At 33.9% G+C, this 66,659-nt stretch overlaps 1 long non-coding RNA gene and 1 pseudogene across 1 annotated transcript; one reads left to right on the top strand and one right to left on the bottom strand.

The window, feature by feature from the left end:
- Window positions 1-17,264: 17,264 nt before the first annotated feature.
- On the bottom strand, window positions 17,265-46,892 carry LOC128162211 (uncharacterized; annotated as a pseudogene).
- On the top strand, window positions 21,873-31,455 carry LOC128164186 (uncharacterized). The gene is made up of 3 exons (XR_008240914.1): window positions 21,873-21,964; window positions 23,168-23,246; window positions 31,045-31,455. It is a non-coding gene; the product is annotated as an uncharacterized LOC128164186 (long non-coding RNA).
- Window positions 46,893-66,659: the final 19,767 nt, after the last annotated feature.

Raw genomic sequence — 66,659 nt, forward strand, 5'->3', positions numbered from 1 at the left:
TTCTAAAATGTCTAACCAGTTTGTTGCCAGCTGCCTCGTTGCTCTGACTACTGAAAGCCCCTACTGACCCAGGCCCATTTGGGTCTTCTACAAGTTGTTGAACATGTTCAAAAATTTTATGTAAATAGTTGGGCCACTCTACATAATCAAAATGTTCAAGAAAAAGAGTTCCCATTTCAACAGCACAATTTTCGTAATTTTGTACATCAAGTGGACATTCCTTCAGAGGATCTTTACATCTATAAACCTTTCTAAATATATACTCAAAAACAGAGGACAGATTTTCTTTCCTGGTGGAATCTGAAAGAAGTTCTAACAAAACAGAATGGGGAGTTTCAAAAAGAGTTCTTGCATAATTGCCAGGTATCATAAGTTAGGGATTAATTCCACAGTTAAATTTCAAATGTTGATCAAGCAGTGATTCTGCCCTTTGAACTAATGATATAACATCTTGTGTTAGTTCCCATTATGTGACCCCTTGCAATTTCACGTAAGATAACTTTCTTAAAAAATTGTCCTAAATTGATATCTGCATGTGTGGCATTAATGCCTTTCTGTATTGGTTCAATTTTTGTACGTGGAACAGATTTCTCACCCTTTGATAATTTTTTCAATTCATTTTCAGACAAAATATTTGGATTTACATGCAAAATTTCCGCGATGTTTGTACATTCAGAAACTGACCTATTAATCACAAAAAGATCAAATTAATTCTTTTGAAGTATGTTTATCTGCATCGCGTAATGTACATAAATATTTTGACCCACTACCCTGAAGACCAGAATCTCTTCTGTCCATTTTTTCATCAACCATTAGTTAAAAAATGAAAATTTATGACATATCCAACCCCGTTTCGTTTTCACATTCATGCGATTTTGTATTAAAATTTCTCTTTCATTTTCAATGGGTAGAATACAGACAACATTCGATACATGCTTATTTTCATCCGAAATTGATTCCAAAAGGGCTCTATTTGTTCAAACACTGTTTGGCAATAGCTCAGTAAACACATCATACTCTTTGCCTTGATATTCGGCTTCAATTTTAAAAATACGAAAAATGATATCTAACGGCTTTGTCTGGTAACATTTAAAAATCGTTTTCTTTATAAATAGAAGTTACCCCTATTCCATCACACCCATCTGAAATTGTTGTATGTAAAATTACATTTTCAACACTCAAACCATGGTTTTCTAACCCATTCACAATTTCTGGCTTTAATTTTTGTAAAGAAACAGACAGTGCATCAAAATAAGAAAAACCGAACTCCCATACAGTTTGGAGTTGCCAACTCAACGAAACTTTGCATAAAACATTCATTTATATGCAAAGGATCTGTACAAGGATTTGGGGAGTTTTCTAATAGTACATTGCCATCATTATAAATAATCTGATAAACAGCTGCAGAAGGCAAAAACAAATTTTCACAACTTTCCATTTTACTGGGTGCTTGAAAAACATGGATATTATTTTGGGAAAAGAATCCATACTGGGATCTATATTGTCCCTTGCTTTGTAAAAGATCAACGCGTAAAGCTAAACATTGTTCTGGAGAAAGAGTATTATCATTTCCTAGCCACAAATTTACAACCTAATTTCAACGTGGATCATTAATATCTTTCAAATGGTATTTCAAAATAAAACAAAACATCAGACTTATTTTCATCATGCATTTGACAAAATTCATTCACCTGAGATAAATTGGGTTTCAGACGTTTATGACGTGTGTGCTTTGCGGAAACAGAATGAAGAGGTAATTTAAACACCTTAGGGTTTGTTGTAACATCATGCAAATATTTTCTGGGCGACCTCGTGTGCATTACTGTGATAACATACAACATGACGAAGTATGCACAAAAATTATTCACATTTCCTACCGTTGCATACAGTTAACACACAAAATATAGGTGATCTAATCATTAGATATAAATTAAATCCAAATGAAGTTCGAAAGGATTAACTGATTTATGCATTAGGTGAACTTCTGACTAGGTGGGCCTTATACCAATTTTGAAATGACATGTGCAATTAATACAGTCGAAACACTCTTAACTAGTTATGACATATAAACACATTGACCAAATGCTTCGTTAAGAGTGTCGGGTTCTAATAAGTTTAAGACATATCTGGATGCGGTTTTTCTTTTGCACTAGGTGATCACCCAAATGACATCATATTGTATAAATGACGTCATAAAGATTGTTTTATATTACATAGAATGTTTTGGAACCAAACATGGGAAAAATTGAGCGCATGTTTGCTCAAATACCATTTCTAACACTTACGTTAAAGTCATACTTGAGCAGACCTGCGCTCTATACAAACAACGGCAAAATATAAAGGGAAATGACAATATTTTCCTTAGCTTGTAAAGTTGCGGTATTTGGTGACGTCCCAGATGAACAGTTTTTTAAAAAAATTATTGGATATTGATCACTAATTAGATAAATGTGGATGACAAGTTCTGAATATTGTTTTATGATGATTCGATTTTGATACAATACGAATTAAAAGGCTTGTTAAAATTGGGAGCAGGTATTTGACTATACCAAATACAGACCTTTAGAAAAATATTATTAGAACAGTTTTATGTATGAATGGAATGCGTATGAAGCTGTTTTATTATGACTTATAAATTTGATAAATTATTTTACTCTTTAAAATCACCATATTCATCTAATGATTTATAGTATAAATTTACTTGGGCTGGGATAGCGTGGACATAAATGTTACGGTTTTCCTGACACCATAACAAAGTGCCATAATGGGTCCACGCTGCAACTTTAAATTCTTTAAAGACTTGTGCATTCCTTTTCTGTAGACCCTGACAGTGCCAGTCATGTAGGTGTCTTTATCAAAGAGGGAAGAGCAGAGAGCCGGGCTCGTGAAATAGTTGTCACATACGAGGTGGTAATATCTGTACCGTGGACATTCCTTGCTGCACCACCCTGTCTACAGGCTCTAGAGTGGGGCCAATATGGCCATATAGTTAAAATGTATTAAATCTTAGAAAATCTTCTTCTCTACTCCCATATATATTTGTTAAAAACTAAATGCATGATTATGATGTCCATGAAGCCCTCTACCAAAATTGTTAAATTCATGACCCCTGGGTCAGGGGATTAGGCTCTAGGGCAGGGGGATCTAGAGGTCTACCTTATAGCTAGATTGTGTTTGAAATGCAATAATAGCCGTCACTTTAGGCGGGGAAATTCCCCGCCTCCCGGATCTTAGAGACAACCCTGCTCTAGGGTTGGGCCAATATGGCCACATAGTTAAAATGTATTAAATCTTAGAAACTCTTCTTCTCTACTCCCGTATATATTTGTTAAAAACTTCAACTAAAAACGAAAACCAAAAACTAAATGCATGATTATGATGTCCATGAGGCCCTATACTGAAATTCATGACCCCTGGGTTAGGATTCAGGCTCTAGGGTGGGGCCAATATGACCATACAGTAAAAAAGTATTAAATCTTAAAAAAAATCTTGATTATGACGTCCAAGAAGCCCTCTACCAAAATTGTTGAGTTCATGACCCCTTGGTCAGGGGATTAGGCTCTAGGGTTGGGCCAATATGGCCACATAGTTAAAATGTATTAAATCTTAGAAACTCTTCTTCTCTACTCCCATATATATTTGTTGAAAACTAAAACTAAGAATTAAATCTTAGAAACTCTTCTTCACTACTCCCATATATATTTGTTAAAAACTAAAACTGAAAACTAAATCTTAGAAACTCTTTTTCTCTACTCCCATATATATTTGTTATAAACTAAAACTGAAAACTAAATACATGATTATGATGTCCATGAGGCCCTCTACCAAAATTTCTGAAATTCATGACCCCTGGTTTAGGGTTCAGGCTCTAGGGTGGGGCCAATATGACCATACAGTAAAAAAGTATTAAATCTTAAAAAAATCTTCTTCTCTATTCCCACACATGTGGGCAAAAAACTGAATAAATGGTTATGATGTCCACTACCTAAATTATGAAATCCATTGCCCCTGAGTCAGGGTTTCGGGACATGGGGGGGGGTCAATATAGCAATATAGTGTTAATGCATATAATATTGAAAAAACTGTCTTCTCTATTCTTACACATCTGTATTAAAAACTGACTTATAACTAGTATGTTTACCAGGAAGTCCTCTCCTCTTCTGAAATTTTAATTTTCATGTCCCCTGGAGTATGGGTTTTGACTCTAGGGCAGGGCCAAAATGGATGTACATGTATAGGTGCTAATGCATACAATGTTAAAAATTATCTTCTTTACTCCCACACACCGGAAAGGAAAACTGAATTCATGATTTCGTAGACCAGATCCTTAAGTTTTTTGCCAAAATTATAGGTTTTATAGTTCTTTTTCAAAGATTTTAAGCAGGGAGGTGGTCGGCATTACAAATTTATAATTTTTCTACTCCAGAATGAAACCTTATTAATTAAATGCATGTGAGACTCTTCGACAATATTGTGTATGGGTTATATGCTACTCAGGTGACCTTTAAGGCCAATTGTCCTCTTGTCTGAAATTCTTATCTGGGACAGTAATAGAAATTATATTGAAAATTGTCTTATAGAACCAACTTTAGAGAGAGAAAGAAACTAAATATCCAATCACTGGTTTGATATAAATACAATTTTATAAAGTTCATTTTTTCAGTCAGCTACAACAAACAGGATTTAGATTTCTCATCCCTGCCCTCTCCTCAAAATATGCAGCAATCATAGGCGTCGGAAGCAAATTGAAAGTGGGGGGGCTAGACTAATCCTCAGAAATATTGAGAAAAAAGTAACTCCCAAAATCATGGAAATCCTAATCCGTGGGGGGGGGGGGGGGGGGGGGGGGGGGGGGGGGGGGGGTAGTATACCTATGCTTAAAAAAAAAACCAATTACTTACCCATATTTTTTTTCTTCCAAAATCATTAAATTCCTAATCCGTGGGGGGGGGGGGGGGGGGCGGGCTAGTATGCTTCTGAATCTAACTTCTCAATCTTTCAAGGTAAATTTCGGAACAATGATCTTTCCTGCGAGAAAAAGTGGGGGGGGGGGGGGGGGGGGGGGGGGGGCTGAACCCTCTATCATGCTATGTTTCTAATGGTTAGGTCTAACTTGGCAAAAAAAGTGGGGGGGCTAAGCCCCCCCTAGCCCCCCCGGTTCCGACGCCTATGGCAATGCAGTTTGTTTTTTTATTTCGATTTTAAAGAACAAGATGAGGAAAAAATCGGACAAAGTATAGACATAAATTAACAAAAAAAATAATTCAACATATTACGCATTATATCACAATAATGTGTAAAGTGTTAATTCCCGCGATTATGCGGGCTATCATCTAGTGATTTATGAAAAGTTTGTATTCTCAGCAGGCCCCGGGGTCATTAAAGTTCGGCGAGTTCAATTTTGATTTCGGTCTCACTTTTACAAAAGAAATATATGGTGGAAAAGTGAGACTGATATCAAAAGTGATGGAGCTCGTCTAACCTTTATAGCCCCGGGGCCAAGTCTATAAAACCATGTATTGAACTAATCAAAAGACTGTAATTATATATTATTAATATTTGACCTTTGACATATGCATATATTTGCTGAATTTTAAGAATGACAAAAAAATAAATAGTAATACTTTTTTTTATATACCAAAGGCTCTTTAAAAACTCCAACCACCTGTTGTTTGTTCTCTTTTATCAGCTGATAAGCGTGAAATGTCTGGAGAAAAGACAGATTTGATGACAAGGCGTTTTAGGGAATCATATACCGGAAATAGTGTAAAATAAGAATAAATGTTGGTCCTGAAAGTATGCTATAAGAATTTTGTTTTTTTTAAGAGATTCAGACTTTAAAAAAATATTATGCTAACCCTTAGCTCTGTGAAAACTTCACGCATTTGTCTTCTCTTCTTTTGTATATTCTGCTCATCATGGAATGTTTGTAAAAAATTGAAATCAAATTTATTTAGATACACGTGCGTGTATGGTCATCTCTTATAGTCCCGATCTTGATTTGATTAATATTTCGTGTGTACAACTTCTTACCATATTCTCTTGGAAAATTTTATGCATTCTCTCTTTGTTTTTCTGTATCTTTTGTTGAACGTGAAATGTCTGTACATGTAAAATTTAGTAAAAATCAATACTCTTTAAGATCATATAATACTTTATTAATATATCTATTAACAAATGAATTGAATTTTAAAACTTACAACAAATAGATATAATATATAACAAGCTCTTCAAAAACTCCAAGCATTTGTTCTTTTATCTTTTTGATCTGCTGCTCGGAAACTTCTAAAAAATTGATATAATTATGACAACAATGATTAATACATGCGGGTTATGATATATAAAAAAAATTAAGATAGTGAAAACGTTCTTATCTATATTTCCTCCATTTCAACCGCTCTCCTTTCTTTTATTCTTCGGCAACTTTATGGGATTTCGCTTCTTTTCACAAGGTACTTTCATTTGTTGGTCCTGAAAATATACATTAAGAAGCTAGATTATTAATGTTTTTAATCAAATTACATCAGAGATCAATATAACTTTAATGCAGAAAACAGTGTCATTAATCAAATAAATTAATTTCCATCTAAATAACATGCATTCTAACCTGCTTTTATTTGAATATATGCATATGACGTTTTATGTCCCTTACTAATTATTTGTCAATCATTTAAAAAATTTAATTCCACATGTGCAAATAGATCTTCTGAAACATTACGATACAATTGTTTTAGTTATGTTCATTATAGTTACATGTACATGTAACCAATAAAGATGCGTACCATAGGTGCTTTCCTTTGGAGTGACAAATTGGTAAATCTCGTAGCCCAAGATGGCATGGACACCTGAAAAAATAAATTAATTTTTAATGTTTTCATTTATTTATCTGCACATTCTACATGGCATTAAGAATTAAGAGTTGGTGTTAGATATTTCAAAGTATAATTTATAATAAGAAAGTGGTAATATTAATGTTTTTTTTTAAATGAAATGTTTACCAATTATAAATCTCTCTGGACCTGCCTCGGAGTTCGTCTTCTGGTTCCCATTTCAATCCAAGTTTGATTCTGCAGAAGTGAAAATTTGAACTTTCCAGTATATCAAAAAACAATCGGTACACTTAAAAATATTTATGTGGAGGGGCGCTAGCTTAATTCAAATTATTTAAAATATATATCTGTTTATGTACAGCTATCCATCTTTCCCCGGAATAATTGATAACTAGACAACATAGAGTTAGCCCGCTTAAATAATGGACAATAGCATGAATAGCGTTTTTAAGGATAGTTTGCTTTGACCTTAAACATATAGTATATACTGTAAAACTCTTTTGGTACGAACACGTATATAACGAATCTTCGAATACAGCGAAGTTTTCGAGTCCCCGGTAGAATTCTTATCAAATCTTTGCAAATTTTTACGGTTACAACGAATTCGGATATAACTAATTAAAGAATATAGCGAACTGATTTTCAGTCCCGTAGAGGTGAATAATTTCAACGAAATTTAACACTTTTACAACGATTTTCTAAACAAATTAAAAAGTTCGCACTGCCATTTAACATAACAGTTGATTGAATACTGATATCCTTCAAAATCGGACTGTCTTGGGTAAATCAAAAGTGAAATTCAATGACAGTCTTTTAAGTAGGATATATGCATCAAACATTTCTATATGAAAAAAAAAATCGGGCCTCGAAACTGTCTGATAGTTTTTCTTACAGAACTGTTTTAGGCAAATATCCATTACATAGATTTGATCTTCGTCCGTCGTGCATCGTTCATTAACAATTTAACATTTTTAACTTCTTGAAAAGTACAAGGCCAATTGTTAATATTTATGGTATGAAGTATTTCAATGGAAAGAGGATTCTAAATTGTGGAATGCATGGCATTGCCACCCCCATGAAGTCTTACATGTAGGCAGGGCCAAATCTCAAGAATATTCTCTTCCTCTCCAACACATGTGAGAAAATACAAGGTTATGGTCCGTAAAGCCTTCTAAAAAAATATTGAAATTCGAATTCATGGCCCTGAGTAATGGTTTCAGGCCCTAAGATGGGGCCAATATGTCCAAAAAGTAAAATCTTCTCTACTACCTTATATATATTTATTAAATACAAAATGTATGGTATGTTCATAACTTCCTATACCTAAATTTGGTACTTTATGACCCCCCCCCCCCCCGGGGACAGGGGTTCGGGCTTGAGGACAGGGCCAAATATAGCCATATCGTGAAAATGTATTAAATCTTAGAAAATCTTCTTTACTCCGACACGTGTGGGTAAAAACTGGATGTATGGTTATGATGTCCATGAATTCCTCTACTTAATTGGTGAATTCATGGCCCCTGGGTCAGGGGTTCAGAAACTAGGGTGGGCCAATATGGCCATATGGTGTTAATTCATAATACTGTTTAAATATCTTCTTTTCTATTCCTACACATATGTAAGAAATATTATATTCCAAATTTAATAGACTAGGAAGCCCTCTATCAAAATTGTAATAAAATTTCCTGTCTTCTGTGGTAGGGGTTCTGACTCTTATAATACAAAAAATAATTATATATTTAAACTTTAAGATTCCGTTAATTCTCGATAATCTATTCAAAATCATTGTCAATCTGTCACTCCGGTTATGGAATTGTATGCAAATAATAATATACAAGTATCAAAAGAGCAATTTGTAATTTTTTTTTATTTATTGAAAAAAGTCATCTGAGTTAACAGCTGCTACATTGACTGGTATGCCGAAAATGTGTATAGTTGACAAAGACGACATTCTTTGTCCCGTCATTGTTGACCTGAGGTATATCTTTAAGCGACGCATGAAGCTGAAACCGCGTTCTGCGGTTGCTGAAGTTACGGGCATACACGCAAGCATTTCCAAACATTTGAAAATGTTAGGATAAAAAAAAAGCGACAAGCGAAACAATAAAATCAAATTTTGTAATTGAACAAGCTTAAAACCTTGCCATTGCCCTGTTGTTCTAGATCTTCTCAAGAAGATACGACAACGTTGCATGCGGCATTAAAGGTACTAAAAGGTACTCTTATTTATATTAATTCGTTTGTGTTCAATATTTATAAAAAAATTGTTTACCTTTTTTTACAAAACAATTTGGAAGCACGTGCTTCCGTGCTTCAATGAAAGCTACGCCACTGGCGTTCAAGGTTAAAGCATTTTGTTCTATACTTCTGAGACTGAATAAAAACTTAGGCTTTTTAAGAAAGAAAATAAAGCCCTCTATCAAAATTGTTAGGGCTGAAACGATTCACCGAAATATCGATACTGTTCAATATTTAGGCCCGATTCGATTTTCGATTCACTGCTTCGATTTTCGATTCGATACACATTTTTAAAATCGGGTTCGGTTTTACGGGTTTATGCATCGGGCTCGGCCTACTTAACTAGTTTCACTGCACGAGGGAAAACTTGGCGTCAACATCGACAGATGCAGATGATCATGAAGGGGGCGATAGCAATGTCGCTATTGTTACTGATGCAAACAATAGTAGCGCCGCGAAACCGGTAAAGTTACAGAAACCGCCGGCATCACACCGGTCAGCGGTGTAATATTCATGTTTCTTGAGAACATGTCGAAGAACAACCAACTCCGTGCTGCACGTTTTACTAACTAGTTTATTCCCGGAAGTTCCATAGTACAGGTTACAAAAATGTAAATAAATGAAAACCTGATAAAAACGGAATTTACAAATAACATTACAAGCGGTATGGAAACATTTCGGTTTTAAAATTGTAACTGTGAATTGAAGGCAAGTTACGGAACGAGAAATAACTGTTTGCAAAATCCGTTTCAATGAAGTCAGCTACAAGGCAGGAAACACAACCAACATGGCCGTGCACCTGAAGCATTGATTTCAATATTATTAACCGTCAGCCCTGCTTCAGCTAGTCTAAAAAATGCTCAGTCGTCGATGTCTTGTAACAGCACACATGCTGGGCAGTTAACTCAAATGCACCTCCACAATTATTCAAGTCCAAATTCAAAGTTCCCATTAACCTCACAGAAGAGTCGAAACATAACTGTAGCAATAGCTGGATTTCTAGCATGTGATATGCGCCCATTTTCAACAGTAGAAAACATTGGATTTAAGAATTTGGTTAGCATTTTAGATGCCTAGTAGAACCCACATTGCACAAAAAGTGATGCCAGAACTCTACACAAAGGTGAAAAAAAGAATTCTTACTGACAGTAATAACGCAGATTTCATTGCAGTGACAACTGATGGTTGGGCATCTAGGGCTACTCAGGGATATATTACAATCACTGCCCACTATATTGATGACAATTTTGAAATTCAGAACCATACTTTACAAACCAAGCAATTAAATTCCTCTCACACTGGTGAAAGCTTTGGCTGAAGTTTTGACAAATGCTGTTGTGGAGTGGGGTCTCAAGAAATCTCAACCAGTTGCCATTACTACAGATAATGCTAGTAACATTGTCTCAGGAATAAGTAACATTTCATCAGAATTTTCCCCACACATTAGGTGTTTTGCACATACATTGAACCTTGCCACACAGAGGGCAATTAAATGTCAACAGGTTGATAGAGTTGCAGGTTCGAAGGATAGTTTCTTTTTTTCACAGAAGTTCCACAGCTACAGCTATTATGGCATCAAAACAGGTGTTGCTTGAACTTCCAAAACACAAATTGATTCAGGTTGTATCAACCCGTTGGAACAGTACCTATGATATGTTTAGTAGATATATTGAGCAGCAACCTGCAGTGTTTGCAACTCTTCTGTCTAAGGATGTAAAAAAAAATCTGAAAGATGTAGTCACATTGTCTGATGATGATCTCAAAGCAGCAGAAGAGTTGATCCTGGTTTTGAAACCAATGGAAACACTGATGTGTGATAGTAAACATCCTACCATATCCTTTATCCATCCAAGCATGGCGATTCTAAAACAACAAATGGCTCCAAAGGAAAGTGACAGTAATCTAGTACAGCTTGTGAAAAAAACCCATCATTAATGATCTAGCAACAAGGTAAAAATAATTACCGGTACCACACAAATTTCACATTCATGAATCATGATATGATATCTATTATTTTGTACAGTTTTATATAACTACACATTTTTAATAATCTTTTTTAATATTTTATTTGTTTTACAATTTCACATCACAGGTATACTGATCCAGACATTCAGTCAGTCCTGTTGAATAGCTCTGCTCTAGACCCCAGGTTCAAGAGTCTGCCATATCTGTCAAATGAGAAGCGTCAGGATGTATTTCAGGACATAGAGGAGAAAGCACTCTTATTTGATGTGAACAAGGCAAGTATAACTCCTTTAAAATTTGCATTTAAGGTGAAATACAAATCTTAATTCTTAATCAATATTACAATATACATTTATCTACAGGTGACTGAGGTGAAAGTTGAGAAGACTGAGGAGCAGGAACTTCCTAAACTCCCGAGTTTTCCAGAGGATATAACTCCTGATCCAAATCCACCAGTGAATTGTGATGAAGTTAAGGATGAACCCCCTATCAAAAAGGAAAAACATTCAATGGATGATTTGTTTGGAGACGTCTTCATTACAAACATAGAAAAACCACCAAGTGTATATGATAGAATCCAGTCAGAGCTCTGTCTATACAAAACTGGGGCACCAACACCTCTTCAAAGCAATCCCTTAGAGTGGTGGAAGGTTCACCAAACTAACTACCCTATTCTGTCAAGAATGGCAAAATATTACCTAGGAATTCCTGCAACATCTGTTCCCTCAGAAAGGGTATTTTCTGCAGCAGGGGAAATTTTGTGTGCCCAGAGAGCTTCACTCAGTGGAGATAATGTTGATATGCTGATTTTCCTAAAATCAAATCTGAGAGTTCCTAGTGACTTGTGCTAAAACCTTAAATAAATGTGACCATTCAAACATTAATACATTACATAATGTAGTTTGACTTAAAGTCATTCAAGTAGATGACTGATCAATAAATTCTCACTGTATTTATCATTGTTTACATGACACAAATACTGCTTACTGAATTACCTGATTGCATTTTGTAAATGAATTAAAATTGTAAGGTGTGTCTTACCTGAATTATGTCTTTCTTCAATTGTTTGCATGGTTTCTTCTTTGAAATGAATCGTATTGAAAATATTGAATTGTGGCACAAGTATTGCGATATATATATCGTATCGTAAGGGGAGCGTATTGTTTCAGCCCTAAAAATTGTAACTATAGGTACAACAATGTTGGAATTTTGAATCTAGGGCGTGTTCATTCATATATAGTATGGGTTTCTAACTGCAGGATAGGGCCAAAATGGTCATATAGTATTAAGGTATATAATTTTTAAAAATGTCAACAGACAAAGAATACAAACTGACTGCATATTTAGAAAAAAACAATTAGCTGTCATGTAAGGCAATGGTTATGGCTTGGGGGGGGGGGGGGGGTATATGTCTCATTGTTTTATGCTACTCTTGAATTTCAATTAAAGAAATGAGTAAATTCACTTATTTAAGAAAAAGAAAGATTGAAGCTGTCTTTCAAACGTTAAGATATTCTGGAAGCGTTTGAAAGAGTTCAAAAGAAGGGGCGAGGTGTAAAAGTAAGTTATCTTCCATTGTTGTTCATAATGGACTTATCTTCCCTTCCTTGTTCATAGTTAGTAAATAATCAATAAAAATATTGTTATTACGAAGTTTTATGATAAACAAATGAGTTTTATGAGTTAAAAAATCTATACTACTATATTAAAATAATAGACTCGAATGTTTGGTCTTTAATACCGAGAAATCGGAAGAATACTGTATTTTGTTTTATAGATTTTAAACATCATTGGTACTTTAAGATTACCAGTTTGTTTTAATTTTTTCTCAGTTAAGCTTCGCTAATTAATAATCAACGAAAATGCCTTAAAAATCCCGGGAATCACCTGGATTTTTTGGATTTTACAACCTTGCGCTTGCGCAATACATTCACGCTAACGGGATCTTTAGTTTGTGTTTTCACAATATCACATCTGCATGAATAAACTCAAATACGGGTAAATTTTCATTTGACTTTTGCTATATATTCTGTTCATATATATTAACGATGTCTCATGAGAGAAAGTATGAAATAACAACCAAGTACCTACTTTTGTCTTCGTGATAACAAAAAATATTTGATTACATGCAAAAAAGTTACATTAAATTTGTTAAGAGAGTGAAGATAGAATATGTTTTATCGTAAAAATAAATAATGTCCTACGAACCCAGTTTTACAAAGAAAATACGTGTATGTTGGTGAAAAGGTTTTGAATTCTTCCATTCTATGGATTAAAATTTTTAGTTGAAAGGTATTTGCAGTCTTAAAAAGGTTTGTTGTGATGAATTTGACAGTTATTTTCAAGGCAACTTCATCAACTTCGCACTCGCGCACCTCGACCTAAAGGCGAATTTAAAGTGCGAAGGTCGAAGTGGCCCCATCGGAACACCATACCATACCGAGAAACAGTAAGATTATTCAAACTAAGAAAAGTGTAGTAAAATTAATAGCATAATTGTAGGCTTCTAGCTTTGTTATGTAAATGTCAATAATAAGGTGTGTCGATCTCTTTTTCGTAAATGTCTGATATACAATGTCAACCCGTGCACGCACGAGTCAAAGTCTAGTATTTTTTTTCTAAATACAAAATAGACTTGTAAATGGTAAAGTAACGTTTGGCTAGCCAAAATAACTGTTAAGCAGTACATGTAAAATAACTTTTGTATACATATATATCGGGTGTTGCTAAAACGCGGAACGGAAAACGGAACGGAAAGCGGAACGGAACGGAAAACAGAAAATCTTATCTAATGTTATTTACTTGATAGATTCGTTGATCATGCTAAAAACGATATACTTTATGTAATTTTCAATTTTATTTTGAAAGATTAGCAATATTAGATTATTTATTCAAGAATAGCTATTTCCTCAAAATTAATAGTACATGCATTGACTACTATATTCTGTCCCAAAATATCCTTAATTCATGCACATTTTGCTGAATAACTTGATATTTATATATACCTCAGGGTTCAAGCGTTTTTCTTTCATAGAGAATAAAAAATGCTCATTATTCCTCTTTAAAACGTCCTCGCTAGCTCATCAGCTGGTTTCAAAACATGGCTAAAAAATAAAGACATCTACGGGGTTTTGCGTTTCAACAGACCCAGATTATAACGTTGAAAAATTGAGTAGTGTCTTCTTAGTGACTTTCAAATAGAGAAAAGATGTCAACATTTTTCCATTATAAATCTCCGTATGAAATATGTTTTCGATCCTGTGAATTTTCTGAAAAACAAATGATAAAGCGTCAATTGAGTTTTGTTTGATATTTCCCGTTTCATTTATTTCAACTGCATTTTTTACAGGTATGTGTATTTTTTTTTAATTTGTCTAAATGTACTACATGAATATTTTGGGATCGACAGACTATAGTCCCAATTTATAATCGGAAAATCTAACCAGGAAACGTCTAGAGCTCTCTATTCGGATCATATGTATATAGCTGCAGGAATGAACAACTGCTAAGTAATGCTAACGTAAACAAATTTGCATTGCTAAAAATACTAGTTTCACTAGGTACCGGGTATAATAATGTTAAATGTATTTTAATTTTAAATGTCGTCAGTCGTACGGGTTTTTTTTTCCATCTCAATTATACTATATCGTCTGTTTGATTTAAGATCATATCGAACACCAAAAATTGAATGCTCAAAGTATATACAACATATTTGAAATATAAAAATACTCAAATAACACATGAAACGATTTCACTAACTGTGTACGTTACGCTGTTATGCCAGCAATACCATATAAGAAAAATAAGTAAAATATTTATAGCTAATTTACTCGTTTAATCATGTTAATATTTCACAATTCGTATACATTTGATTTTTTCCGTTTCGTACTCAACCAAAGCCAATTGAATACAATGCTTTATTTGATAGACATTCATAAAAATATCAATAAGACGGCCACATGTTGATAATCGTTCATTAGATATGAATACATGACACAAAGTAAATCGTTTTTTGCCAGTCTATAACCTTTTAAAGCAATAAACGTGATATGATATTTTCCGTTTTCCGTTCCGTTCCGCTTTCCGTTCCGTTTTCCGTTCCGCGTTTTAGCAACACCCATATATGTCAGCTGGTGATGCTGAAGTGTCCCGGCATTGTTGGTTTTCACTTTACTATTGCGGATGCAATCTAAAGCATCCGGGCTGCGTTCAAGATCGTAGCGGCTAGGTAGGGCTACGTAGCGGCTACGTTGTTGAATGGTATGCTAGCCTAGCCGCTACGTAGGGAAAGCTAGCCTAAAATTTGAGGGCTAAATCATAAAATCAAAATGGCTGACTTTTACTTATTATCAATTTGATGTGACTGAGATATGTAATGTACGGCAAATAGACGCTCTAACCGGAAGTATAATTACTTAAACATAAAAAGGAAAGGATTTTCAGTCTGAACCGTTAATATGGAGATGTGAAAATTTGACTATTTTTGTCTTTGTGAGAAATTTTTTAAAAATCAGAACGACTATTTAGTGGTTCGTCTGTAACATCTCAATGTTTTTTTATTCTAGCGAATGAACATAATCTGGGCTCAAAGGTTTTGATTTGATTAACATCAAAATATCAAGTAAAAACCTTTTGAAATTAACAGAAACTTGGACAGAATATGGCCTTTAAATACACATTCATTTTATATGTACATTTCTTTTCTGATTTACTTTATCCAGATAATGACAGCCAATCCTCATCCTCATCTTCTAAAAGAAAGGAGGAAGCAACCCCAGAACCAGCAGCAAAAAAGAAGCAAAACATAAATAAATCAAATGCCAAATTGGTTTGAGGAATATATAAAAGAAGAAAAGGACAATAGTGAACAAGAGAGAGAGAGAGGAAATGAAAATTTTTAGAGATGTCATGAAAAACATGGATGAAAAAAAAACATTCTGATAAACTTAACCGACACACTTACAAAAAATTTAAAATAATTTACACTTTATTAAAACCTGATCTAAGGGAGAATAGAAAAAATGTTCTATTTGTTCTAGGGATGCATTTGTTCTTACCATTTTAAACAGTTACTGTGGAATTATTAATATTCTTGGGGGCTAATTTACGTTGATTGCTTAAATTTAACAGGTTTGTTGGGATGTAATTCTTTGTATCCTTTAATACTTAAAAAAGCAAATAATACTTTATAATTCTAATTTATTTATTTATGGAGGATGTCGATTCGCTGATAAGAGGTACCCACTTAAAAAAATATGCATTAAAAAAACTATGCTTAAAATGTGTAATAGGATAATAGGGAAATTTGAATGAAAATGTTTGCCATTCATTGCTCCAGATACTTTATACATGTATATGTGTATAAAACCACTAAATCATATGCCTTGTTATATATCGGTTAATTTTTGAAAAGAAATTCAATGATTAAAGACGTTAAGGTGAAAATATATGAAGGATCAATGGTTTAAACACCCCAACCAACTTCGAAATATTCATAGTTTTGAGATATGATGTTTGGAACCCCATTTGAGCTTTTTTAGCTAACCTGAAATGTAGGTTCAAGTGGGCTATTCTCATCACGTGTTGTCCGTCTTTCTGTGAACTTTTCACATTTTTTCTTCTTCTCTAGAACCAGTGGGCTTAACTTATTTTAACTTGGTACACAGCATCCTTATAGAAAGGGGATTTGAAAATGTTAAAATAAAGAGCAAAACTCTTTTTAAAAGAAAGATAATTGTGAAACTGTACACAGGAAAAATGTCCACATGTGTAAAACATATGTTAAACATATATTTTACATATATATTTTACACGTGTAAAAGACATAAAAAGAGCACACATGTATAAAGTGTTTAATTTCACACATGTTCAACATGTGTTTGACATGTGTTAAACACATGTGAAATTAAACATGACATATTTTATATGTGTAAACCACATATTCTCTATGTGTAATATATGTGTTGCATTTTATATATGAAATTCATGAATGAATTTTTGTTAGCAATTTTCAATAATAAAGGTACATCTTGACTTAAGCTTTCATTTAAAATATATTAAATATGCTTCATATTTTCACTTCGCTTTAAACTATTCCTCGATATAAAAGTATGGATCATCAGTATAGAACTATTGCAAATGCATTCTTGGTATATCAAAATAAAGTAATAACAAAAACTTCATTTATTTGTTCTCAGGAGTTTATTCTTCATCACCGCGTTGTACAATTGATCATTTCTCTCTTTCTTGTTCCTATAAATGAAAAGAAAACCTATATATATACAAATGTAGTGTTTCTTTACACCAAAATTACATGTAGTTATTATTTTTCATGTCTGTTTTACAGGATGCACTTATTACACTATATCCAATGATAAATGCTATTACATTATATATATATAGCTTTAAAAGATGAATCCATACAAAAGTACATTAGATAAGTAATCTAGGTCAGAAAATGTATATGATTTATTAGGATTTTAAAAGAAAGAAATCACAACAAATCTTTTAACTTGCATCTTGGTAACGCTTAATTTTTTTTTCTTCCTTTTCTTGTAGAAGATCCTAGATGTTGGGTCTATTGTCTTCCTTTATAGATGCACATAACTCTGGTGACATAAAAAAATATCTAAAGTTAATTTATAGTCATTGTATATTTCATGGATTGAAGATATAATTAGATTATTGTCATTTGAGAATCAAATTTTCACTTAAATTTAAATATAGGTTTTCTGTTTTAAATATATGCATTTCTGTAACAGAACTTACATACATGTTATGTTTACTATACAATTATGTAAATATAATTTTAGAATTCTCATGCACCTTTAAACTCTGGCCAGAACTTCTCACATTCATTGAACTTTTTTGTTGATAAGAATGCCCTCTGAAAAATGAACAAAAAGTCAGCAAAATTATTTCATAAAGTATAAATCAATAGATAGTTATATATATTTAGATACATGCATATGATGCAATTTATTTGTTCATAATTATGTCCAAAAGAAGGGACTGATTGCTTGTTAAGTTCGATTGTTTGTGTCGTTCGCCAATAGTTTTCACTAAGTTTCTATATAACATTGCATTACAATGCAGATCCTGCTCTTTTAAGATGCATAGTATTGTTGATTTTTAAGGTCTTCCGTTTCCAACGGAAGACCTTATTGTTTTTGCTTTGTTTCTTTTCCTCTATTATTAAGGTCTTCCGTTTCCAACGGAAGACCTTCTTGTTATTGCTTTGTTTCTTTTTCACTATTATTTTTATTGTTTTTTTTTTTCTGTCACGTTTTCTAAAAAATGCTTCAACCGATTTTTATGAAATTTTCAGATCTTATTCATGACAAAATTTGTAAGAAAAGTACACGGGCTTTTTTTGGTCGTCACTTCCGGTACCGAGATATTAAAGATTTTACGTTTTTGCTTGTTCACGATTTTTCTCAAAAAGGATTTAAGATAGAACCTTCAAATTTTCAGAAATGGTAGAGAGTGAACGGCCGCAGTGCCCTTCACATATCCGAACGTCAGCCGTCACTTCCGGTTGTCACCGGAAGGAAATGAAAAACCTTTATTTTTCAATTGTTTGGACTTGAATTTTATTTATGTTTTTATTCGATAGAGACGCTTGAAACACTTCAGAATATGAAATTTGTTTTAAAGTCGATCCAAGCATTCCCGAGATTTTGAGCTCAAAAGTTCTGAAGCGAGAGTCCGCGTAGCTCAGTCGTTAGAGTGTTGGACTTGTGCCCAGGCGACCCGGGTTCCATCCCCGAGTGCCGACTATTTTTTCTTCCCTAATTTTGTTTTGTTTAACGATGTTATCTTTAAAATGATGGTTTTTATTGTTTTCCATTTTATTTTTATCAGAAATAAAAATAATAACAGTTTTTTTTAGCACAAATATACAGGTCGTTTTTGTCAGCAGTTCGCATCGCCGGTATCAAAGACATGCCGCCGAAGCGCCCCTGCAGTACGACCGCATTAGAGTTCACTGGGTCGCTTTGTCGGCATCAAAGAAATGCTGCCATCTCAATGACTGTATGCATACAACATTTAGCAATGCACCAACGTTATTCTACATGGCTTTAAAATGAGGACTGATTAGTAATTGTTCACATATATAGATACACGCTTGCATGTATGCATGCCTTTATTGACATGTGTTGCTTATATATTGATTTCCTGAACACTATAAAACACTGTGAAATATCTCTCTCTCTCTCTCTCTGTCTCTCTCTCTGTCTCTCTCTCTCTCTCTTTCTCTCTAACCCGAACCCTGACGACCGGGTGACTGCGATACGGTGTGAAAAGTGACCACCCGTGTATGTGTGATTGGGCCTAGGTATAAACAGATGTAAACACCGATCGTGGAATTACACTGTTAAAACAAAGAGTTTGATTATTCACTTTTTGATTTTAAAAATTTTAAATCATTACGGCAGGATGGATCGGGATTATAATCATTTAATATCAGTCCTCCAAAGTTTTTAATTATTTGCAAAGGTCTACAAACATGTATATGTTCGCCCAAAAGCGGGATTAGTGATTAAGCATCGGGTCAAAAATTCATAAATTTCCTATCTTATTAACGGATTGCTTAACACTGATCGTTTAGACATAACACTGGGGTATCGAGTGGAATCAGGGAAAGGGGGATAATTTACCATGCTACATTTGTTAGATGTATGATATTTTATTTTCCGACTTAGCAAAATTTTTTTATCACAGAGTGTTAGTCGGCAAAGATAAACTTGAGACAAAAAGAAAAATAATCTATGTATCAAAGAAGCAAATAAAATTTTTGCCAATTTCTTTGCCGAATCGATTTTTTATTAAATCATCTCTCTCTCTCTCTCTCTCTCTCTCTCTCTCTCTCTCTCTCTCTCTCTCGTGCTAAAAATTTGAGGCCCTGAGTCAGAAAGGTAAAAGCACGATAAATCCCCTTACAGCATCACAACCGCAGTTCCAACACAGTTTTGATTGTAAATTTTCTCTGATATTTACGTACCTCAGAAATCTTCATCATGTCGATATAAGTGTTATTTTTTAGATAAGTGTATCGCTAGATAAACAATGAACGTGCATATCCGTATAAATTAGCCTAGCCCAAAATTTCATCTGGGTATAATACATGTATTAATTTATTAAATCGGAATTTGAATTAATTATTCTCCTCTGGGAATAAACCCCGTTTCAAAATGCCCCACTTGGTTTCAGACTTATGGCGAGTCATTTTTATTAAAGATACTTTTTCCTTTTTTTGTGCACGTCTATATACTGATACAAATCTGTTGCCTGTCGGGATTAAGAAAAACCTCCGAAGTTTAAACCCCTGCGAATGTGTTCGGAAGGCTTTCTTTATCGGTGTTATTGTACCGTAAAATCAGAGGCGTTCGAATGTGAGTTCACGAGACTTCAACGATATTTTCTTAGTTCCTGTCATTTTTCGAGAGGAAGTGGGTGCAGGTTGGATTAAATTATCAAAAAAGTGTGAGTATTTTGCAGTTTTAATGCTATCTATTAGTTTTATCTTTGTAACCGAGTTCAAATACATCTATAGGCTTTTAAAGTGAGAAGTATTTTCGTGTATTTGCATTTAACTAAAATTACACAAAAGAGTTATCGTTCTTGATTAACCACGCCTCCACGTGGTGTTGTGAAATTAGAAAAATACACCTTTTACATATATACGCCACCTAAGTGATCGTATTACAGTAAAAAAAAAATAATGCATAGCTCTGGGAAATTTATTAAGCTGTATATTACAACCAAAATGTGTGGTCTTCAGCAGAGAAAATTATAGCCGATTTCTGAAAAGCAGAAGTGAAGGTGCGGATCCAATTATTTTTTTAAAGATTGTTGGTGTATCAATCAGATACTTTGAAAAATAAAGTGAAATTGGTAATTTAAAAAATGTAAAACTCACTCTAATAACAAATACAATCAAACTCTCTCTCTCTCTCTCTCTCTCTCTCTCTCTCTCTCTCTCTCTCTCTCTCTCTCTCTCTCAAATCGTGTAACAATATTTACACTACAAAGTTTAATTAAATAAAGACATGTGTCGATGATTTCTGTGATCAATCTCAACATGTTAACATAAATATTAAAAACGTTAAATGGAGGTGTAATATTACATAACTATATATATATCTGTTGATCTTTCTGTCATTCCATTAAATTATTAATTGTTTTTAATTATGCATATTGCATGACGTACTATAATAGTACGTCATGCAATATACATAGATATATTCACAGCCACATGTCTTAATTATGGAGTGCTTTGGACACTAAATTTATAGACAGTACTTTATATCTCTAATTAGCTTTGTAAATTGTGCAATGGGGCTTATTGTTTGCAAATATAAATGCAAACTACAATGTTTTTATTATATAAGCCTGCCCCAAGATAATTATATTAAATGTGCAGCACATTTTGGCAATTAAAATTCACTGGAATGAAAAACAAAAAATTTCTTACTGATCGAGATCGATTTATAATGTGGAATTTTGACATCTTTTTTCCATTCGGAAGTTAAGTGAGATACCTCGCATAATTTCCATTGTTATCAAATGGGTCTGTTGCAATTCAAAATTTCTGTAGACATCACAATATTTAGATTTTAACATGTATACTGAAACCTGATAAGTTAGATCAAGGGGGCATTTCAAGAGAGAGATGTTGAAAATTGTTCATACTTTTGAATGAACATTGTTTGAACCCTGAGGTATTGACAAAAATATGAAGTAGTTATTAAGCAAAATGTATAAAATCTAGCTTTGTTACAACTTACATGTATCTTTATTGGAACAGATGTTGATGAAATGTGATTTTTTTGTCTCAGATTTACATCAACAAAGAACTACTGTGTATTAATTATATTGGACCCTCCTACATGCATGTAGCTGTTATAAGGGGTAGAAAAGTATTAATTGTGAGTACTATTAAGAGCTTTTATGACTACTGAATTTTTTTTCAGAAGTACATCTATCACTGTTTTTGAATTTTATATACACATTTATACACATCTTTTAGGACATTATAATGTTTAAAAGGAATTTTTTAATGGTTAAACAATATATATATTGCTCATAAGAGATATCACAAAATAAAACTTCTTTTTCTGCTTTGTAATGTATTCAACAGTTTGTCACATTTTTACAATGTTTAATTAATTATGATTCTTGTACAGGTAAAAAAGAAATGTAAAAAATCAGAATAAGATTTAAATTTGATCCTCCCTATAACTTATGGATATTTCATGATTTTTCAAATGATGTATATACAGGTATTAATGAAAAAATTACAATATGCCTTTCTTTAAATTTCTTACTATATATATTAATTAAATCATTATAGTAATATTAAATTGCAAACAACACTCCTGAAACATGTGAAAGGAATAATTTAAATAATTTGGTATTAGACTGTTTGTACTGTCTGTGTTCTAGGGAAGATGTATACCCGGTATTATTGCTTGTATGCAATCTCTCCAATTTCATTGTTTTCAAGAATGGTTTATGCTTCCTCAAAACTTCTGAATCATTGATTTTTTGTACGACATCATGAGTCAATATATTTTTTAACCATGCACCATCCAGAATCCTCACAGTAACATAATTAAGTGATATCCTTTATACTGTGTCCCATCTTAAACTATGATTATAATCCAATTTAAAATTCATAATTTAAAAATAATACTTTTTATCATGGTTCAATAGAAAAAAACCTATTTCCATTTGTAAGTGCGTGTATGTATAGGTTAAAGTGGCATTAGGTTGAAGGGTGGGTGGAAATGAATTTCCAGCAATAACTGATTATGATGGGGGGGGGGGGGGGGGCTGTGACCATGCATGCAAACCTATATTTTGGCATTAACATTTGCATACTCCTGGTTTTTTTATATACATGATATATATAGTATTATATACAAATATGTGTTACAATTGAAGCTCTTGATCGTATTGTATAAAGAATCAAAGAATTTGACATTGTTTTCACCTCCACTCTAGTAACAAAAAAATAAAACCTTCACAGTAAGAAACATATACAAGTGCAATATTGCACATATTGTTTGAAATATAAATGCAAAGTACCGTATATTGTTTTCATTAATAAAATCTTTTGTTTTTTCCAGGTTAACGTCTATTTTCCATCTGCTTTTTACATATACTGGTAATCTTGTATATACATAAAGATGCAGAACACTATGAATTGTGAGTACTCTAAGAGCTATTATGAAAACTGAAATGTAAGCACTCTATTGAATTTCTCTTGTACATCTATTCATGTACATTATGATATAACATATGCTTTGTTTATTTTAATTGATACTGAACAAAGTTGTCATCATGTAATCTATAAGATACTCTAGCTCTGATATATAACATTAGTTGTCATTAGCATTGAATCCTATCAATTAATTCATTGAACGATGTTCCAGTATGGGTCATTAGAATACATAATGTAATACAAAATGCAATTAGTGATACATATGTCTCTCTTATTTATTTCATAAGTATGCAAGATATTGTCTCTTGATATAAATGAATCATGTTGCAGAAATGATGCATATAAGCATTCATTCATGAATGATAAAATTTCATTTTCATATGCATATTTAGAATATGCTACATTTACATGGTATTTTATGTCCTTGTTGCTCTGGATGCTATGCTTGACAGTGTTTAATATGGTAAATATATTTTAAGAATGTCAATGAAAAGAAAATTGAGTTTTGATTATAATGAAAACTTGATCAGTGGAAATAAAATAGCAAAGACATCACAGGGAAACCAAACTATTTTAATAGGAGCCTCAAAAGGGTTGCAGGTAAATCTTAGAAATGAATGTTTGACAAAGTCTGCTCAGATTCGATGGGTTTCATCTTCAAAATCCATACAATGTTCACCGTTGCAAGCCACAATATCAGTTCAGACTTCTAATGTTTCAAGGAACATTGGTAGTCAAACTGGAGAGACTGAAACTGGTCATGACAAGAATGTTTCAAAACTGTTAAATATCTTCAATACCAAAACATCTTCAAACAAAAAGAAGTTATTAGATACTTTGCTTATTGTATGTGAAGCATTTGACAAAGTTCAAGATTCTCAGTGTGAAAAAATTATTGGTATGTTTGCACAAAACATTGTAAAAAATGTTCCATGTATTGGAAGTCCATCTTTTAATTTGCTTTTTGATTTCATAAGGTTTTATAACTTAGAAAATACCTGTGCAATGCGATACTCAGAGTCTACAAAATGTATTTTTAAAGTTGCTAAAGGTCTCTTCGGAGGAGCAACCCTCCGATTTTTGAGCGGATGGAAACATGAAATGCAGGTACTTAGTTGTACAGCAAAACGTGGGTATTTTAGTCCTGCAGAGTGTCAAGCTTTACTCCCTGTGCCTTCTGAAAGAGTTCTTGACCAGTTTCAACCTCTTCAGTTTGATATCCCAAAGAGACTCAAACCAGGGGTGTACCCTGACTTTATTGACATTGCAGTTAAATCAACGCCATCATCTTCATCATTAGTATTAAAGTTTGATGGCAGAAGGATTCGACCAGGTTTTGAAGATGATGAAGTTGGTGATGTTGATTTGGCTGGATGTGAATCCAGTCTCTCCTTGGTAGAACAAATTAAAAAACATTTTGAAATATTAGATATTATTAAGACCTGCTGTGAAAAAATTACTGATCTGAATGATACCATTTCATTGATAAATTCAATTAAGACAGTTTTGGAAATAATGAATAGGTCATCATTTATTTTAAAAGAAAAAAGAGCATCAATGCAAAAGTCCCTTACTGAAAAGATGAAATTAGCTGGGAAAGACTGGATTCACTCCAAATACAAGAAAATAATTTCATACTTGACTGCTCTCATACGGAAAAGTAATGAAGTTCTTGAAAAATCTTTGAGTGTACGAGATTCTCTGTCCTCAGTTTTATGCAAGTTACAAAATTCGAATGAATTCTGGACTGATATGCCCTTTGTTCCTTTAGATTCAATTAGGAATTGCTGGTTACTGAATGATAATATAGATCATATATCTACCAATGACATTCACGTACCTGTAAAACAACGTACTGAAAAATGGCATACAATAAGAAATGAGGCATATGTAACAGGCAGTACTTTGTACCAGGCTGCAGGCCTGGATGGCTTGCAAAACAGACTATCATTGTATGATAAGGTGCATTTCTCTATTAAAGAAAAAAGTCCAAATGAACAGGTTTGCAAGGCCATGAAGCATGGCTCAGAAAATGAAATTAATGCTATAGCCACGATATGTACAAATGTCTTGCCTGTCTATTTTCCACATTTAGATTATGTTGAGGTAGGTATCTTTCGTTTTCCTAAAGCCAAAACATGCCATTGCCATGTTGAGAACAAATGTTCTTATTCTGATTCTCAACATGAATTTTCACTGTTCTCCTTAGATGGAGTTTTCATACCTCATACTGAGTGTTTGAAATGTTTGGATATAAATCAAATTTGTATGTCAACAGAAGTGAAATGTCCATATTTTAAAAAAGAATGTCATATGGAAGTCCCTGTTAGATACATTCCACAAATTCAGGCTAGTATGGCTGTGTCAAATGCACCTATCTCTTTGTTTGTCTCGTACATGTGTTTGTATGCAAAAAAAATGAAGAGTACTTTGATGATCTAATGCATCACATTCAAGATACATTTATTGAGGGAAGTAGAAAACTAAAGTCTTCCCAGTGTTGTGAAATAAAATCCTCCACAAAATCTATCATAGAAACATGTGAATTTCTAACAGAAGTCAAAAGTATACATGTAACACAATCAACAAATGAAACTGACCAACCTGAATCTATGTACAAAGGTCATGTTGAAGATTTATCTTTTTTTGGTTGTAAATTATTCACAGCTAATGACATCAAAGCACTCTTACTTCAGTGTATTGAAATTCTGAATAATACAAGACAAATTCAAAGAGTTAGAGCCACGGAGAGTGTTACGTATATGCTTTCCAATACAGATCGACTAGCTACAAATGAGAGAGGCTATGGTATTCAAATTGGCTATTTTTTGTCTGGTTCAAGCTTTCCTGAGAGAGATGCAAGAGCAGTGGTAGATAAATTTTACATAGAAACATTGCAGAGAGGTGGTAATGTACTAGCTGTTGCATTTGATGGACAATTTCATAGACTTCTTGCTGTTTCTAATGAAGGAAAACCTCTGACTATTTTTCAGTTGCAAAAACATTGTTGGGAATCTGTTAAGAATATGTCAAAGTCAGAAATTATTACCTATATTGAAAACATTATTAAATCTTTTTCCAAATACACAGCTGTTACAAAATCAACCTCTCCAACTGTGTTTCAAGTAATTAAGTTGTCCAGATCTTGTTTCTTCAAACTTGAAGTGTGACAAATCTTTATTCAGTAGTGCACCAGTATGTGCTGATGCTGATTTTTCACAAAATGAAGAGGAAAATTTAAGTGAAGAATCTGTATTTGATAACAATGTCACTCCTGCTGCAGTAGACTTGATGGATTTATCAGATGAGTTAATTCAACCAGTTGATGATGTTGAGAGTGACAAAGTTGATGAGGTAGTAGAGAATGATCTTAATTCAAATTCAGTTCTTGTCAGCGACATTTCATTGACCACAGATAATGTTTCTTCATTACAAGTTTTTCTACACCAAAATTCTAAACTTCAATCTTTGAGTTGTAAACAATTATGTGAATTATTGCAAAATTCTGACATGCTCTACACAAATGCAACTTTGGCTGACCTCAAAAACATCATCAAATGGTTGAAAACAATTTATCGAGACATAGAAGTTGTTAAAGACTTAAAACTCTCTGGTAGAAAACATGACATTGTTTCAAAATTGTCCACTATTCTCTGTGCCTCTGAACTGTCCATTGAACCAGAAAAACGACAAAAATTGAAAAATCCAAATTCTCTTTACTGTATATGTTTGAAAAAATTGAAAAAGCAAAAGAAGGCCTTTTTGAATGTGATAGCTGCTCACCATATGATGCATGATATGTATGACCAATGGAAGTCGGATAGTCCTGTGTCTTTTCAAATTGCAGAATTACCCAACAATTTCTGGTGTTCAGTTCCAGAACTGCACCACAAATCAAATGCATTAGTTTTGCATTTTATTGACTACCATCACCTTCATATTAGATTAAGAATGTGTCTGATCAAGGGTAAATTACAGTTTGTTTCATTAGAAGGTTGGAGGCATGTAAGCCAACTCCCTGATTCACCTTTGCCAATTCCTGTCCTTAATGGTGTAGATCCTCAGAGTGAATCTTTTGCAGCTCTCATGTTCTCTCCACCTGTACAAATGCTCTTGAAAAAAGATGGTTTCATTAAAGAGGCACAGTTTTGTCAGCTGGTGCGAGGTTTTATGGAGGCTAATGACATGCCTGGGATTTCTGCAATGGATAGACACAGGCTTAGATTTGATTTAAGAAGCTATTTATTGCAGTGGATAAATGTATTTTCATTTCCACCCCCTGGAGATAATGTAATGGGTATGCCATTTCAATTGTTTGAGGCACTCATTTCTTCTTCTGACTCATATTTGCAGCTTCATTCACTGATTCCATCAGGCTCTTACAATGTAAGAGCCATAAGTACCAATGATAATGAAACATTGCATGGGTTAGAGGAGGCAATGTTGAAACCTTTTGGAGGTGTCCCCAGTGTCAAACAACTAGAAATTGTGAAGTCCAAAACCATTGAAATTTCAGCAATTTTGAATGATCCCACCATGAATTTTCCGATTAGACATGCAAAAAAACCTGTGTATTCTCACGTTAATTATCTCTCTGAAACATTGCATGGACAAGGTTGTCATAATTTATCTCTTCCATTATTTATAGATAAAATAGAAATTAAAGATCATGCTTTTGACAAAAGAGAACGAAAAAGCACCAAAAAAGTTCAAACAATATCTAACTGGTGGGCTCCTCCAAAAGGTGTTCCTGGTATAAAGAAGTTGTACAAAACAAATGAAATGTCTTTTACATTATGTGAAAGAATGGGGTACCCAGAGAATGAATCAAATACTAATTAGGAAGTTGATTTATCTATATGAGTTTAATGTAAATAACACATAATTATATATTTAACATGTATCTATCAAATACATGTACATCCTTGAAGTAACATCGGTTGATGACAAGGACGGTACGTATTTGATTGAAGTTGACCGTCTCCATTTTCCTTTTCAGAACTTGGTTATCTGGTATCTAGAATGGTACATTTTAATTCTTTTCTCTCCTCATATTGTCAATACTGACATATAATAAAGCTTCATAGTATGCTTTGTTGTATGTGTATATATGTGTATTTCTAATTCATGAATGCGTTTTGATATAGATGGTACATTGCTTTCCCCCATTGTTGGTTTTTAATTCACAAATACAAATCCTTGAAGTAACATCGTTTGATGACAAGAACAGTATTTGATTGCAAGTTGACCGACTTCATTATTTTTCCAGAATTTAACTACATCTAGAATACATTTTATTTCATTTATACTCTTCTCATATTGTCAATACTGACATATAATAAAGCTTCATAGTATGCTTTGTTGTATGTGTATATGTGTGTATTTCTAATTCATGAATGCGTTTTGATATTGGTGGTTCATTGTTTCCTATGTTAATTGTCCCCCCTTGTTGGTTTTTAATTCACAAGTAAAAATACACATCCTTGAAGTAACATCGTTTGATGACAAGGACAGTATTTGAGCTTGCATGGAGTACATGATATAAAGGTTTTAAATGTTCATAAGTGATGATATTTAAATATTTGTTTCATGCTTATCATAGCCAAACAAAACTGTGTGATGTCTTTGCAACCTGCATTTGTTGCCTCTGATCTAAGTATCAATTATCATTATTCTCGAACATTGGATGCGGTTAAAAGAATATATCGGATACATTATGTACTAATAAATAAATTAATCTGCAAAATATAATAATACATTAAAGGACTTTGGTAATTAAAACATAACTGTACATATCCCAGTCATATTATTAAGCTAATGTTTAATTTAAGGTACTTCACCACACCTAGACTTGTACTTTTTAAGACACTACATCACGAGATGGTGATTCAAATTTTTTTTTTCAACTTTTCTTATCAATCAATTAGGTTAAATATGGCCATAGCTCAGCAGTTAAAGCCTCCCTGAGGCTTTTGTTCACATTTACTGAATAAAATTTTGGGAAATATATCTTTTTGATCAAAATTAAATTCTTTTTCACCTGTTAGACATACCGGTATATACTTCTTACCCCTCATGATATTTATCATAATCAAGTTATTCTGGTTTGAGAAACGTTTCCAAGGTGTAGTCAGCCACTGTTAACAAAATTTTCTTATACATGTAATAATCGAAAGGTAATAAAAAGAGGTGATATCATTTAGAAAAATTAAGGTTACATTAATTTACTAACAAAAAATTCATTCATGCAATGCTGAATTATTCAAGCAACATTTTATTATTTCAGATGAAAAATTTGTAGGTCCTCTTAGCCCAAGAGTATTAATTATAGGACATAGTTTTGTGTCAAGGATAGACAGATCAGTTCTCGAAAGTTTTTTTCCTAGTCACTGGGAAATTTTCAGTGTTGGAAAGCCGGGAGGAAAAATTACGGATATGCGGGAAATGGCTCCCTATTATATTAATGTATATACCCCCGATTATGTTTTTGTTCAAATTGGGGGTAATGACATTAAAAGAAATACTAATCCCTCATTAATTTTATTTGATTTAATGGAAACCATTTATTATATAAAAAATCTAGGTCCATTTTCAGTTTTTGTTGGTGGCATTTTTCCTAGGAGTAATCCAAGGTTTATAGAATCTAATGATTATTGTAAAATTAAATCTTTTTTAAATAAGCAATTGTACTTTTCATGTGAACATAGTCACAATATCTTTTTTTGCTCAACTAGAAAATTTAAAATGTCTGATTTATGTCATGATGGTGTCCATCTTTCAAAAAAAGGACAGTCATTTTGAGGGAAGTTTCCTCATGTATAAAAAGACAGTTACCGGTAGTTAAATTTTAGAACAAACCAATTCTACATTCTTTATTGTGTTTTCCAGTGTTTCAATTTTCACATGCCCTTGTCTGAATGTGATTTGTAAAACAAATTTTATTACATTTAATTCAAGTAGACAGTCGTAGCCGGTGTAACATTGTAATGTTATAATTAGGTGCATGATTAAAATATGTGGACAATATAATAATGGTCAATATACCATGCATTTATATTGATCAATGCACTTCAGATGCTTTTAACTCTAATGGCACAATTTTAATGACAAAGTGTCATTTTACAATATTTATATATGGTGTTATTGTTTGTTAGTTTTGAATAAATAACTATATGTACTTTTGACATATTTCAACAAGAGTATTTGCAAAATTATTTAATATATATCTTTTCTTAAAATGATATAAGTCTCTACTCCTCTCTCTCTCAGTCCTCATGGGGTAGAAAATTTCATATATATTTAGTAAACTGAATTGCAAACAATATTTAAATCGCATTTAAAATCTGGTAGAAGTTATACATTTGTCTTTTCTAACTTGTTTTTTTTTTTACAAAAAAAAATACAAAAACAAGAAGTATTATGAATTAATGAACCATAGGCTCATTGTATCATATTCAATTTTTTTTCCTTTATATCAGCTGTTGTTGATCATTCTTCTCTGCTATCTTATATATCACAATTGAAAGCATCTGTTCTGCTTCATGATTCAGAAGTCATTTCACTATTTATATCACGCTTTTGAATTTTTTACCTATAGCTATATACATGTAGTAGCTATAATATATAATACATGTAGTACCTTTAAGTAATAAAATGTATTATTTATATAAGTAAATATTTCCTTGCTTAGCCTTATACATTGACTGTTAATACATTATTTATTTAATAAGTGCAACATCGATATGTTAATTCAATCTGAATATTTATAATTATGTATTTCAGGATAACCCATCTGATGTAACAACACTAACAAGCTGATATGCAGCACATCACTGGAAGCCAACTAAACAGCATTTCAAAACCTTTCACCTTTAGCACAGAGTTAGCCATGCACTTCCCTTAATCACTCATTCAAAGTCACTTTTTTAAAGATGAAAAATAAAGTTTGTCGTTTTTAGGATTAACTGAAGGTCAGACGCGGCTTACATCTTCCCTTTCTCTATTATTTCCTATCTCCAAAATGTGAATATTTCCATTAAGTAATTCCATAATTATATTTTCATGTAATGATACTTTCTTTATTTAGATATAAAGTGTTTGATTGAAAGTATATAATATGACTATTTACAAGCATTCAAATGCATTTTGCTTGCTATTTTAAGGAACATTCTAAATATTCTAGCTCTGACAAGAGCCTGGTAATGTTCTCAGAATTTTTTAGAATTACCGTAACCGGTTTTAAATGGATTAATATATCATGGAAAATTATAAAAAATATAGGAACATCTTGTGTGTCCTTAAAGCTGAATCCATTATACTTAGTATATCAATTTAAACTTGCATTGTTTTGTTTTTAGAATCATATGATTTACAAATCACATGAAACGAAATACATGTACTAAATATAATGTACTATTGTTGAATAATTATTATTTTATATTTGTACAATCAAAATGTGAAGCGTTTGATATGTATTATTCAACATGATTAATTTTTAATTAGATACAGTAGAAAATATGAAATGTCAGTTAATATGGTTATTATCAAGTGTACATTTTTTGGTATACATTAACTAGACCCACATCCAGATAAAAGATAATCAATTAAGTTATTAGAGTGTATATTTTTGAAACTGTCCAACAATTGCTACATGTACATACTTCAATGACCACAATTAATTTTATGCTGTATTATAAGTATAGCATGTTAACACAAATGCGATTTAACTAGACATGTTGAGTGTAGAGTGTATTATGTACCTCAATGTATAAAAAGATAAATGAATTTTGTTAAACATTGGACACTTACAATCTTTGTTTACTGTGTCTGATATGCTTTGGTTTCAAAAACTATCATTTATGAAGACTCTATTTTCAATTCTACCTTTGCATCATTGGTGAATTATTCTTTTCCATGCTTTTCAATGCATAAAAAGACTGCAATTTTTTTTCATCATTACATTAAATATTAGTTAAAATGAAGTAGTATACTATTGTTTTGAAGACTTATGATAAATACGAAAATTAATTGTGTGTATATATTTATATGTATATTTCACCATAGCTTTTTAGTTACCGGAATACCCCTCCTTTTTTTGGGGGGGGGGGGGGGGGTTAAATGACTAAAGTTTTGCAATGAAATGAACAAATTAATTTTTAACCAAAATCATCTGGTGAAATGCTAATAATCTAATCTTTTCTAAATGCACCTTAACATGTACCAGCTGGTACTAATCAATATCTTAATATATAACTCTATATTGCTATGTCATCAGAATTTTTTCACATCTTTTATATTATGATAGAAAGTTATTTTTGGTGAAAGACTGGAACAAACTATAAACTTTTAAAGGACCTTTGAATTCTCATGTGTATGTAAAATAATTACAATATGCTGTGATATAGTTCATATTAGAAATATATGAAAGTGTGTTAAAATTATTAGAATTACATGTTGCAAACTGTGGTGTATAGTGATGTTATTGTTTTTAGTGAATACTGATGTACAATACAGTTGGATATATTGTTTTGATTATATGTAAATGTGATGAATCTTTTTATCAATCAATATTATACATGTATATGTAAAAGATTGAAATCTTATTAATTTTACCAGACAAATTGTTAGTATTGTCCATTGTCATTTAGAATTGTACATACAACTACATGTATTAGGTGGTCCAATCATGCTTGGATTAAAAAATAACATTAAAATTTATTATGATTTATGAAAGAAATATTGTTTTTTTTAATGAGAGAGGGAGGGAGAGAAAGACAGAGGGAAAGAGAGAACAATCAGAAAGATATATAAGAAATGGATATATACTGTGAAATCATTATATAAATAAATTTTGTGGTGGCTCAATTTTTGTGGAAATGGTGTGTACATCTCATCCATGAATTAACTTTCTCCCTGAATTAATAAATCATATTTCCTTTTAAGTATAAAATAATAAATGAAATTATATTTACGTACCCACAAAGCAATGCACAAAAATTGTCCCCCACTAATTTTAATGATCCAACAGTATCCTTTCATTATAAAGCCGAAGCCTATGCATGCTCTAAGGCCATTCAACTTCGACAAACTCACTTTTGGTTTCGGGGTCACTATCACTTAAGAAATATAAATTGGAAGAGTAAGCATGTCTACTAGTAGGTTTTATTATCCTGGGACAAGAAGATAAAATGAAAACAATAGAACTTGCATGTCATTTTGAATGTGGGGAAATTATGGTAAATTAAGTTTCAGCTAAACTTCTAATCAAAGTTATAATCTTCCAGCTGAGAGCTTTTGTAAATTATGGGGCCACAAAAATTTCTTTACTGCAAAAGGGTTACTTTTTAGGTATTTACTATAAAATTTAATGTTTAATATTCGGGGGGGTGAACCCCCCCCCCCCCCCCTCCGCAAATATTGAATTTTATGACACCATCTATAAGGTCCTTGCAACAAATATGTTTAATCTCAGTGGGGTACATTAAGAGTTGTAAGGTTTCAAAAACGGTTATTAACATGAACTTATATTCATATTTATTACTTAACACCCCCTATCCCAACAAAACGATACTATATGTTTCACCATATATTTTTCATTAAATTCAAAAATAATAGTGGATGCAAGGCTATGCCGATTGCGTACTTATGGTCTGAGACGATGACCAAGGATACGTTGAAAAGAATGTACTTCAAACATAGAAATAAACTATAGATTTTCCCCGCCTTTTTTTACTCCGGGTCTGTTATGACCTATGAACTTGTTACGGGTCAACGAAATCCACGTGATATGAATTTAAATGACAATAACATTCGCAGGGGTGTATACAAACGAACGGGTGACTGCGACAAGGTTTAAAAACTGACCACCCGTTTATGAGTGTTTGAGCCTAAGAATAAATAGATGTAAAAAAAAAAATCAACAGTTACATCTTTCAAACAACGCTTATACATTGTTCTAACATATGTATTTTATTTAGAAATTGTGTAATTTGTGATATTTAGAATTTAATATTCTACGTTTAATATAGAAGTCACCGACCGACCCCCCCCCCTCCCAATTCATAAAATCATTTAGTTTTTCTTGCCCGATTTTACTTGATCTTTGATCTTGGGCCTTTAAGTTCAACTAATTACCATTCCAGATTACTGTACTAAATACCAGACTAATTCGTTCATTAATAACAGAGTTATGAAGTGTTTGGCATTTGAGTTTCAATTGTCGTGTTTGACATGTACTATAAAAAAATTTGTAACTCCCAAGCCCTTCACTCAATCCTAATGAAAATTCGTGAAAATGAACCTCGGACCCCATTCTTATTGTCTGTGAAATATGCAGCAGATTGAACAATTAAGACGAAATTCCTGAAATTAAACGGCACTTATTGCCTATACGTGGAAATTAAATTTACACAGTACACCCACCGACCTCCCCCCCCTTCCTATTCACAAAATCACTTAGTTTTTCTGGCCTGATTTTACTGGATCTGTCATCTTGAACCTTAATTTTCAACCTAGTTCAAGTCTAGATTACTGTACTAATGGCCAGACCTATTCGTTCATTTTTCAGAGAGATATGAATTTTTGGGCATTCGAGTTTCGATTGGCGTGCTTGAAATTTTGTGTAAATGTACCTCGCAGGCACGTAGCATCAGGGGGAGCCAGGGGGGCCTGCCCCCCCCCCCCCCAGTTTTTCTCGCAGCAACAATTTTTTAAAAATTTACATATAAAAAATTGAAATATCATGGAGTTGCCCCCCCCCCCCCACTTTTTTGGGAGTATGTAAAAAATTGATATAAAAATAAGGAAATGAGGAGTGAAATTGAAGTTATATAATACGCTAGCCCCCCCCCCCCCCCCTTGCTTGTCAAGATTTTTTGGATGAGTCTGGCCCCCCCACTTTCAAAAACGATGCTACGTGCCTGCCTCGGACCCCATTCTCATTGTCTGCCAAATATGCAGCGGATTGAACAAATAAGAAGAAATTCCTGAGATCAAACGGCGAGTATAGCCTGTACGGGGACTTAAAATTTACACAGTACAAGGGATGTAAGCAGCCGCGTAATATTTCTGTTGCATGTATATTTCTTGTTTTCCGTTTAGTCTGTATCTACGAAAGCGTGTGAACTACTTATGAATGTTAGAACTGTGGAAATTACTGTCATCAAATTTTTACCGAATAAATTTACGTGTTACTGATTTCGTTATTTCTACATTTATAATGATTTTATCAATCCTGCTGAAATAAAACAGTCAAACAAAATAGTAAACGACACGAAAAAACATTCTCAAAACTGAAATACATGGGTAAAATGCATCAGTCATTGGGTGCGTTCAGAGTACTACCGTTGGCAGACAAAAGGTACCACTGGTAGAATTTCCTACCATTGGTATGCCAACGGTACCAATGTTTGCCAACAAAATTTACCATACGTAGACATTTCTGCAGACGATCTAGAGCTCTGTTAGCGATGGTAACTTTTTTTATGACGTCACCAAAAATGGCGGGCACTGAGTACGTAATGAAAGCCACAGATTTTTTTTCTCAGCTTTTCCCGTTAAATCTTGTCGTGGCTGAGAAGACCTACCGAATTTTAACAAAGGCAACAAATATTCAGTTTATATCCGACAGTAAGTATGCATGCTTTTTGCTGTGTAGTCCATATATAACAAATGAATATCACGTATATCGAGGACACTCTATATGTATAGTGGAGCATTTGGGATAATTTTTGCGTGTCTTTATATGATGTATAGAATACGACTTACCATAATTCGTGTGTTGTACAAATTTTGATTAGCAGTGTTATATCATACTTATACTGCAAATTAAATCAAGTACATGCCCATGTGATATCATTTTCAGCGTACATAAAATTCTCTTAAGAAAGACTTTGACAATTAATACAGCTTATTTATTAAAATATTGATATATTTTCTTAGACTTATGTAAACTTCATTTTAAATGTATTTAATTTAGTTTTTATATTTTTTTGTTGATTGTGTGTCTTTAATTGGTACCGGTAATCAAAGATGAGACATGCAACATTTTGTTCACAATTGTTGAGTACCTTCAGTTTTTTATCAAACTATAAGAACTGATGATAAATAGGGTTGTTTGACTAATGGTTAAACATGTACTGAATTTGTTTTTCTTTTCTTTTACTAGATCTTGATGTGGTATCTAAACAGTTGGAAAAGTTACTTCCACCTGAACCCCCCAAAGATCCAATATTTATTGATACTATTAATGGAGAAATAGTTATTCCGAAAGTACTATTTGAACATCAAGAAACACAGGAAACCCAAACAAGAAAAATGCCTAAATGTAACTCTGCATCCTGTGGTGTATTGAGTAAAGCTAGCAACTCGGCTTCAGATAATCCTGCCCCTGATCACCAAGCAAGCACCTCAGTTTCAGACAATCCTGTCCCTCAGAGTAAAGCCTGCACCTCAGCCTCAGATACTAGTAAGCATGTCCTTTATAGTAAAGGCAGCACCTCAGCCCCAGATAAGCATGTCCCTCATAGTATAGCCAGCACCTCAGCCTCAGATAATCCTTTCCCCCAGAGTCAACCCCTAGATGTCAGTGATTGTGAAGATTCAGGCATGAGGAGTCAAGGTATGAGTGGAAGTTATCCACAACTCGAAAGCTTCTTAATGTGTTAGAAGAGAGAAAAATGGCTGCGCCAGAGTCATTCTGTATCAACGGAAAGATATGGCCTGGAATATCAAAGGAGATTTCAAAAAGTGAAACTAACTGTCCGTCTGCAATTCAGTGTCGGGAGAAATTTTATTCCTTAAAGAGGAGTCACAGAAAATTTTTGTCCGAATGCAAAAAAACTGGAAACAAAACTCCTAAACCATTTCTTTACGAAAATGAAATGCAGAAAATTCTTGATGGGGATCCATCCATTAAACCATTGGTGCTTCGCAGCTCTTTCGGTATGAACAAAGATAATAGTGACTCAGATGAAGACACAATGGAACAGGAAGATGATGCAAGCACCAGCAGTACTTCAAGACCACCCACCCCTGTACCCACATCCAAGACAAAGAAAAGGAAGGTTGATGACATGAAAGAGTATTTTGAGGAGAGGGACAAAAAGTTTTTTTGAGCTGATGAGGGAGATGCAAAATAGTAACAAGGAGTTTTTGAGCAAACTGATTGAAAAATTAGGTAAATAGGGTACATAGAGAATGTTTTGTCCCCTTAACATTCTCATAAGTTAGATTGTTCTCATAATTTTACACAGTTGGTGCTTATAATTTTTACAAATGCTCAAGTAAGCTTGTCTATGATAATTGTGATCATCATAGACATAGACATTTACCGGTAATTACATAGTGAAATAAATGATCTATTTGTTGTTGGGTTTTTTTTCTTCAAACAATTAATCCATTATTATATGATATTATTTTTAGCTATACAAAGACTTTGTATATTTATACATGTTGTTTAAAACAAATAATAAAGTTGTTTAAAGATATGTTTAATGTTATGAATATTTGCAATAAACATGATAATTTTGAATAATGATATAAAAATTATTGAACACAGTTAACAGTCTATTACAGGTAATTGCATTAATGCTGTGAGTTCATATGAGTTGATTCATCATCTGTTGTCTGGTTTGAATTCCTTGAAGTTGGTGACCATCGCGGGCGTATTGCATGTCATGACAAGCTTCAAATTCATCTGGCACTTCGATGAAGTCTGTGTCTGATATACATAAATTGTGTAAAACACAAGCAGCAAGAATAGATTCCACTAGAATTTTCATATTGGAAAACTCAAATCGCAAAAGTCTCCTAAACCGACACTTTAACAAGCCAAAGGACCTTTCAATGACTTGCCTGCTACGACTGTGCTCCCTATTAAATTTTCGCTGTTGCTCAGTAAGGTTGCCACAATCCCGAAAGGGTGTTATAAGCCACTGCAATAAAGGGAAGGCTGAATCACCCAATATGACAAAGCCAACAGGAATCTTTCCATCGCTGTTTTGAAACAGATCAGACATACGCAGAACTGTGGCATCGTGTGTGCTTCCGGGATTCCCCGTCCAAACATAGGTAAATTCCATATTCGCATTGCAACACGCCAAAAGTACAACAGAATAAAATTTCTTCCTGTTAAAGTAGGCCTGTGGCTGGTGTTTTGGGGCATTGATTGGAATATGACTGCCATCCAATGCACCCAAAACATTTTGGAATTGACAGTTTTCTCCAAATGTTTGACTTGTTTCATTTAGTTCTGCTTGTGATGTAGGCCATCTGATTACTTCTGCCATAATACTTGTCAAGGAGGATGAAATTCTTGTAATACTGGAATGAAAACTTCCTTTAGATGTACCAAAGCGATCAGCCATCGATCGAAAGCTCTCAAGGTTACCTATGTACCACAAAAACATCAAGAGTTCTTTTTCAAGATTAGGGGTAGGCCCCTTTAGATTGTTGTATGCATTAACTGTAGACAGTCTCTGGCACGTACTTTCAAATGTGTCCCTGGACAAACGGAAATGGGTTTTAAATTCATCGAGTGTATATGAAGGTATAGTAATTTCATAATAATTACCCACTCTGGCCATTTCCTCCGATGATCTCCGCATGTTTTGCAGAAGAAAATAATCTGTCAGGGAGAAGTACTTTAATGTACTAAATATAGTATTTCTGAATGCATCTTCTTGTTGCAAAATGATGCACGAAGCAGTAATTATATCTTGGTTAGACATTATTTTCCTCTTAATATTCAGCCAATGTTAACATTGGTACACCAACGGTACCATTGTTAACATTGGTGAATTTTCCACCAATGTAACCCAAAAATCCGTTCAGAGTACATAGGCGTCCAATGGTACCAACGGCACAAAATGTTACCATTGGCAAACAGGTGATGGTACCACTGGAAATACTCTGAACGCACCCATTGTTTTGGGACTTCCCCATATTGTTGTTAACCGAATCCGAGATCCACACCTCAGAATTCTATTTTCGATTTATTTAAGACGAAAATCAAGCTCGGGTCTTTTCACCCCCCTCCAGACACAAACACGCATCAATATTTCAAATGACATCGCACTGTTACCAAACCTGAATAGTCAGACATCTCACACGTTGTTTTTCATCTCATACGAAAACTCAGCTCCTCTCCCAGGCGGAAACGCCCCAAATTCAAAGACAAATTCGGGCATTATTTCGCGTCAGCCATGTTTTGAGACACCTGCAAAGGCTGTGTGTTCTAATCTCGCCGGAGCCAAGATTTGTTCTTTCTCTCTATTTCTTTCTCTCCATTTTATTTAATTTTTCTAACTTAAATATTCAACATAAAAGGGCTGTAGTACAAGTTGAAAAACACTCTTCAATTAAGCTTTAGACAATAACAGTCTTTTATTATTAGGGTCTTTCGTCTTCTATTCTTATTGTTATTAGGGTCTTCCGTTTACAAAGTCAGACCCTCTATTTTTTCTTCGATTTCTTTTTATTAAAAGTCATAAGACCTGATATTAGGTCAAAAGACCTCTTATTTAATATGAAATAAAATGGGGCTGGTCCTTTAAATTATGGATCCAATGGGGTGTATAATCCTTCATCCATCGCTCTTTTAGATCACATCTGCATTTCCTGATATGTTTCGATGATGAAGATAAAAGGCAAGGTCATTTCCTCTTCTAAAAATCAGACGGAAGACCTCCTCGTTGCTCGCAACGAGATCGTGTCTAGTTATTATTATTTTTTTTTTCTCCCACGTTTTCTCGAAAACGCTTCAGTCGATTTTGATAAAACTTAAAGATCTTGTTTATGACAACATTTGTAAGAAAAGTACGTGGGATTTTTTTGGTCGTCACTTCCGGTCCAGAGATATTAAAGATTTTATGTTTTTGCTTGTTCACGAGTTTTCTCCAAAAGTATTTAAGATAGAACTTTCAAATTTTCAGAGATCGGAGAGAGTGAACGGCCGCAGTGTACTACGCATATCCGAACGTCTGCCGTCACTTCTGGTCGTCAGCGGAAGGAAATGAAAAACCTTAATTTTTCAATTTTTTGAACTTGAATTTTTTTTTGTTACTATTCGATATAGACACTCTAAAAACCTCTGAATATGAAATCTGTTTTAAAATCGATCCATGCATTCTCGAGATTTTGGGCTCTAAAGTTCTGAAGCGAGAGTCCGCGTAGCTCAGTCGTTAGAGTGGTGGACTTGTGTCCAGGCGACCCGGGTTCAGTCCCCGAGTGCCGTTTTATTTGTTCTTGCTTAACTGTGTTTTGTTTAACGATTTTATCTTTATAATGATGGATTTGAATGTTTTCCGTTTTCTTTTTGTCATAAATAAAAATAATAGCGGCTTTTTTTCAGTACAAATATAGAGCTCTTTTCTGTCAACTGCTCGCTAAATTCGGACGATTGTCGCAATGCCGGCATCAAAGACATGCCGCCGAAGCACCCCTGCAGTTCGACCGCATTAGAGTTCACTGGATCGCTTTGCCGGCATCAAAGAAATGCCGCCATTTCAATGATTGTATACACACAACATTTAGCAATGCACCAACGTTTTTAGTATTTCACATGGCTTAAAAAGAAAGGTTGTTTTGTATTTATTCAAACATTTAGATATGTACATGTATGCATGTATACATGCGTTTATTGACAAATGTTGCATTTATATTGAATTCCTGAACACTGAAATCAATCTCTCTCTCTCTCTCTCTCTCTCTCTCTCTAAAAGATCTACTACAGGTAACATGGAGTAATGAGGCTAGAGGCTAATGTACATTTGACGTCAAAAAAAGTAAATACGTATTTTTTTCTAGTTACGGGATATTGTCTACGGATGTTATTTTTTGAAATTCACTGTTCAATGATTTAATAACAAATCTATTGACTGTCTGGGATTAAAAAAAAACCCGATTTTTATTATCAACTGAATGCTTAACATTGGTCATTTAGACATAACACTTGGGTATCGTTTGGATTCGGGAAAATGGGGAATAAATAATCATACTATATTTTTAATGATGTAGGTTATTTTATTTGCTGACTTACCAGAATTTTTTATTATGCAGTTATTGTCGGCAAAGAAAAACTTGAGACAAAAAGAAATATAATTCATATGAAAAAGCAGATAAAACAACTATAAATTTCTTTATCAAATCAGAGACGTAAATGTTATTTATGTCTCTGATCAAATCGATTTCTGATTAATCTCTCTCTCTCTCTCTCTCTCTCTCTCTCTCTCATCATATGTAGTGTTTAGCATGTAAATGTTATGGCATTTTATATATTTTATTTCTGAAAACTTTAAAAGTAAAAAGTAAATCCATAAATTGCGTTTGATGTAAGATTGTAAAAGATTATTGCAAATGTTTCTCGACTTGTTGCAATACTGCTGTGGTCATAGGCAAAATCCCATCGTGAGCTCTGGACCGGTAAATGTCCGAGTAAAAATAAACTGGCGACTTCGAGAGAATAATGCGTATATCTCCCCTATTGTAAGACCCATCAACTTAAAATTCGGCAGGAGTGTATCTCAGACATTACTTTTATGAAAAATACATGCACGTTGCGAGTGTTTTAAAGATTAATTGATTTTTTAGGATTTTGAAGCGAGCTGGTAGTTTTCTATCTGGGTCAGAGTTCGACCTCTTTCTTTATTTATGGTTTCATTGAAATTAATGTTGAAATGGACTTGGCCCCTGTGCAGCCACGTAATATTTCTGTTGCATGTATATTTCTTTTTTTCCGTTTAGTCTGAATCTACGATAGCGTGTGAACTACGTATGAATGTTAGAACTGTGGAAATTACTGCATCAAATTTTTACCGAATAAATTTACGTGTTACTGATTTCGTTATTTCTACATTTATAAAGATTCTATCAATCCTGCTGAAATAAAACAGTCAAACATAATAGTAAACGACACGAACAAAAATTCTCAACACTGAAATACATGGGTAAACTGCATCAGTCATTGTTTTAGGACTTCCCCTAATAGTTGTTACACGAATCCGAGATCCACACCTCAAAATTCTATTTTCGATTTATTTACGACGAAAATCAAGCTCGGGTCTTTTCACCCCCCTCCAGACAAAAACACGCGTCAATATTTCAAATGACCTTGCACTGTTACCAAACCTAAATAGTCAGACATCTTACACTTTGTTTTTCATCTCATACAAAAACTCAGCTCTTCTCCCGGGCGAAAACGCCCCAAATTCAAACACAAATTCGGGAATTATTTCGCGTCAGCCATGTTTTGAGACACCTGCAAAGGCTGTGTGTTCTAATCTCGCCGGAGCCAAGATTTGTTCTTTCTCTCTATTTCTTTCTCTGCTATTTATTTAATTTTCTAACTAAAATAATCAACATAAAAGGGTTGTTGGACTGTAGTACAAGTTGAAAAACACTCTTCAATTAAGATTTAGACAAAAACAGTCTTTTATTATTAGGGTCTTCCGTCTTCAGCGGAAGACCCTTCTATTCTTATTGTTATTAGGGTCTTCCGTTAACAAAGGCAGACCCTCTTTTTTTCTTCGGTTTCTTTTTATTACAGGTTATTAGACCTGTTATTAAGTCAAAAGACCTCTTATTTAATATGAAATAAAATGGGACTGGTCCTTGAAATTAAGGATCCTACAGGTGTATAATCCTTCATCCATCGCTCTTTTAGATCACATCTGCATTTCCTGATATGTTTCGTTGATGATGATAAAAGGCAAGGTCATTTCCTGTTCTAAAAATCGGACGGAAGACCTCCTCGTTGCTCGCAACGAGATCGTGTCTAGTTATTTATATATTTTGTTTATCACACAAAATTAGACTTACAAGTGCTACCGTCATCTTCCTCCTCTTTTTGTCCACAGGACTCTCCCCTGGTGGAGTGAATGGCCTGTGCAAATAATTGCACAGGCCATCCAGGGAGAGGGCCTGAATGTCCATTGTAGAGTGAAACACCTAAGAAAAATAAACATCAGACAATCAATATTGCAACGAAAAACAAAGATGTGTATTAAAATCAGTCACTGTATACCGGTACACATGATAAATGATCTATTTTAAGTCTTACTTTCCATCATTCATCACACATTTTTTCAATCTTTGACATTTACAATATACATGTATATTTTCTATGTAACTCATCACACATGTAACACACATGTAAAATATTCATATTACATGTGTGTCAAAAAACATGTATATAACATGTGTAAAACACATGTTCAAATTTACACATGTGAAATATATGTATATTTTATGTGTTTTTCATATAAATTATACATATATAATATTAAACATGTATAAATTTGAACATGTGTTTTACACATATCAAATATGTGTAAAACATGTGTGGTACTAAACACATGTATTACACATATGGACATTTTTCCCGTGTAAAAATACGGTGGTTGTCATGACAAATCTTCTTCTTAAAGGTCAAGTGTAAAGATTATGAATATGCTCCGTATGTCAATAAATGACAAATTTTATGAAAAAAAAACTATTATTTTAATATTAGCATATTTGTAAAACGACATCTTATGGTAAAAACAAGTGTCAAAAGTTCCAATATTTTAACATTACCAACGACGTTACCTCCCCTGTTTGTGACGTCATTAGAGACACCGAGAAAATGGCTCATTTCATTGATAGTGACGGTGAAATACCCGAAATTGATTTGACACTGAGAATTCAGCCGTATATGTATGAACCAATCTCAAGTTCTACTGATCGTACAATGACTCATTCGCAGGGAAGCGAATCGGAGATTGATCAAGCTTCATCACATAAAGAAGGAATTTTAGATAAAACAGGGGATAAGTGTACGATCTTTCTTTTAGGCCATCAAAAATTAATTCCGTGGTTCTCAGGCCTGCGCGCATCTGATTTAACATTGCGCATTGCCAATTATTAACATTTAATAAATAAACAAAAATTTGTGCTTGAGTATCTCGGAAAAAAATATGGATTTAGGACCACTAGAAGAATCATCCGAAGACTTGGTGCAGGGTTCCGAGGCAAAAAATCTTGCGCTTTATTATCCCCTCGCGCAACTTGTTGCGAAGGGGATATAGCATCGCTACCGTGCATGTGTGTGTTCGTATGTGTGTGTGTGCACTACATCTCAATTTTCTAGTAAATTAAAAAAAACTTCCAATGGAATTTCTTTAACCCTTGCACAAGTATGCCTCATTGTAAAAGATTAAAAAAAATGCATTCTCATATTAATTGGTCAATTTCTAATGCAAAAACCTAATAGATAAAATTACACCATTGTAAAGGAGGAGGGGGGGGGGGGGGGCATACATTATGACAAAATTCGTTTAAAACTAAAAATATTTATCATTGATTGCACACTTCTGTAAAATAACAAATAAAAAATGCATGTGCCTTTCAAAACTATTTATGCTATTACAAATTAATATTTCATTAAATCAATGTCATAACAAGTTAAAGTAAGCAGTTCAAATCAACAACTTGATATTTTTTGGATTTAGATTAAGTACAGGGCTGCGTTCAAGATTAGCAGCTAGCCTAGCCGCTAGGTCGTAGATATCTAGGTCTATTGAACGGACCGCTAGGTTAGCCGCTAGGTCTCAGATTTGAAGTTGGAAATGTTAAACTAATGACTAATTTCATCGACATAATTTGTTAATTTCAAGCGGAAATATACATGTTAAGATTCATTATAACTTAAAGGATGAATAAAATATCAGTAAATAAATGGATTCCATGTTTGTTACAAAGTGGTAACTAAGGTGGCCATCTTGAATTTGATACGTAGCATAAAATATTTAGGCTACGAATATCTACCAAGCAGCTAGGCTAGCTTTCTGTTCAACTACGTAGCCCTACGTAGCAGCTACGATCTTGAACGCAACCCAGGTAAAGAAAATGTAGTTTTTGCAGTAATGTAGGGATAGTAGAATGTGGTCTTATCATTAACATTACTATATATTCCTAAATAATACATCCCTACACACAATAACTCATGTCGCGAGGGGATGCTTCGCTTAGCGGTGCCCTTGTTGTCTTCTCTTTGCGATTTTTTCGATGGTTGTTGACCTCCGACCACTTTTTATAACCGACTCAGTCGACTGACTTGCAGATCTTTTTATAGTGTGTCTTTTCCTTGGTATTGGTATAGTCAAATATTGATGGTATTGCCCTAGGTTTAAGCATTTCAGATTTTGCCTGAAATCCGACGTTGTTAGCTACGTCAGGATTTACTGAGAAGTGCAGATCTTTGTCAAAATGGCGTTCGCACAATTTGGTGTATTGTGTGGGTTCAAACCCGTCTGTCTTCAGCCTCAGAGTTCATATTTTTCTAAATTTTGGGTCTCTGGAGAATTGGTACATGTACATGCTTAGACCCTGACCAGACTTTATCGTACAATTAAGCGCGGCACACTGCACCATTGTAACGATTACATGCGCTCTCCTCACTGTCGTCTGCATATCTCGGTCAGATCGGAATGTCTCTGATTACGTCAATTTACGCAAGGGAAATAACTCCTTCAGTATTACAGATCAATACCTTGTAGGATGATATTTTGAATAAAATAAATGGGAATGTCGATGTAAGATAACTAACTGTGACATATTATCTTATTTGAAACATAGTAATAAAGTAATTAAATCAGAAAAAACTATGCCTACAAGTTTTATTAAAGTTGACGTTTATGAACCACTTCACCAGAAATGGTAATTTTTACACTTAATCTTGTAACTACCAATATCAAAGATTCTGAATTGTTAAAATTGAGACCCCTGGACCAATACTGGGGCCCATGCTACAATTTGTGATATTTTACTACGTAAGCATTTTCAAATAGTGTATATTATAAATTGTTAAAAACATGACCCCCGTACTTTAACTGGGGGTTCAAATTTTAACATAGAAATTATGTATTTAAGGAAAATGTTTTAAAACTAACATAAAACGACCCAACAATGAACTGTTCAAGTGAATGATATGGCTTATTGGCCTCTTGTTAAATAAAATGTTTCTAAAATAAATATAACTATGCAAACAAATTCACTTTTAACTGTTAATTGTGCACTGGTAAGTTGATACATTTTCATTCATGCAAGTACAACAAATATTTGCTTTATAGATGATATTTATTGATGATATATATTTTAGTTTTTGTAATCTTTTATGAATATGTCTCTGTTTTACTTTAGGTACAGCAAGGCCGCATTTGCTGCTCTCTTTTGGGTTGCTGTACTGAAATTCAATTTAATGTCTTTGAAAAGAGGGATGTCGGTGTTTCCACTCTCTTTGTCTAAAATAAAGTTGTGTAAGTATACACAGGCCATGATGACATCTGGAATGTTCTGATTCAGACTATGTCCATTGACTTTAGTCTCCCGAACTTTCCTTTTATGAGAGCGAATGCCCTATCAATCACCGAACTAGTTGAACTGTGTATGATATTATACCTAGTTTCCTCTTCTTTCAGGTTATCTACCTCCCTGAATGGAGTAATGAGAGAGTTGGAGAGGGGATAAGCTGAATCTCCTAAAATATGTAAATTGGGAGGCAACTTCTCCAACTCAGCTGTGATTGGGCTGTTGCGAAACACTCGAGAATCATGGACAGATCCTGGCCATCCAGCATATGCATCAATAAAACTCATGTTATGATTACAAATGCACTGGAGAACGATGGAACTGAATCCCTTCCTGTTAATGAAGCTGGAGCGATCCTGTGCTCTTCCTCTTAAGGGGATATGGCACCCGTCAATGCACCCAATCACTCCAGGGAAACCAGGCGTTCAAGAAAAATACTAGATGAAATCTTCATCTGGACTTCTGTGGGTCACATCACGCTTATGAAATGCTTCATCTCCTCACAAACTAACAGGAAAATGTTGTGGAGAGTTCCTTTAGAGAGATTTAAGCGGTCTGCCACGCCACGGAACGACTGGTCATTACTGAGGAGCCAAATTGTTGAAAGCACCTTGGTCTCCAGTGAATTGGATCTGCGTGTCAAATGAGGAGCAACAGCCTCAAGCAAGCTCTGGAAGAGTAAAATATTTTGTTTTTAAAAGACCATAATCAGCATTTTGTCTCTCAGTTGGCGTATTGTAATTGGTCTTTATTCTCCGTGAGTTAACTTTACACTTTTAAAATTCTTCTTAAAACTACATGGCTATTTATTACCATTTTTGGTTTGAAGCATTTCCAGTATAGGAGGAATTTAATTGTGAAATTTATAACCATACCACCTCAGGGCTAAATATATATTTTTTGCTATTAGAACCTTTTTTTAAATCACAGAATGAATTAATGACTCAAATGAAAGAGGTAATCGGTACATGTTTATCAGATTCTTGTAAAGAACAAGGGACGTTATTAGTCGTATTTGGCCGCAAAATTTATCATATTTTCAACGTCTTAGTTTTGTTTTTTGATGTGGTGCATTTAACTGAGTTCGATACTGGCTAAATTCTACAGGCACCAAAATGACGTCATTTTTCATTATGACGTCACTAGTGTACGCTGAACATGGAATGATCTCCAAAAATCGTTATAATATATAGAAATATGAATAATCTTTGCTGAAATTAAAACCTTTCACATGCATTAACCACTTTTATATTTAACATACTTATTTTCTGTATCATAACAAATTCATATACTGAAAATGGTGACGGTTAATAACTGTGAACAATGTGAATTTTAGCAAAAAGGATTAGAAAATTGCACAACGCGATCCGACACGAACAGTTACTCGGCGTAACACGCGGTTTTCACCGGTGAAAGAGGGTTTATCTTATAAAAATCTAAAATAATTTTTTGTATAGGCTACGTAAGAGAAGCCAAAAGGAAAAAAAGAAATAGAAATTGCAAACGAAAAATAAATACATTGATAAATAAATAAATAGAAAATTACAACACACACACTATTTAGATGTAAACGATTATATAAAAATTTTACAGTGGATTTTTGTTGAGATCATAACAGAAAATAATCGCCGACATATTGAAAGGATTGGTCAAAGCACTAATAATCTCCTCTTTAAGTAAACAGTTTATGTTTAAGTCCATTTGGATCCGTCATATGTGAACGAAGTAGTTTAACCAATCGTAAAACCAGAACAGACGTTAGACATATTGTCATATTATCTTCGTCTTCCGTGATCTTTTCTTACTTTCGACTAGTACTGATGGTCGGCTGATTAAATAGACAAGTTCGCAATTGCTGAAGATTCACCTGTAACTTCGTGGGCATTGCTTCAATTTATCGAGGAGAAGGGTTCCGCGCCTGACCGCCGCTTATATATTAACCGATAGCCGATAAATGTTAAACCTAATCCGTATACGGTTGATCGTAGCCGATTTGTCAAAATCGCCCCAAAGACCAGTTGACCCTCGACATTTAAGAAAATCCAATTGTCGATCGACCGAGCGACGACAGACATAAGAACTGTCTTCCGAAGGTCGGGAGATGATTGAGAATTGCTCGATGGACTACTAGTATTGAACGACTGGTTTAACTGAAGAAATCGGCCGCCGACGCAGAAAAAAAAATTGTAACTTGGCCCGATGGACACAAAATTGGTCGGCCGACGAAAAATGAATACGACATCGTCCAAGACAACGACTGATGAACTGCCGACTGTTACCCGATTAATCCCATTTTTACCCACCCCCCTCCAAAAAAAAGTCCGCCGTTGCTAGTTTTTGGAAAAATGTCTCGGGTTTTACTCTATTCAGCGATATCAAATCTAAAATATTAATGAAAACAATTATACCTTCTCGATAAAAACGATAAATGCAGTTAATTTCAACTTTGGTTCATGATTTTATTATTTTCTCCCTCTCCGTAAAAAATCGAGAAGACCAAAGTTATTTTCTTACACTACATGGACTGATTTCTTTGATATGCCGTGGAGATATATAGTTTAAGCATACGATGAAAGTGCGTAAAATGCGACCAAATGCTTACAAAGTTCTAGAGGATGCATGTTTCTCGACAACTGTCTTGAAAACTGTTGATGCTGTCAGGCTTTAAAGACATCTTACAACCTCCCAAGAGCAACTGTTTATTCACACCATTTACATAAAGGACAACAATTGTCTTTAGACTTCACTGTGTTTTAAACTTTGAACCAAATTAATTTTTTTGTCTCAATCTGAGATCGGGAGCTACGCTACAGTCCTGCAGCTACTCTAGTTTTAAATCCCAAAGTTCATAGAACGTACTTTTCAATATTTTCTTTCTATAAATTTTTTTTATATTTACTAGCATCTATTTTTTTCCCTATAAAACATGCACATGTTTCATACACCGGTATATTGAATATTCTTTAAACGTTATGAGGTGATAATGTCGGTCGGGGCGTGATCAAATCTATCATAAAGCCCGTCGGGCTTTATTGGATTTGATCACGCCCCGACCTAAGTTATCACCTCATAATACTCGAAGAATGATATCTTATTACTTATATTCATATAATTTTCAGCAATTGTACGATTAATTATTGGAATATAAATAATCAAACCCCACTTGCGCCCCAATTATACGTCATTTGAATTTATTGGACTGTACAGTACAAAATCGATACGTAGTGTTATCACAGGTAAAGACACTGAAAAATGTAAATATTCATTTTCTTAGCGCGCAGAATTAGTGAATCGGTAGATAAAGTTTTTTTCGTGATCTTGTCTAAAATTTTAGACTTCATCTTCATCAAACCACTTAGAAACCTTTTGTTTACAGGCTACATCACTTGTTCCAAGAAACGAGAGAGAGAGAGAGAGAGAGAGAGAGAGAGAGAGAGAGAGAGAGAGAATGTGTGATAGACTCAACTTTACGTACATTTAATTTTAAATAACTAATATAAGCTATTTATTTAATCTAGTTGTCATATATTAAATCCTTTAATCAATAAAATAATGCACAATAGCATATTATGATGAAATTCAACCAAGCAGTTTCAGAGTCCACGTGCTATATATACTCAGCCCGTTAGCTGCATCACATGCTCCTTCCGTGAGTCGACAACAAAAACGTGTCGTTCCTTTGTTTTTCAAGTCCGAAGATAATAGAAGTATGATCAGCAATAAGTTAGTCTTACAATGTTTGTTATGTTTGATATGATTCTTACACTGCGAGCGTGAAGTTTAATTTGTATATATTCTATACGTTGAACAGAAATAAACAAAATCTCTCTCTCTCTCTCTCTCTCTCTCTCTCTCTCTCTCTCTCTCTCTCTCTCTCTCTGAATGTATGTTTGTGCATACTAACAGTGACTGAACTACTACTGTCTTATTTGAATAAATTTTATTTCTTCTAGACTCACGGTTTAAACAACGATCTCCACACAATGACTAAAAGTTTGTATACGATCTATGGCCAGGTTTATAGGTTTTATCTATACAAAGCACACGTAATTAGATTGAAAAGAAAAAGCATTGACCTGTGCTCGTTCTTAATACTTGCTAGAAGTTATAACTGTTTAATTAATGAGTTTTCTTGTATATTAATGTACCGGTTGGTAAATGATTTTCTTTGTGAAATTTCCGCATTTATAAAGTTGCTAAATTGTTCTATCTACGCGCGTCGATTGTCTTAAATTACATGTACGTAGTTGTTTGTGTATTAGAAAAAATCAAGAAACTAACAAAGTAAAAGTAAGGTATTAAACAATAAAATGCTTTCTATGGTGATTCATGCGGTAAATGAAGGTGGCGACATTGCAGAAAAAAATTACATTACCCGCGTTCTTTTTCTCTGCATTGATCGCTAATTTATTGTTTATATTTACATCTTTCTAATAACAAATTAATAAATTGGTTGAAAAAAGTCAGAAAAATTAACAGAATTATTGTTACGTACATCAGTACGTTAGGTATAAGAAACAGCCAAATCGTCTCCTATTGGAATTTGATTCTGACATCACCATGATTATTTCGTGTAGTCCGGGATTTTTCTTAGGTTGCTGAAGGTTTCGACCGATCGATAAACTAGTAAGAACTGGATCGTTTATATTTCAGTTCTGTCAATTTCAACAGAGCTATGAATGTACAATCCATTTTCGTAATAAAATAGAGGGAATCATACTTGGTATATATTCATTTTCCTCTACTGGCTTTCGAGTATTTCTCAGCAGTACGGATTCCCTAACTATGTCGGGTTAGTTAATATGAAATTTTTATTCTAAACAAAGGGAATGGAAATTTTGAAAATAAATACTAATACCAAGAAAAAAATAGAAGAAAAAAAAAATAAGAGAAATGTTTGGTTGTGTTAAAATCCAGTTAAGCCTGTCCGTCATGTTTATAACGCCGCGTTAAAGGCTTCGTAAAATGTCGACGTTTCGATTTAAAAAGGCGCCGTGTTTAACGTAAAATGTATCATATTTACACTAGAGTTATATGAATAAATCATATACCATTGAGTTTTGTTTATTCTTGGCTTTTGAAAATGGTAGGTATCATTAGATTTTAAAACACGGCATTTTTTGGCCAATAACGTCCCTTGTTCTTTGCGACGTGGCATGTCACAAACTGTGCAAAAATGGGTTAAATATGCACTGGTTACCATTTTTAGCTTCAGCTCAGGTGAGCTTCTCTGATCACTTTGTGTCCGGCGTCCGTACGTCTGTCTGTAAAAGTTTTACATATTAAGCTTCTTCTCCAGAACTACTGTGCCAAGTTCAACCAAACTTGGCACAAAGCATTATTGGGTAAAGGGGATTCAATTTTTAAAAAAATGAAGGACCACGCCCTCTTTCAAGGGAAGATAATAAGAATTTATGTAAGATTATTATACCCCCGCTCCGAAGGAGAGGGGGTATACTGTTTTACCCTTGTGTGTCTGTCTGTCCGTCTGTCCGTCCGTAACAAAAATTTCTGTCGCATTTATCTCAGCAACTATTTATCACAGATGCTTGAAATTTTTACACAGTGTTTGTTAAGGCATGCCATATCGTTGGATATATTTTTGTACCAATCGGACGTCAACTTCCTGTTAAATGACGACTTTGCTTATTTTTTAATTAAAATTTTCAAACAAATTTTCGTCAAAGATTTCTCAGCAACTATCTATCGCAGATGCTTGACATTTTTACACAGTGTTTGTTAAGGCATGCCATATCGTGGGATATATTTTTGTACCAATCGGATGTCAACTTCCTGTTAAATGACGACTTTGCTTATTTTTTAACTAAAATTTTCAAACCAATTTTCGTCAAAGATTTCTCAGCAACTATCTATCGCAGATGCTTGAAATTTCACACAATATTTGTATGGGCATGCCATATCGTGGGATATATTTTTGTACCAATCAGACGTCAACTTCCTCTTAAATGACGACTTTGTTTATTTTTAGCAAAAATTTTCAAACAAATTTGTACCAATTGGACGTCAACTTCCTGTTAAATGAGTACTTTGTTTATTTTAGCCAAAATTTTCAAACAAATTTCCGTCAAAGATTTCTCAGCAGCTATTTATCGCAGATGCTTGAAATTTTAACACACTATTTGTTTTGGCATGCCATATTGTGGGATATATTTTTGTACCAATCAGATGTCAACTTCTTGTTAAATGACGACTTTGTTTATTTTTAGCAAAAATTTTCAAACAAATTTTTGTCAAAGAATTCTCAGCAACTGTTTATCGCAGATGCTTGAAATTTTTACACAGTGTTTGTTAAGGCATGCCATATCGTGGGATGTATTTTTGTACCAATTGGACGTCAACTTCCTGTTAAATGAGTACTTTGTTTATTTTAGCCAAAATTTTCAAACAAATTTCCGTCAAAGATTTCTCAGCAGATATTTATCGCAGATGCTTGAAATTTTAACACACTATTTGTTTTGGCATGCCATATTGTGGGATATATTTTTGTACCAATCAGATGTCAACTTCCTCTTAAATGACGACTTTGTTTATTTTTAGCAAAAATTTTCAAACAAATTTTTGTCAAAGAATTCTCAGCAACTGTTTATCGCAGATGCTTGAAATTTTTACACAGTATTTGTATAAGCATGCTATATCGTGGGATGTATTTTTGTACCAATTGGACATCAACTTCCTGTTAAATGATAACTTTGTTTATTTCTAGCCAAAATTTTCAAACAAATTTCCGTCAAAGATTTCTCAGCAACTATTTATCGCAAATGCTTGAAATTTTAACACACTATTTGTTTAGGCATGTCATATTGTGGGATATATTTCTGTACCAATCGGATGCCAGCTTTCTGTTAAAGGTCAACTTTGCTTATTTTGCATATTCACATCAGAGCGGGGGTATCACTAGTGAGCATTGGCTCACAGATATCTTGTTTGATATTTTTCAAAAATCTTCTCAAAAAATGTATGGTCAGAAAAGCTTAAATTTGTGTTGAAGCATCCTCAAAGAGTGTAGAATCAAGTTTGATCAACTTGGGTACACCGGGGGTAAGTTAAGGCCGAAATGGGGGATCAAAGTTTAACATAGGAATATTATATATAGAGGTATTCTTTAGAAATCTTCTCAAAAACCATTCATCCTGAAAAGCTATTACTTGTGTGGACGCATCCTCAGATAGTTCAAAATCAAGTTTGTTTAAATCATGGTCCCTGGGGATAGTGGCACCACAATTGAGGGAGGGGTCAAGTTTTTACATAGGAATCTATAGAGGTATTCTTGTGGAATCTTCTATGATAACACGATTCGCCAAATAGCTGTAACTTGTGAAGTATCCTCAGATAAGGTAGATGTAAGTTTGTTCAAATCATGACACCCAGGGGTTTGGGGGGGGGGGGGGTTAATTTTTAAATAGGAATGTGTAGAAAATATATATATATATATTGACTTACAAGATGTACATTAGGAGGGCTTGATGGTCATGGCCATTTAAAGGCTGTATTAATCTCCTTTAAATGAATGACTCATAATACAAATTCAGGAAAATATACAAAAATACTGGATTTTCCTAAAAAAAGGTGCAACGTTAATGAAAGAAACCTTAGATAGTGTAAATTTAAAAAAATTGTCTAAATCATATTTTTCAGGAGTAGGATGGGACTACACTAGGGAGTCCAATTTTACAAAGGAAGACGTTTCAAATTCACAAAAACTCAAATGTTATAATATATGGTTGTACTTATTTGCAAGCATTTTGACAATTGTTGATTCTTTAAAGGGGCATGGTAACTTTTTGGTCAAACACTACTTTTCTTTTTTTATTATTTAGTGCTTTAGGAATGCATTTCTAATGATCAAATGAAATTTGAGAGTGAGTCGTATAGTTATAAGCAAGAAGCAGATATCACAATTCGTTGTTACTAAACAGTTTCCAATGTTTAGCCCATTCATTTTAGGTCTAAAACTGGACCTTTTACTTCAACATTCAAATTGTAAACGAAAGCTTTGTAACTCTCATATAACTCAACAAATGGCACTCAAATTAGGGTGCCTAATAGAAATGCCTTACTGAAGCACTGTAAACATTAAAATCAGAAAAATAATTTTTGACCAAAATCGTGACCATACGGTATACCCCTTTAAAATTGTTTAGACTATGGCCCCTGGACAATTGTTTGGCTTCACAAGTTTGATATAGGTTTATATCCCATTTAAATTTTTTAAATTATATCTTCTTGACTATAAAATCACCCTGTGACAAAAAGGGCTAAATGATGAACAGAATATTCAGGGGAAAAAGTTAGGGTTTTTTTTATACAAGATCCAGATCTTTTATACTATATATTGTACAGATTATATATTTTGTATAAGACTCTGTAAAGCTGATTTAATTGCGTCTATTGTTGCTCAGGTGAGCAATGTGGCCCATGGGTCTCTTGTTTAATGTACTTCTGACACCAAAAGAATCCCGATATATACTGTATATTGAATTTGTTCAAATCATGATATCAGGGGGTAGGATGGGGTTACAACGTGTGTGTGTGGGGGGGGGGGGGGGACAAAAATGTTCATAGGAATATAAAAAAAAAACCATTTTCTAAAATATCTTTTTCTAAAAACCACTTTCCTAGAAAAGCTGCAACTTTACAGAAAGCATCCTCAGATAATGTGTTTTAAATTCTTTCAATTCAAAATCTTGAGGAGGAGGGTAGGGCCACATTAGGGATTTTACGAAACATCATTGTTTAAAGTAACTGCTCAGAATCCTGCATTACAAAACCGATGGATGTTATGCAGATGCATAACTTGAGCTAGTTGATCAAAAAGTGTAGAAAAAGAAAGACGTCCAGACATTATTTGATGTAAGGCGAAAAAAGGAGAAGGATTTTCAACACCAGCATAGTTCATAAAGCACTTTGAGAAAATATTGCTAAAAGAATTCGCAGCTGTTGGCGTCCCAGCCACTGCTCAGTGCATGAACAAGTCGAAAACTAAAACGATAATATACGAAAACCATGAAGCACAATGTTCAAACCCTGATGCATTGTTGTGCTGATTTTAGGAGGAATTTGGGGAGCTTTACGGAGACAAATGTAGGACCCATCCAACATTCACTATGTGTTAAGAATGAAGCTTAATGAGTAAAAAGAGAAAGTTAATGAGGAGGAGTATGACTTAAGAGATTCAAATTCATCGTCAGAGTGTTGTACCCCTCAACAGAAGAAAAGCCTTCTAAAACGCAAGTTAACACCCAGTCTGTTGTCCTTACACTAGAGGAATATTAAGAAAAACGAAGAATACAGAAAGGAACGGTTAGAGGTTTCAAAAAACAACACGAGGAAAAAATCTGATAAAAAAACTAATTGAATGCTTTCAACCAAAAACAAATCAGCTACTTGATTGAATTTTATGACTTTACAAAGAACTATGAAGTTTACTTCAAAGACTTGCAAGTGTATTTTTTCCATCACTTAAGGCAACAGAATGGTTAACTCACCTTTTACATACCGTTTAAATTGTTCACCTGACTTTCAAATGGAAGTGTTATCATGTGAAATATCTACTCCTGACACTTCGCTTATAGAGATATATTTAGAATCGGACATTTTTTTGCAATATACATGTAAAATAGGGGAAAAAGTTACTGTGTTTTTGATAGAGATTCATCGAATAGTAACAAGTTCATTAGAGAAGTTGAATGAATGAAGCGTTTATATCTGTTTAATTAGTATGAAGATTAATTGACAATTTAAATATGTCTTTCTAAATATTAATTTAGCATGTTTTTTACGCAGCTGTCTTCTACGGAGAGGGGTATCCCTTTCACTAAGACGCGCACAACTTTTATATCTGGAGAATATGTTCCTGCGGAGTAGGGATTTGTCTCGAGCACTTGGACAGCTCTGCTTTCGAACGCGAGTCCTTCGTTTACGAGAATATCTCTGCTTTCCGCAGATTTGATGTAGATCCTCCACAGATCTCGGTCCCTTTGCACACATAATACATCAAAGACTACGCCGCTTGCCGCCTCAGCAATATCAAAATCTGAATAAAATTTACGTTTATTTGTTTGGATGTCCCTGTTACGCATATATGCAGGTTTAATAGTATGTGACCATTCCATTGTAAAATGTTTTGAAGACACGACTGGGCTTCAGTACATAAGTAGGCCAGACAAGTAGATAGTGAACACCATCTCACGAATCCAAACAAACACAGTACAAAGGAATGTGTCTTTTAAAGTTCCAAAAATTTCCAGAAAATTAGAAAAGGAATTATACACACATAGTCCTATGATAACACAACCTTTTAAATGCAAAAATATTTACATTTGCACTTATAATAGGCGAAAAAACGGTCAAAATTGACGGAGCAAGAAAAGCACGCCTGTACTGTTGTCCGTAACGTGACCAGGCCCCGTAAAACAAATTGAATTGACAGTTGGAACCATACCAGTAACCGAAGAACAACAGGATTGAGATTTTCATACAAGTAAATGGATATCAGTTGTAAATCAGCTGTGTTTATGATTTCTTTATGTTTTGTTGGCCTTGCCAGACCTTCTTGTAGATTTTGTTTCTCAATTCTCCATCAAGAATGCTGTTGCTTGTTCTGAACTCTCTCCCCCTAACAATGTCGAATGTTGATCAAAGTCATCATTAAGATTAAAGTCTGCTATTTTCTTATTGTTTACAAACGCTACATGCAAGACTACATCTATATATATACCCCCCCCCCCCCCCCCCCCCCCCCCATGTAATAGTTTCATGTTTTGTATAATTTATTGTTTTAAATTGTAATTGAATTTATTTAATAACAAAAATATTTCATATAAATTTTATGCAAAACACAATTTTTTTTTACAGTTTTTTACACAATAGTTTTTATATGCATAATAATTATGCACTTTGTATATATACATGTATGCTTTATATGTGAAACAAGTAGTACCGGCTGTTGGTTGTCAAGGGGGCGTGTCCCCATACCAAGTTATGTTACACAAAATAAAGCATGTACTTCCATCCATATTAGCCAATCAAATTGCTTATTACAACCAATATTAAATTATTAAAGTTTATTGAAATGTTACATAAACTGGGTTTAGGCCTTTTGGCGGGACAACATTGTCTTGCAGATATGTAGTAAAAATGTATCAAATCATAGACAGTCGTCTCTATTTTCACACCAGGGGGAGATAAACTTAATGAGTGATTTTGATACTCATTAAGTCCGTCCTCCTACTAAATTTGTGAAATTGCTGGCCCCTGGGGCAGAGGTTCGGGTCATAGGGAAAGGTCAATATGGCTAAACATTGTTTAGTGAAAATGTATTAAAGAGGCAGTGTCACAAACCATCAAGCTTTGATTTCCAAGTCTTCAGATATTGCTTCAGCATCAAGACGAAGAACTTCATCTCTTCTATCTTTTGCTTTCTCAACTTCATCAAGTCTTATTTCCCACTTTTTACTACACGTGTTTCTTTCTTCATCACTCCTTCCTGCAAGTCTTGGAGGTGTATTTTCATTAAGTTTGGCACAAATTTCTTCATCGCGCAGGGTGCATGTCGATGTCACTGCTTCATACCCAGATGACACTTTTACTGGTTTAGTAGATATGACACTTTCATCTGTTGTACCAGATGTCACAACATCAATTGTAGGAAAACTGTTGTACACGTTGACACTGGTATTCGGAAGGCGGATGCTATTTTCAATGTGGTACTGTTTAAAGCCAGCACATAGTCTTGATGAAACTGGAAATTGTTTAAAGATGTGATGTCTTAAAACATGTAAACTTTTTTGTAAAGTTTTTTGGAACAATCCACCTAGACAAAAAGACACTATTTCAACATTTTTTGATATTTGTTTTGGAAAATTAAAATGATTTCGTAATATTATTGCCCTCATGTAAATACTTTCTTATTGATCTCTTTATATGGGCAGCCATTCGACTACATTTCCAACTGGTATATGCCAGTTAAGTTCTCGTTTTCCAAACAATTTTGAGTGGAATTCTGTACATCATGGGTAAAAACTTTATGACCCAATTTCTTTCTAAAAGAACCACACTTTCAGTCAGACCTTCAATAACATCACTCCTTGCTCGATCCTGGATGACCAATTGCAATATCGGCATCTTTCAATCTGTTACAGCCTTTACATTCTAAATAAAATAAATCAGAAACATTATCTGGATGTTTAAGTTTTATTGCGTGTTTTTCCGTAACAACAAATATTTCAGTAAGTTGATGATGATGTTAATTCAAGAGGAGAACAATATATTTCCAGTAGTAAGGCCAAATAAAAAAATATCTGTGGTTCTTCTAACATCCAAAAAAAAATAGAGTAGGTAGGTAGGGATTTTTGTTTTAAAATAGACATGTTCAAGAATGATTTCATAGTACTACTTAGAACTGCATTGTAGGTGACATTTGTATGTAGTGAGATAAATGTAGGGAGCGTCTAGCTTTTAACTATTTCAGAGACATTTTTAAATGAAATAAAAATAAATTTTTGTATAAAAACAAAAAGTCTTTTAACACAAACGTAGGAAATTTCATTTCAACCACAATAATGATATAATTACTTTCAAGTTTTTGATTCTTTGAGACTGTCAAAATGAAGGAAGTGACATCTTTACCTGGTAATATTTTATTTAGAGAGCAAAGAATTTCATGTGGGGTCTTATTATGTGGCCTCTGCACAAATGGTGTTTTCGCATCTTTCTGACAACTCTCCCAAACTGGCAGAACTGTTTTAAATTTCTTTTACAGGTCATCTATTTCAGCATTTTCTATTCCACAGTAAACACATATGTCATTTCGTCCTAGTCCAGATGCATAGCATGGTATTTCTATGGGTGTCACACATTGCAAGTTTGGTCTGCACATTGTAGTCCATCCATAACTAAGGTGAATTTAACAATTTTGATTGATCTTTACTACATCAAATACATATTTTAAAGCTATTATGAGGCTGAGATAAACCAAACTCGGATGTATGTATGTAGTCAATTAAATGAACTTTTTGCACTGAAATTTTTTTTAAAGAGTTGTCTGCCCTTTAGGAAAATTTTGAAAAATCACTTTCTGAAAATATGTATGGTAAACTATGAATTATTTTAGCATATTCGAAGAAAGAGAAAGCTTTTGCAACTTTTTACCAAGAGAAATGTGAGAAAATTGCTTGTACTAAAGAAATATATTTTAAAAATGCATTTCTCCCATAGAATCAATGTTAACTTCAACATCTAATAAATTTATTAATATTAATTTTTTTATTATAAGATTTCAAAGGTAAAACATTATTAATTAAAACACTCCTTAAAATCACAATAAAATTTTAGTGATTAAACTTGAAATCCATTATATATGAAATATGATAGTTATGGATGGACTACCTTAAGCCTTGACTTGGAGTAAATAACACGTGGTTTACAACATTCAACACATTTTGCAATAGCTCTTGCATTTTGAGTCGAAAAAGCCAGTTGAGGATTAACTTCAACAAAAATTGTTTTTGATAGGTTTTCTTCGTTATCCGTAGTATCCCGAGTATCATTTTCTCCAGTTGCTGTTTGTCTTTCACACATCGCTGCCTCACAACTCTTTTGTTCCTAACTCTCATCTAACATTGGATTTGGTAACCAGTTCAAATGTTCACTGTCCATTTTTCGAGGCAAGCAACAACTTTCATCCGAATATTTCTTAACCTGGAATGTATACGCTGTTCTAGACAGTGCTTATCTTTCAATTCATTGTACTCTTTGCATTTCTTTGTATGGATTTTTCGCAGCTTTGTCAGATCAAGGTTAGGAAATAACTCTCGTGCATGTTTTTTAAGGACTTCTATTTCCTCATCAGTAGCTGGATCAACACCTGTCATCGGTTCATCTTTTAACGAGACTTTTTGAAACCGGTTTCTTTTTACTGATTGAACTGGTTCGATGGATTCAGTCCATTTTTCCCTCATTCAGGATGTTTCCTTAGCTCTGCCATAGAGTTCATTCTCTTTAACTTTTCTTCAGTTTTTTCATCTGAAATCTTCCTTTCTGTTGCACAATTCTGGAGACCATAGTTAAGTACAGACATAACACGCTCTGCAGGATTTCAATAGCTATGCCCAGGTGCACATCTAGCTGTAATGAGCAGGTCCAAGTCAAACTCTTTGAAAAGACAAATACTTGCCATTTTCACAGATCCCAATGTGTTACGTTGGTCTGTGCCACCATCAGTATACTTAAAAAGAACACTAGGGATCTTCTCTTTATACTTTCCATCGATAATTTTCTTCAGCATTGTTGCATGTCTAAATGGAGATGAAGCTTGAAATACTGAATCATTTACTGCAATATATGCTTGCCCATGAACAAATGATGTTTATGTGTAGTCAGGAATAGAACAGTGTAATACAACACTTGGTGTCAATGATGCAGAAGTCATGTCATGATCCAAGGCTACAAGCTCAGTTGTCACAGGGACTCTACTGTCTCCCTCTGACTCCAGTTGATACAGGACTTCCTGGATTCCCCACAGGTACTTTCGCTTTGTCGTCACAAAAGAAAAGCATTACATTATCTTTCATTTCAACTGATTTGCATTTTAAGTATTTCAAAATCGCAGCACGGTAGTGATCATCTGGATGTTGAATTCTCAACTGTCTTCTCTGAATTTTATGTTGAACATTGAGGCGAGAAGTGAAGTTCATTGCAGTTTGGTATATTGGTTTGTAGGTGCAAACTGGAGTCGCACAAGACTTTTGGATGGAATCAAGGTGTCTGAGGGACATTTGTCTGTTGCTTGTTTTATCATATCTGATAATGATATCCATTGTGCCATATGAGAAAATCCATGTCTCCTATCATCAGCAACTGTGACTTCTTCCACCATTTTTCCCAACACTTCAAAAAAAGTGTCAAATTTATAAGAGGGACGACCTGGTATAAGTCCTTGTTCTCTTAAGAAAATCAATCTGAGTCTCTGTTGCATATCAGGGATATTAGCACTTGACCGATCAAGTGCTAATTTCTTATATAAAGTCAACAATATTGGGTTGTATTTTGGCAGTGTTCTTTAGTTTCATTTTGAATGCATTTTTTCTGGCCTCCTGTGATATTCCCTTAAATGGGGCTTCAGTTTTTGAACCATCCTGGCTCCTTGTGTTAAAAGTTGAGCTTCTGTTCGGTTTGGTCCCACCTGCACTAAGGAAACTGTTGTTATTATTGATCCACCACGACAGTATCTGATGATATCCACTGGGAAAGATAACTGGATTTCATTGAAAAAAAATATCTCTGCATGTTGTTTTCAAATGGATTCTCCACATGCTTGCTTTCATCAAATATTACTGGATTCATCTCACCTGCCTCATTAACTTCTTTTTCAAAAATTGAGTATTTTAATTTCACAAACAATGCTCCTTTTCTGTGTCAACTGTGGCATGTTTATCTACTGTTCTTACTGGATGATCACTGTTCCTGTTTTCCTCCGATTCCTTAGCTTTTCCATCTAAATACTTTTTATATCCTAAAAACATTCAGCCAACAGTTCTAATTATACCACCCCCCCCCCCCCTTCGAAAAAGGGAGGGCATTTTGCTTTGCGGCTGCCTGTCGGTCGATCGGTCCACCAACAGATTCCGTTCATTTTCTTAACAGAGGATGAACATATTTAAATGAAATTTGGTACACAGGTTTATCATGATAATATCTAGGGCAAGTTTGATTTTGGGTACGATCGAGCAATTTTCGACAGGGTTATGGCCCTTGGACGTAGAAAAATTCCAGTTATTTGCGATTTGCAGTTTCCGCTCATTTTCTTCGCAGAGGATAATTATATTGAAATGAAATTAAGTATACAAGTTTATCATGATAATATCTAAGGCAAGTTTGATATTGGGTACGATCGAGCAATTTTCGACAAAGTAATGGCCCTTGGAAGTAGAAAAATTTGAGTTATTTGCAGTTTCCACTCATTTTCTCTGCAGAGGATAAACATATCGGGAGGAAATTTGGTATACTGGTTTATCATGATAATATTTAGGTCAAGTTCGATATTGGGTACGGTCGAGCAATTTTCGACAGTTATACCCCTTGGACTTGAAATTCCAGTTATTTGCAGTTTACGTTTATTTTCTTTGTGGATGTTTCCAAGGGAGGGGGGCATACGTGATTTACAAACATCTCTTGTTGTTTATCAAGTATTTAGTATTTCCTTCCATGCAGTTCATAACTGGTCTTTCTAGTAAACTGAAAAGTGCTTCAGCATGAGATTTTAAAAGCCCACTTGATAGCGGCTGACTTTTAAACTTTTTAGCTTTTTGTATCATGATAACCTGTGTACTGATCAAATGATGGTGGGACTGATGAAACATGGTTGTAGCGAAGTGCTGCATCATTTATTTAGTTGTCTGTTTGTCTGTTATAAACATTAAGGCATTACTTATGACCTGGAATAAAAACAAAAATTTGTGAGTCTTCTGAGGGAGACTAATGCAACTGGCATTTACACATACATGTATACTCTGCTTTTTTTCTATTGAATGAAATATATATATATATATATATATATATATATATATATATATATATATATATATATATATATATATATATATATACACACACACACATGTATTGGTGCACATTTACTTACCCCAGAAAGAGTTATAGACAGGAGAATGCAGGATGATGACAGAGGACAGTGATATGGAACAATGGATAGTGATATTTGTATATTTTACAGCTTTTCAGTCCAAAGTTGTGATACTTGTTAAATATATCTATAAACGTTCTACAATTCGCTACAGGTGCAATTACGCATTTATCTTCAGTAATGTGGCTGCACTTGCTGAATGTAAGCGACAACACAATTGTTGACACGGAGACCGCCATTGCTGAAACTAAATCTAATATCGGAGCCGATGACGGAAAGCAGGGAAAATTCCAGAAAAAAATTTTGAAAATCGGCGAAAAAAAAGTTTAGTGTCGGGGGTTTAAAATGGGGACGGTCGGGTGACCGGAATCACATATTTTTTTTTATTTGGTCTAATTATTTACTAGTAAGTCTGTTTATAAATTCCTTTTTGAAAATGCCAGTATTCTCTTCACATATTCAAGTAACATCTCAGAAACATTTAAACATAAGTAAAGTTTTTCTACGTTTTGCAGACGAAACAAGAGCTAGCTATATCAGACTTTACCTCTGATGATGTGTTCTGGATGTCATATCTCTCGTCGTCATTCTCAAACTGCACCTCCTCTACTGCATATTATTGAGCCGGATTGGATCATTTGGGCAGAAAAAAATATTATGCAGACAAGTAATGCCAGACACACTGACCGATTAGAAGGATCTACATTGTAAATAGATGGAGCTAGGCCTTGAAACAAATGTTTGATTACTGATCTTTGATATATTACTTCGATTAGCTCATAGTAACAAAACTTTAAGAATCCATTAAATTTTGAAAGCTCGTGTTTGACATGCAAATAATTTTACTTACAAAAAAATTACAGTGTTTTGTTTTTAAACGGGTTTTGCATAAATATTGGCACATTTTCTTATGACAAGTGTAAAATGGAACACTCTACATGTTTTATGATAATATAATACTAGTATCACTAATCAAATTCATAAAATTGACGTACAGGCTTAAACCTGCAGGGCTAGTTACTGAAACACAGAATAGAATATTCTCTTAAGTGTCAGAACATTCAGGACAATACAGCTCTCTCTCTCTCTCTCTCTCTCTCTCTCTCTCTCTCTCTCTCTCTCCTCTCTCTCTCTCTCAATACATGTATGTTAAGTTCATTTTGCTTTCTGAATATGCCTGACTGTCCATCTTGATAATTAGCTAGATCACAATTTTAAGACAGTATGTATAATGTAATATACAAATCCGTTGTTTTTTTTTCAAACAAATCATATGCAAGTACAATCACATGCATATGTACCTATACATGTACTAAGCTGTATATACAATGTATATATATACTAAGCTTCAGTAGGTGTGTAAAAATCCCCCTCCATGCAGAGACAAATTTGCATAATGAGTATAATTTCTTATATACATGTACATGTAACAAACCTGTGGCTGTGTATATTCTTTATCACATGCACTGGCTACAGGTTTACTTTTGTTATCCAGATGAGTAAGTTTACTTCGGCATTGCCTACATACCCCTATATATATTGTTTGAGAAATATGGCAGATTTAGCATTGGTGTATACATGTATGTAACAATTAAATAGCCTCGGGAACCATTATATTACAATCAATACAATTGTTTTATGTTACATATCTCTGGAAATGTGTTTATAATAAAACAACTCAATGAAAATATATTATCACCGTGACTCACTAAAATTAACATTAAGTCAAATGTAGGTACATGTACATTCCTATCAAAGCCAAATACATGACATTTGTTTCTGCATGCATAAGCTCGTATTCCAAGTTTCAAACACCATCAATGATAAGTCATTGTATACCTTGCACTATTTTATTTACTATGCAATGACAGTTTTATTTAAATCTTTGATTAGACGTAGATTACTAAAACGATAATCTAATCCGTTTACCCTGAAAATAAAACATTTATAGAGTTACATACATAATGATTCAAACCACGTTTTTTTCACATATGCGTAAGAATATTAGTCGGAAGTATAATTCGCCTACTAAAAGTAAACTTAAGCTCATTCATGCCTTGCCATTTCGGAAATCAATAAAACGGTGATATATATTAGTTTACTGCAAGTAGAGTATATAACATAAACAGAGCTGACCAATGATATTTCATGCCGATCATTCCTTTAAAAGGAATACTTGTTTTGTATTTCATTTTGCAGTTTAGAAGCCCCTGACAATGTATGAGAGTTATCGATCTTTACATTGAATATTTCACATGTACTCTAAGCTTAATATACTACTCTTTTTTCTCACCCAAAATCCTCTCCCTGTCCAGGCAGCCCAACCCATCTCCATCACTCACCAAAAAATACGAAAACAATTAATACGCAGATAATTATATGAGCATCTTTAAGACAAATCCGATTTCTTGCATCATGTTGCCGCAATACCAATGTTTCCAGAGATACCTGTTTAGCATATCCAGGTTTTCCAACATGCCGGAATTCACCGGCTACTGCTGGTCATTGCCTGACGAATTGGCCTGGGGCGTCCGAAGTTTAGCCAATTCTGAGTCATGCTGTGATAAACAGAAGTAATCTCCAGGCACTGCTCTATTAATATTGATAATTCGAAACACGACTCTTTATTCCTCGTTTTTAATGGAATGGTTTTTATCCATTAATTCAGGATTATGATTTTATTAATAAAAATTTGCAGCTTAATACGGGGGTAGTTTTTTTTTTTATTAAATCTATTGAAGATTTATTTTCACGTTTTTTGTTGTTGTGGTTTTTTTTTTTGGTATCAAAAGTAATTTTCATAGAAATGCCATTAAACATCGATTGACCATGGTATCAAAATTTTTATTTCATCACAATGAAATTAAAACCAGATTAAAGACTATTGGTTAGGAGGATTTTATGCAGAAAAAGGGATACAATTAGACAAGAGCAGTTAGAGTAAAACTTTGGTCGAATTTTTGAGGATTAAATTACAAAAAGTCTTGTATGACCCAAAGATAAAATTTCCGTCACCTGTGCCGGAAGGCAATGACCCCCAGTCATAGAACCCTCCATTGATGGAGGTTACTGACCCCCTCCCCCTTTCTTTTTAGTGAAATCGATATCGGGGCACTACTGTGTTGGGGAGATGCCTCTCGCGGTCAGCAGATCTTAAAGCCGAGACGCGCTCCCTTTGACGGACAAGATTATTAATTGACTAGACACGGCCTCGGATAGCGGGACGTCATTATGTCTCTCCCGACAAATTAGGGACGTTCGTCGGTAACTGACCAGCGCGTACCAGTGTCCAGCCGGCCAGCGGAGCAATAAATAAATTCGCTGCCCTGACCTTAGACCGTCTGTTTCAGTCCGCTCTCTCTCTCTCTCTCTCTCTCTCTCTCTCTCTCTCTCT

The sequence above is a fragment of the Crassostrea angulata genome, chromosome 9, assembly GCF_025612915.1.
Source record: "Crassostrea angulata isolate pt1a10 chromosome 9, ASM2561291v2, whole genome shotgun sequence".
Classification (NCBI taxonomy): Eukaryota; Metazoa; Mollusca; class Bivalvia; order Ostreida; family Ostreidae; genus Magallana; species Magallana angulata.